This window comes from Crinia signifera, chromosome 4 (genome assembly GCF_055691185.1).
Source record: "Crinia signifera chromosome 4, ASM5569118v1, whole genome shotgun sequence".
Taxonomy (NCBI): domain Eukaryota; kingdom Metazoa; phylum Chordata; class Amphibia; order Anura; family Myobatrachidae; genus Crinia; species Crinia signifera.
Genome location: NC_139220.1, coordinates 71,201,279 through 71,273,367, shown reverse-complemented (window position 1 = coordinate 71,273,367; position 72,089 = coordinate 71,201,279).

The window sequence follows — 72,089 nt, the reverse complement described above, 5'->3', positions numbered from 1 at the left end:
CCTCAGAAACCCTGTCTGTTGAGGTGACAGGAGGAAGGGGAGAATTGATTGAAGCCGTGAGGCAATAAGTCTATTGAAAATCGTTAGATCCTGATTGAGGAGAGAAATGGTTCTATAGGAGGACACTAAATTAGGGTCATTATTGGGTTTGGGTATGACAATTCTTTGGGCCTCGTTAAAGTAGGCGGGGCAGGTTGGCCTGTATAAATTGAGTTATATAACCGGACTTTATTCCCCTACTTTATTGCCCTTATTCAGATCTGAGCTCAGTACAAATTTGTTTGAAAAATGGGCAAAACCATGTGCACTGCAGGTGGAGCAGATGTAACCTATGCAAAGAGCAGGGGCAAACGCAGGATTTTCAGAAGGGGGTTTCCAGAGAGGGATGGAGCAAAGCACGGTGATAGACTCTTAGGTGACCCAGTATATGCCGGGTCAGTTAAAGTATTATAGATAGACCAAATGTATATAAATAATAATAACACACACACATATATATATATATATATACACACATAACAGCAGTGTAGACCCCTGGGTATAGCAATGTATTAGGGCCCCTACCTATCCTCCAGTGGTAGGAGTGGGGGGTGCTATGAGCGAAAGCTTTGATGTCCCGCGGGTGGTAGGGGGTATTATATCAACCGCTCAGCATGTAGGGCCTGGATCAGTAATTTCCACTAATTACCCCTTTACTGCACAGATGGTGGGAGATGGGGTGGGAGAAGGGGGCATTGGGCTGAATGAAGGGGCCCTGATACATAACTTCCAGGGTGGTAGAGGATGTTTAATACGCAGAGGAGGGGTGTATAGTGGAGTGGGCTCATTATTCATAATTTCCTGGTGGGAGGACAGCTTGCTTGACTGCAGATATCTCCAGTTCCCGGAATTGATTTCTTAGCTTTTCATGGAATTAAAAACTAGAGAATCCCACCTACCAACTGGTACTGGGGACTAAGGGATTCAGAACGGAATCGGTACATCTGTCAGACCAGACTTAGGTCTACAGTCATTAGGTCGAAACCCGGAAGGTCGACTGGCCCCAAGGTCGACAGGGTCGACAGAGTTTTTCCCTGTTTTTTTTACCCGAATGTCGACACAGTCGACATGGACACAGTTGGAGTTGAACCGCAGCCCCTCGCATCACTCGCTTCGCTCGCAATGCTTCGGGCACACTATTTTATTCTCCCACCATGCCCTAGTGGATGGTAGGGCATGAAATACCGCCTGTCGGCACATGTCGGCTCAAAAAAACTGTGAAAAACGCATGTCGACCTAATGACTGTCTACCTAAACCCATGTCGACCTTGGCCCATGTCGACCTTAAGTCATGTCGACCTTGACCCATGTCAACCTTTAACCCTGTCGACCTTGGGGCCAGTCGACCTTCCAGGGTCGACCTAATGACTGTAGCCATAAGTGTGGTCTGACAGATGACCGTTTACCTTCAGAACTAGGGGTTCAGGAGGCAGAGCAATCTGCCAACAAGTTTATAAAGCTACATACGGTGTGTGGAGCTGGAGCAGTAACCAGCTGCTGGAAGGCTGAGATCTCTGGTTCTGGGCACAGTAGAGACAAGCTACTAGTGTCCATCAAAGGGGGAGAGTCACAGCTTTTGGAATATACCCTCAAAAAGTCAGGCAAAACCTGAAATATCTGACTGGGAAGAGCGATTAACAGGCTTGGATGGGGACCACTGCTTTGAAGTCAGATATCTCCGGTTCCCCAGGGCCGATTTTTAATATTCTTGTACCCATGGAAAGAGAGGACCCTCAGCTTTCAGTCTAAGCCCCTTAGATTCATGCGTGCACTACTGAAGAGAGTTAAATTCGGGTGGGGTGTCTTGAAACTGAAATCTAAATTGCAGTGTAAATATAATGCAGCCAGTATTTAACCTGCACAGAAACATAATAACTCACACAAATCTAACTCTATCTATACATGTTACATTTGCCCCACCTGCAGTGCACATGGTTTTGCCCATTTTCCAAACAAATTTGTACTGAGCTCAGATCTGAATGAGGCCCTAAATGAGGAGTTACCTGGGGGGAGAGTAGTTTTTAATAAGAGACCGAAAGACCATCTGGGCTTGGGGTCTTATGCAAAGGCAGTATTTTGATGATACAAAAACAGAGATGGTGCCAGTCGCACTGTTTATTAGGATAAAGTTTAAAGATGTAACGTAGAGCCCCTTTTAAAGAGAATTCACTTATTTGGGTTCATTTATTCCCATTTCATATTTAGGATAGGGGGTGCTACCACGGACATGGACTGGAACGATTCAAGGATAAGAAAGGATAGAATGTCACTGGGTGGTGCACTTAAGAAGAAAATTTTACATAAAATATAGCCTTTATTCTAGGATAAAATGTTGCGAAATATTGACATACAATACAGCAATCTGCCAACAAGTTTATAAAGCTACATACGGTGTGTGGAGCTGGAGCAGTAACCAGCTTCTGGAAGGCTGAGATCTCTGGTTCTGGGCACAGTAGAGACAAGCTACTAGTGTCCATCAAAGGGGGAGAGTCACAGCTTTTGGAATATACCCTCAGAAAAACTCTTAAGTCAGGCAAAACCTGAAATATCTGACTGGGAAGAGCGATTAACAGGCTTGGATGGGGACCACTGCTTTGAAGTCAGATATCTCCGGTTCCCCAGGGCCGATTTTTAAAATTCTTGTACCCATGGAAAGAGAGGACCCTCAGCTTTCAGTCTAAGCCCCTTAGATTCATGCGTGCACTACTGAAGAGAGTTAAATTCGGGTGGGGTGTCTTGAAACTGAAATCTAAATTGCAGTGTAAATATAATGCAGCCAGTATTTAACCTGCACAGAAACATAATAACTCACACAAATCTAACTCTCTCTATACATGTTACATTTGCCCCACCTGCAGTGCACATGGTTTTGCCCATTTTCCAAACAAATTTGTATTGAGCTCAGATCTGAATGAGGCCCTAAATGAGGAGTTACCTGGGGGGAGAGTAGTTTTTAATAAGAGACCGAAAGACCATCTGGGCTTGGGGTCTTATGCAAAGGCAGTATTTTGATGATACAAAAACAGAGATGGTGCCAGTCGCACTGTTTATTAGGGTAAAGTTTAAAGATGTAACGTAGAGCCCCTTTTAAAGAGAATTCACTTATCTGGGTTCATTTATTCCCATTTCATATTTAGGATAGGGGGTGCTACCACGGACATGGACTGGAACGATTCAAGGATAAGAAAGGATAGAATGTCACTGGGTGGTGCACTTAAGAAGAAAATTTTACATAAAATATAGCCTTTATTCTAGGATAAAATGTTGCGAAATATTGACATACAATACACAAATGACAAGACAAAACGTGTTTCTTTAAAAAAAGGATACTTGATCCTTGCACAGTGGTTCCCCAGCACACTCACTTCCCTGATATATGTTTGTATGTTATTATAACAGCCAGCGTTTCACACAAGGAATAATAAACAATATTATTTTACTGACTGCAATTCGTCTCCTTTTTTATATATGTACTTTAAACCTTTTTACGGTGATGGGCGCTCAAACCACCGCTGCTTTCAGAGCGGCAGAAATCAGAGGTGACATATGTACTTACCCCGATCCCCGCCTGACCAGTAGCGGCCGCGACTAAGATTTTTCCCTTTGAACGGCGGGTGACAGTGTCCGAAAACCAGTCCGTACCTGTGCCCGGCCTGTTCAAGGGATTCTGGCTATCAAACAGTTGGAATGAAGAAGCAGTACACACTGCCAGATTTATTGTATATGATAGCGAAAACGGTGTCCGCACACTTTAATCTATAAAAACTGCAAAATCTCCACACTAAACAATTGCTGTGTATAAACGAATAGTCCTCTCCATCTGCCTAGAAGTAGTGAGGATATTCCACATTTGTCCCCAAGATGCAGGTGTCACAGTGTCGGCAGGGCCAGCGCCACCACTAGGCAAATCAAGGCATTTGCCTAGGGCGCCGGCCACTGGAGGGCGGTATTTCGCCCCCCTCCTTGCCGCCCGGGTACCTGTCCTGCGGCGTATTGGTGCGTAAAAGCTGGCGGCAGCAGCGGGGGGTCCCTGCAGTCAATAAGAAATAACGAGCGCTATCTGCCTGGCTATGCGGAAGCGCTTCTGTTTTGGAAACACTGGCCGCATGCTGATTGGCTGAGATTCAGCCAATCAGCGTGCGCCGTGCGGCCAGTGTTTCCAAAACAGAAGCGCTTCCGCTTAGCCAGGCGGATAGCGCTCGTTATTTCTTATTGACTGCAGGGACCCCCACCCCGACTTGCCTGGGGCGCTCTGGTGCCTTGCACCGGCCCTGAGTGTCGGGAATTTAACCCGTACCCTGTGCCTGATCAGTCTGGATGACGCAAGCACTTGCATATAATATCTATCAATCTAGGATCATGAGTGCAGTACACACTGCCCGATATTATGTATGACATTAACACACGTATTTGCATATGTGACTTGAAATACGGCACAAACTGCCTCTTCTTAAGGCAATTGTTCCTTGCAGAAACCATAAAAAGGTTTAAAGTACATACGTTTTGTTTTGTCATTTGTGTATTGTATGTCAATATTTCGCAACATTTTATCCAAGAATTTAATAAAGGCTATATTTTATGTAAAATTTTCTTCCTAAGTGCACCACCCAGTGACATTCTATCCTTTCTTATCCTTGAAGTGTTTTGATGATATTTTCAACCTCACCCTCAGTAATGGGCGACATTAAAAATTCCCTGTGTTCGGTAGGGAGATGTGGTAATTGGGCCTGTTATAGGAAGTTTGATATATTAATGAGATATGCTGGGGGCCTTGGTATAGAGATTCAAAATAGGACAAGAAAGCGGTAGTAATCTGGTCCTGGTTGGTAGTAGTGTCACCGATATCTGTTTTAATTGAAGAGATATGTTTATGGCCCATGGACGCTTTAACCAAATTGGCACACAAATTACCTGGGTGGTTGCCCCACCTAAAGTATTTATTTCTCCTATATTGAAGATTTATGGGTACTTGTTTCCTAGCACGGCCACAACGATCTTGATCTGGGGCATCGCAGGTAAAAAAATCGCATTGGTCGCATCGCATGTGGGCTAAAAAATCGCATGCGATGCGACCGACGCGATGCCCGCGATTTCCCATAGGGAACAATGTAAAATGCCTCAATTTAACCAAATCAACATAGGGAACAATGTTAAATGGGCCAGACACCCCAAAAAAAAACCCTGACCAGTGAAATGGCCCCCCAAAAATACTTAACGCCACCCCACGATCAACGTCAACCCGAAGCGTGGCGAGCGCAGCGAGCCCGCGAGGGGTGGCGGTACGCGGCCTCCGACCTTTTCATACCCCCACTATCCACTTGGGCGTGGAGTTGAGAATAGATAGTGTGGCGAGCGCAGTGAGCCACCGAGCCCGAAGCGCGGAGAGCGCAGCGAGCCCCACGAGGGGACGCGGATACCTTCACCGGTAAACGCGTCCCTTCGCGGGCTTCACAGGTATCCGCTGCTTACACTATAAACTTATGTAGAATTATGAAGTACCCAGATGTTGCCACAGACAGGTCAGGTCTAGTATGTAAGAAATTAATATAGTAAAATAGACCATACCTGCCAAAATGCTGCTGTACCATTTTATATGTATGTTGTACGTTTAAAGACATTTTTTATTTGCACTGCTGCAGTACAACACTGCAGCTTTTATAGACGCCAGAATGGGGTCTCTTAAATTGACCTTTACAGGTCTCTTAAATTACAATTTGTCACAATGTTTTATAATAGTTTGGTTTTTTGTATTATAGAAGCGCTTTGTTGCCTAGGCAACGAACACCAGGAAGCGGCACCCAGAACGAGGCTTGGACTCCCTGTGCGCTCCACGGCGCAAGGAGGGGGCTGATGACATCAGAAGAAGAATGTCACGGCCTGGACTATCTGTGTTCCCGGCACTGACCTGGGTGCGCCAGTGGAGGGCGCAGGGAACTGGAAGCGAGGAGGCTTGAGGTAGCTGGAGCTCATGCACGGAGGCTGGAGGAAGACGACCTGCCGGGGACACGGAGGATTGGCTGAGACCTAAAGCAGAGGTGCGGGGTCTAAGCCGACAGTGGTATTCACCAGGGACCCCCGCAAGGGGATATGGACTTCGCTGCAACTGCCGACCAGGTCGCGGCCCTCTGCCCAGGTTCCCCTGTGGCTTTGGCAGGGTTTGAAACACGAGAGTCTTTTGAGGGGTACTTAAACCATCGATGGTGATCGATGGCACTGAATGCTATACAGCAACACGGAGGACACTGAGGAATGTGAATAGCAGGGAGTACACAGTATTGGAGAACTGAGTACCGTGAGATGCGGCCTGGAAGCCGGGGATGACACGAGGGTAACACAGGAAGACGCTGGAGACTACTGGGGATCGCTGGAGCGGCTAGGGAGCCGATACTGGAGATCACTGGGGATCGCTGGAGCGGCCTGAGAGCCGAAGGGAGACGGGCACGGAACCCACTGATATCCGGACGCTGAGCAGATAACCTGGACTGCACAAGAAGACAGGATCACACGGCAGATGGAACTCGTGGAGACTTCTGGCAGGAGTGGAATAACCAGGACGCTGAGAATAACACAGGTGACAGCGGACTCAGGAAACCGGACCTCTGGAGCAAGTGGGGAGTCTTGACAGGAGCTGACGCTGGAGAACTCACAGGTAAACTGACTAGTTGTTCAAGACAAGGAGGAGACTGTGAGCCAGGCTTTTATCCCTCCAGGTGATTAGGGAATCAGACGCAGGTGATGGGATTAGCCGCAGCAGCAGCACACAGACCAGGAAGTGAGTCTGGAGTTTACCTGGATCATGTGGCCCGCAGTTTGATTAGGGAATACACCTGGAGTTCACAGTGACGCAGGGGCGACTTGGAAGCAAAAGACATCACGCCAGGGATTGCCGACTGTGCCGGCAGCTGATCTACGGAGGATATTACCACAGCGTGCCGGTAAGGGGCGCATGCGAGCGGTGTGGGAACCGGGGTTCCTGACAGTACCCCCCCCCCTTTTAGGGTGGGCACCGAACACCCTTTGGGTTTACTCGGATTGTCTTTATGAAAGGCTGCGATCAAACGAGGAGCATGCACATCTGCAGCATTGATCCAGCTTCTTTCTTCCGGACCATAGCCTTTCGATGAGATATTGGATGCTTCCATATCTTCTGCGAGAATCCACCACCTTATCGACCTCAAATTCAACCCCTCGATGAGTATAAACTCTGGGGAGCTCGGGAGTAGCATTTTGGAATCGGTTGAGAACAAGAGGTCGTAATAAGGATATGTGGAAGGAATTTGGGATTTTCAGGTATGGTGGTAGCTTCAGTTTATAAGCTACGGGATTGATCTTTTGGATCACAGGGAATGAGATTTCGAGTAGAGAGCCATACCTTGTCACCGGGTTTTCACTGAGGAACTGCCCTCCTTTTACGGTCAGCAAAGAATTTATATCTTTTTGAGGCTTTCTTGAGAGAAACATGCACATTTTTCCAAACTTGTGAGAAATGCTTGAGTGTGGAAGATGCGGCAGGCACTTCCAAGGCTGGTAAAGGCTCAAAAAACGGTGGTCGAGGATGTTGACCGTACACTACGTAGAAAGGAGAGTAGCCAGTAGCTGTGTGGTATCTGAAATTGTGGGCAAATTCTGCCCAGGGCAGCAAACTAACCCAGTTATCCTGTGACGAGGAGACATACAGGCGGAGGAATGCTTCAAGATCTTGATTAACCCTCTCTGTTTGCCCATTAGACTGCGGGTGGTACGCTGTGGAAAAGTTCAATTTCACCTTCAGGGCAGAACAGAGAGCTCTCCAAAAGCGGGCTACAAATTGCACTCCACGATCGGAGACAATATCTGCCGGGAGTCCATGAATTCGAAAGATATGTTGGATGAAGATCTGGGCGAGCTTGGGAGCAGAGGGCAGGCCAGTCAACGGGATGAAATGTGCCATTTTGGAGAACCGGTCTACCACCACCCAGATGGTATTACATTCTTGAGACTTCGGGAGCTCGGAAATAAAGTCCATGGAAATGTGCGTCCAGGGACGCATGGGAGTGGGCAACGGAAGGAGAGCACCGGCAGGGGATTGACGATGGACTTTATGCTGGGCACAAGTAGGACATGAGGCCACGAAATCCTGGACATCCTTTTTCATGTGAGGCCACCAATATGACCGGCGAAGAATCTCCAGAGTTTTGAGAACTCCTGGATGGCCAGAGAAGGGCGAGGCATGAGCCCAGGATAAGATCTTGGGCTGGAGCTCTGGTCGAACCAGCATCTTTCCTTGAGGTGGCACAGGGGACACATGGGTAGTGGCAAAGGCCGTAGGACTGATGATAGGACGCTGTTCTTGCAGCACTGTGTCATCCTCCATAGAACGGGACAGTGTATCAGCTTTTGCATTCTGGGACCCAGGACGGTAGAAAATCTTAAAATTGAATCGTGAAAAAAATAAGGACCAACGAGCTTGACAGGAATTTAAGCACTGAGCTGTCTGGACGTACAGCAAATTCTTGTGATCTGTAAAGATGGACACGGGGAATTTGGCCCCTTCTAACAGATATCGCCATTCTTCCAGTGCAAGTTTAATTGCCAACAACTCTTTTTTTTTTAAACTTTTTATTTTTACAGTGGCAAACGACACAGCAAGAAAAATCAAACAACAGTACAGTGCTAAACCCGACTTTCTAGTGAGATCAGATACTGATATATTTTGCACTAAACTAGGTCAAACTGATGTGTCAACCACTGTCATTTTTTGTTTTTATAATATGTTTACAAACAATTGGTGAATCAATATTAATGGAGCGTGTAAGAGGGGTAAAGAACAGAGGGGGGAAAGCAAGGAGAGGTAGTAAGATGGGGAAGGGGAGGGGGGGGTTTCACTAACATGCGTATGTAACAGATTCCTTTTGTCAAGGGTCAATGGCAGAGCGGGGAACTAGAACCAGCGGTCACACCCCACCTGGGATCTGCCTCTGAAAGTGTGCGTACCAAGGGGTCCAGGTTGACACGAATTTCCCTACCGAATCATGTAGCAGCGCAGTGATATACTCCATGGAGGCTGCAAACCAAACTTTGTTAATTACAGACTGAATGGAAGGAGCAGCGGTTTGTTTCCAGTTTGTTGCAATCAACAATCTAGCGGCGTTAAGAATTTGGCCACATACGGTAGCTTGCTTTTATGGTTTACAGACCCCTCCACTGGTCTGCAAAGCAGAGCCGACAGGGGGCATTTAGGGATCGAGGAATCGAATATCGTACTAATGAGAGAGAAAATTTCGTCCCAGTAGGGGCTAATTTGAGGGCATTCCCACCACGTGTGTATAAATGTACCTTGTGAACCACAGTTCCGCCAACACTGATTTGAACTGGAAGGAAATATACGGTGTATTACTGTGGGAACCATGTACCATCTAGAATAGACTTTGTAGGCATTCTCCTTGATGTTTGAGTTAATTGAGGATTTAGCTACTTGTGTTTTTATTTCTGACCATTCTTCTTCCTCCAGAGTTACGCCTAGATCTTTTTCCCATGCGATTTCAAAAGGTTCTTTAGCTGGGGGTTTGTCTGCCAGAAGGGAGTATAGTAACGAAATAGCTCCTCTTCTTTCTGGGTTGTACATACAAAACCGTTCGAAGGGAAGCGGTGATCTATGTTTGGTAGTTTTGAGGAGGGAGTTGACAAAGCTTGATATCTGGAGGTAGTCGAAATGCCTAAGGTGCTGGTTATCATATTTTTCACAAAGTGCTGCAAAGTTTTGGGGGGCAAATTCCCCTATTATATGTGAGATTCGGGTGATACCCGCCGAGATCCAGGGTTGTGAGTATGGTGACATGCATCCTAGGGGGAAGTCTGGGTGTCGCCATATGGGGGTGAGAGGGAATGGATAAGGTGCCAACTGAAGTTTCTTATTTAGGTGGTCCCATGTCTTTAACACAGAATGGACACCAGGAGTGTCTAGTACCGAGGCTGGTCTAAGTTTCGGCGGTAGCCAGGGGAGGAAGCAAACCGAATGGTAATCCACCATTTCACTTTCCAAAGCCACCCATTTCTTGCCACCCGCCCGCATGTGCCATGCTATCACGTGACTCAGTTGCGTAGCCTGGAAATAGCGTTCAAACATAGGGAGGCCTAGACCTCCATTGGACGAGGACTTCGCAAGGCAGGTTCTATTTAGTCTGGGAGATTTGTTTGACCATATAAATTTGCCGCATAGAGACTGAATGGTTCGGAGGAAGGAAGTGGGGACCCTCACTGGGATAGTTTGGAATAGGTATAACAACCGGGGTAGTATGTTCATTTTGATCATATTTATCCGGCCCGTCCAGGATATGCATAAGGGGGTCCAATTTGTAAGGTCTTTTTTTATGGAGTTTAGAAGGGGAATATAGTTAGCTTTAAAAAGTTGGCCAAAATGTTTTGTTATCTGTATTCCCAGGTATTTAATCGATTGGGGGCGCCAAATGTAATTGAAATTTGATTCAAGTGTTGCCATAGTGGAGCTAGATAAATGAAGAGCCAGTGCTTCCGACTTCGAATTATTTACTTTGTGACCTGATAGATTACTGTATAGTGTTAGTGCGGCCTGTAAGTTTGGGAGTGAAGTCAGTGGGGAAGATATAGATAACAGGACGTCGTCTGCGAATAGGGATATTTTGTATTGGGAACCCCGTACATTTATCCCCTGAATGTCTTGTTTTTTTCTGATGTGGGCTGCTAGTGGTTCGATACTGAGGGCATATAGCAGGGGGGATAAAGGGCAACCTTGTCTGGTGCCGTTTCCCAGATTGAAGGGTTGGGAGGTGATGCCGTTAGTAGAGACCACTGCTCTTGGTCTGTGATACAGAGCTTGTATGGCAGAAAGAAAGTTTCCCCCGAAGCCATATGTCCTCAGCGCATGGAACATGAAAGGCCAGGAAAGACGATCAAAGGCCTTTTCTGCGTCTAAGGAAAGCATGATCGCTGGGGATTTAGTCTTGTTGATGTACGAGATCAAGTCAATAGCTCGTCTTGTGTTGTCTAGAGCTTGTCTTGTGGGTACAAAGCCCACTTGATCTGCGTCTATCAACGAGGTAAGGTAGGAGTTTAGTCTTGTGGCCAAAACTTTTGCGAAAAGCTTTATGTCTGCATTGATGAGTGATATTGGCCTATAGCTTGTGCAACAAGTTGGATCCTTGCCTGGTTTTGGCAGTACAATGATTGTGGATTTCATTGAGTCAGTGTGGAACCTCTCCCCCTGCATGATTTTGTTGAATAACACCGCTAGTTGTGGAGTCAGTGAGTCTGAGAAAGACTTGTAGTAGGACATAGGAAACCCATCGGGGGGGCCTTCGACGCCTTCTGTGTTTTTAATGCTCTAGTTAATTCATCTGGTGATATGGGGGAGTTGAGTGATTCGATGGCTGATTCCGAGAGTTTGGGGAGGTGACATGTGTCCAAATATTCCTGTGCTAATGCTGATGGTAAAGAAGGGCCAGAAACCGGTTCTTTCAAGTTGTAAAGAGATTTGTAGTATTTATAGAAGGAGTCATTTATGTGGCCAGGATCGTAACTAAGGGTGTGTTGGTCATTACGTATTGCATAGATAGTTTGGGATGCCCTCTGGGCTCTAAGTTTTGCTGCCAGAAGTGAGTCTGACGTTATTTTTCTCATAAAATCTTTGGCTTAAATACCTAAGGGACTTCTCTGTGCGTTCCACTAAGATGGATTGCAGTTCCCCCCTGACCCCTTGGATCTGTGTAAGAACGGTGGGGGAGTGGGATTGTTTGTGTGTCTGTTCCAGTTGGGAGAGTTGAGAGGTGAGAGAGGAGATCTTTTCGTTTTGAGTTTTTTTCCTGTGAGTGGCATATTTAATTATTGCTCCCCTGATCACCGCCTTGTGTGCTTCCCATACTGTGGGCATAGGGATGTCGTCTGTGATGTTAGATTGAAAGTAATCTTGAATCTGGGTGTTAATTTGATCTTTAAATTGGGGTATGCGAAGGAGGGTTTCATTCAGCCTCCAAGTCTGAAGGCCTTTTTGGGTACCCAGTGGGTCTATATTAGCTAAGACGCTCGAGTGGTCTGACCAGACATTGGGAAGAATGTCCACTTTTAGCAGTGACTGCAATGTACTACTACATCCCATAATCATGTCTATGCGCGAGTAAGTTCTGTGGGGTTCATGCTATCACGTGACTCAGTTGCGTAGCCTGGAAATAGCGTTCAAACATAGGGAGGCCTAGACCTCCATTGGACGAGGACTTCGCAAGGCAGGTTCTATTTAGTCTGGGAGATTTGTTTGACCATATAATTTTGCCGCATAGAGACTGAATGGTTCGGAGGAAGGAAGTGGGGACCCTCACTGGGATAGTTTGGAATAGGTATAACAACCGGGGTAGTATGTTCATTTTGATCGTATTTATCCGGCCCGTCCAGGATATGCATAAGGGGGTCCAATTTGTAAGGTCTTTTTTTATGGAGTTTAGAAGGGGAATATAGTTAGCTTTAAAAAGTTGGCCAAAATGTTTTGTTATCTGTATTCCCAGGTATTTAATCGATTGGGGGCGCCAAATGTAATTGAAATTTGATTCAAGTGTTGCCATAGTGGAGCTAGATAAATGAAGAGCAAGTGCTTCCGACTTCGAATTATTTACTTTGTGACCTGATAGATTACTGTATAGTGTTAGTGCGGCTTGTAAGTTTGGGAGTGAAGTCAGTGGGGAAGATATAGATAACAGGACGTCGTCTGCGAATAGGGATATTTTGTATTGGGAACCCCGTACATTTATCCCCTGAATGTCTTGTTTTTTTCTGATGTGGGCTGCTAGTGGTTCGATACTGAGGGCATATAGCAGGGGGGATAAAGGGCAACCTTGTCTGGTGCCGTTTCCCAGATTGAAGGGTTGGGAGGTGATGCCGTTAGTAGAGACCACTGCTCTCGGTCTGTGATACAGAGCTTGTATGGCAGAAAGAAAGTTTCCCCCAAAGCCATATGTCCTCAGCGCATGGAACATGAAAGGCCAGGAAAGACGATCAAAGGCCTTTTCTGCGTCTAAGGAAAGCATGATCGCTGGGGATTTAGTCTTGTTGATGTACGAGATCAAGTCAATAGCTCGTCTTGTGTTGTCTAGAGCTTGTCTTGTGGGTACAAAGCCCACTTGATCTGCGTCTATCAACGAGGTAAGGTAGGAGTTTAGTCTTGTGGCCAAAACTTTTGCGAAAAGCTTTATGTCTGCATTGATGAGTGATATTGGCCTATAGCTTGTGCAACAAGTTGGATCCTTGCCCGGTTTTGGCAGTACAATGATTGTGGATTTCATTGAGTCAGTGTGGAACCTCTCCCCCTGCATGATTTTGTTGAATAACACCGCTAGTTGTGGAGTCAGTGAGTCTGAGAAAGACTTGTAGTAGGACATAGGAAACCCATCGGGGCCTGGGGCCTTCGACGCCTTCTGTGTTTTTAATGCTCTAGTTAATTCATCTGGTGATATGGGGGAGTTGAGTGATTCGATGGCTGATTCCGAGAGTTTGGGGAGGTGACATGTGTCCAAATATTCCTGTGCTAATGCTGATGGTAAAGAAGGGCCAGAAACCGGTTCTTTCAAGTTGTAAAGAGATTTGTAGTATTTATAGAAGGAGTCATTTATGTGGCCAGGATCGTAACTAAGGGTGTGTTGGTCATTACGTATTGCATAGATAGTTTGGGATGCCCTCTGGGCTCTAAGTTTTGCTGCCAGAAGTGAGTCTGACGTTATTTTTCTCATAAAATCTTTGGCTTAAATACCTAAGGGACTTCTCTGTGCGTTCCACTAAGATGGATTGCAGTTCCCCCCTGACCCCTTGGATCTGTGTAAGAACGGTGGGGGAGTGGGATTGTTTGTGTGTCTGTTCCAGTTGGGAGAGTTGAGAGGTGAGAGAGGAGATCTTTTCGTTTTGAGTTTTTTTCCTGTGAGTGGCATATTTAATTATTGCTCCCCTGATCACCGCCTTGTGTGCTTCCCATACTGTGGGCATAGGGATGTCGTCTGTGATGTTAGATTGAAAGTAATCTTGAATCTGGGTGTTAATTTGATCTTTAAATTGGGGTATGCGAAGGAGGGTTTCATTCAGCCTCCAAGTCTGAAGGCCTTTTTGGGTACCCAGTGGGTCTATATTAGCTAAGACGCTCGAGTGGTCTGACCAGACATTGGGAAGAATGTCCACTTTTAGCAGTGACTGCAATGTACTACTACATCCCATAATCATGTCTATGCGCGAGTAAGTTCTGTGGGGGTTCGAGAAGAAAGTGTAATCTTTGGAGGTCGGGTAGTGGGCCCGCCATGTGTCAAAGAGACCGGCCTCGGACATGTGTTTCCTAAGGTTGCCCGGGGGGTGGCTGTGTTGGTGCTGGCTCGTGGGGTTACTTTTGTCTAGGTCTGATGATATAACCATATTAAAATCCCCGCCAATCAATAGTGCGCCTTTGCGGATCGTTTGAAGTTCTAGGAAAAGTTTTCGAAAAAAGAGCCCCTGTCCAGTATTTGGTGCATATAAATTCACCAGAGTCATGTAATGGGGACCTAACTGGCAAACCAGGATGATGTACCGTCCCTCTCTATCTATTTTAGTGGTATTAATCTGCAGCGGTATTGTAGAACGAATCATTATTGCAACTCCATTCTTTTTGGTGCAGTGGGAGGAGTATATCACCTTGGGGAACCGTCTAGAAACTAGTGAAGGATGTGCGTTATGCTTGAAGTGCGTTTCTTGTATGAACGCAATATCGCCATGCAGTGAGTTGAGTGTGCGATATAGTAGGGATCTCTTGTGTGGGGTGTTTAACCCCTTGACGTTTTGAGAGATCACGTTAATGGGCATGTTGGTGGGATGCAAGTCGCCGGTCAACCGTCCTGCGGAGACTGACAACCAAGGGAGAGTAGATGAGAGGGGTGGAAATGGAATAGAGAGGGAAGCGTGAGAAAGAAATAGAAATGAGGGAGTGGGAAAGGGTGTAGTATGGTAGAGTGAAGAAGAGAATCCTGGGGACCTCAGATGGGGGGCCCGAGGATCTCCTTGAGCGGGTCCTAAGGGATAACAGGTAAGCCTAACCTGGTAAGCGAACCTAGTGGACCCGCTAACAGGGAGTGCTTACTAACTGTGAACTAAATAAATTTAGAGAAGGCAGGAAAGAGAATCCCAACCTTTGCAGTAGTCCCTAATAATGGAGGAGGGTGGCCGAACGGAGACAGTGCCTTAGCCCGTCCACCCGGAGCCATAATATAGTGAGGCCTGCAGTTGTTAACATTTAAAGAACTTGTATAACATTTGAACTTATATCCTTACAACAGAATACATGAATAGTAACATAGTCCGCACAGAATACTAGTGAGAAACATCTATAACTGTGTGGATAAGGATCGGAAGGGTGCCTGTCCGCTGCACCTAGGCGCAGGGGACTAGCCTTGTAGAGGGCAGCATCCCCCACCCCAGAGGCAGTCTGTCAGGGAAAGTGTCAGTGGAGGTTCACCTGGTTACTCCTGTGGGAAACCATAGTCCCTAGAATAAGTAGGAAAGCAAAAGACTACGAACTGGGGGACGCAGCCCATTAATACTTTACGTCAACTTTTGGAGGAATCACGCCAGTCTGGCTCAGGAACTCCCGGGGCCGCTGGCGGTCATACTGGTGTCTGTTTCGTAAAGATTGAGTCTGTGGAGCAGTTCTTTCCCTTCCTTGGGGTCCCTCTCTGTGACTTGTCGACCATTCACCTCGACTATTAGGACGGAATGGGAATCCCCATTTGTATTTATATCCATTTTCACGGAGGGCCTTGGTGGTGTCTCTCAATTCTCTCCTTTTGATAATAGTAGATGGGGCCAGATCTTGGAAAATCTGTAGGTGGGAGTCCTCGAATAAGATATGGGGCAGCGATCTACAGGAGAAAGAAATCTGGTCCTTGACTTTGAATGAAAGGAATTTTAAGACGACATCTCGAGGGGGTTCCCCATCTTTTGGTTTTGGGCGAAGTGCTCTGTGTGCCCGTTCGATGTTTAGGGGCTGATCCTTTAGAGTGGGGACCAATTTGTAAAATAGACTGTGTATATATGGATCGAGATCTTTGGGTGCGACGGATTCCGGGATGTTGCGGATGCGGAGGTTGCATCGTCTTTCCCTATTTTCAAGATCTTCATTTTTGTCCTGTAGGAATTCCACTTCTCGGTACAGATAGCTTATATCCTGAGAGAAAACTTGTAAATCCTTGGCATGTGATTCTACCCTGGTTTCCAGACCAGTCGTGCGGGTGGAAAGGGAAGATATGCCTTTTCTCAAGTCAGTGAACATTTGTTGGAAGCTATTCGTGATGGTTTTACTAAACTCTGACATTATCGCCTGGATATCTTCTTTGGTGGCGAAGGAGGCGTCTGGTGAGATTGAGTGACCATTTGCGTTCATTGGTGAGGGGGGGGGGGAGTCTGATGTTGGGCCAGAGGCCGTGCGGGATAGATGTTGCATGATGCCCTGTTGGGCGTTTTTTTTTGTTTTATTCTGCTGCTGCCTGGACATGGTGGTGAGAACAATATACAGGCGGTAAACTGGTATTAATTTGCAGAGGCTCCAGGTGGACGAGCATGGAGGTAGATTAGAACATCACTGGAGTTTGCATGCTCCTACAGGAGCTGTGACAAATTTGGGGAAGACACTTTACAATGTAGAAAGTGTGAGAGCTCAAAAGCTGATTTTAATGGGTGTTGTGGAGAAAGTCCTCTGGGTGGCAGTATTGTACTATCTATGAAGCAGTTGTGTTCATGGGCACTTGGAAGTGATAAAATTTTGTTAATATGTCCAGGTGTGTAATAATAACTCCTGAATCAGGCCCTTCACTGATTGTATCAGAAAGTGAGTTTATACTTTGTCTTCTCCTGTGGCCTTTGGGGGGGGGGGGGGGGGGACCGACCCTTATTTGGTTACAGTTCTCTTAGGCAGTAAAACCTTTCTTGAAGGGTGACAGCTCTAATCAGCCGTATAGTGGGACAGGTGATTTTCGGCCAGTTGGGGCCTTGGGGGTGCAGATCCCTGATATCCCGGGCCCCGGGTCTGTGGGCTACCCGGTAACGGTGCTGTGTGGTGCGGCCAGGGGTGAATCCCAGGTTCTGGTATAAGGTTTTGTGCGGCTGTGCCCAGAGGGAGCTCAGGAGGGGCTAGGTGTCACCTCTACCCAGGAAGGTGGTGCCCTGGGGATGGTCCCAATCCCAGGGGACTCAGATATCTGGGCTGGGGGGACTGGGGCACTCAGTACCTGTTGCTTAGATGTGCAGGGAGGTCCGGATCCAACCCCCCCGCAGTCACTGCGCCTTCCACACGCTGCCAGGCAGACGCCGGCCGGATCCAAAATGGCCGCCGCGGCTGAAGAGAGGGATGACGGCGGAGCCCTGGGCTCTCCCCAGGCGGCCTGCCGAGTCAGGTGATGGGGATGCTCCGACCCTGGTGAAGAGGGGGCCTCCACCTGCCTTTGGATGCCCGCCGATGCGCCCCCGGTCCTGGGCGCGCCACACGCGGGCAGTGGAGCTCGGCCGCCGGAGGGCAGCCCGAAATTGAGGCCGCTGCTCTCCCTGGACTCCAGGCCGCAACCTGCGAGGTAGGATCTCCCCCGCCTCCGTCTCCGCAGCGCTGCGAGTTTCTTCACCGGGGGTCCCCGCAGGGTAATCAAGGTGGGTGCCTGGCAGGGGGTGAATTAGAATAGCCACAGGGTGCCTTATTTTGGATTTTTTTTTGGGAGCTCTGCGGAATGGCGTCCTCTCTGCTCCTCCGTCAGGCCACCAATTGCCAACAACTCTTGATCACCAATGGAGTAGTTTTTCTCGGCAGGGAGGAATTTCCGAGAGAAAAACCCACAGGGGTGCTGTTTGCCATCGTCAGGGACTTGAGAGAGCACAGCACCAACACCCACATTAGAGGCATCGACTTCCAAGAGGAAGGGTTTGTCTGTATCTGGCTGCTGGAGGATGGGAGCAGATATGAAGGCTTGCTTTAGCATGTGAAATGCGGACAAGGCTTCTTCAGACCAGACGGCTGGATTGGCACCTTTTTGGGTGAGAGCTGTGATGGGGGAGATGAGTGTAGAGAATCCTTTGACAAATTTTCTGTAATAGTTGGCAAAGCCAATAAAACGCTGGACTGCTTTGAGGGTGGTTTGTTGGGACCAACTATTGATGGCTTCAAGTTTTGCGGGATCCATTCGCAACTCTGAGCCAGACACGATATACCCTAGGAAGGGTATCTGGGGAACTTCGAACGTGCACTTAGAGAGTTTACCGTACAGTTTATTAGCACGTAAACGGGATAGCACTTCTTTGACTTGAGAACGATGGGACTGGAGATCTGAAGAAAAAATCTAAATATCGTCGAGGTACACAACAAGATATTTATATAAGACATCTCTGAAAATTTCATTGACGAATTCTTGAAAGACGGCGGGTGCATTACTGAGACCGAAGAGCATCACCAGATACTCGTAATGCCCATCTCTGGTGTTGAAGGCAGTCTTCCATTCGTCGCCTTTGTGAATCCTGATTAGGTTGTACGCCCCTCTGAGGTCAAGCTTGGTAAAAAATTTTGCACCTTTGACACGATCAAATAACTCAGTGATCAAGGGAAGAGGAGACTGTTCTTGATGGTTATTTCATTGAGACCTCTATAGTCTATGCACGGGCGTAACCCCCCATCTTTCTTTTTCACGAAAAAGAATCCTGCACCAGCAGGGGAGGAAGAGGGCCGGATAAAACCTTTCTGGAGATTTTCTTGAATATACTCGGACATCGCTTTGGTCTCAGGGATTGACAGGGGATAGGTGCGCCCCTTAGGAGGAGACTTCCCAGGGAGAAGAATGATGGGACAATCCCATCGGCGGTGTGGAGGCAGCACGTCAGCGGCTTGTTCACTGAAAACATCACTGAATTCGTGATACACTGAGGGAAGACCCAGAAGATTTTTAACTGCAGAGGATCGAACCGGAGTTACTTCAGTCAAGCAATGTTTCTGGCAATATTCGCTCCATTCCACAATTTGGAGAGATCTCCAATTGATACGGGGGTTGTAAAGTTGTAGCCACGGCAACCCTAACACAAGGTCATAGGAGGACTTAGGAATGACCAGGAAATCCATACATTCTTGATGAAGTACCCCTACATGGAACGAGACAGGTACTGTCCGATGCACAATATCGCTTCCGGGAATCCTACTTCCATCCACTGCTGTTAAGTAGTGAGGCTGGGATAGAGGCAGAACCGGAATTTTGCACTTCTTTACCAGCTCGGCTGAGATAAAGTTCCCTGCAGCCCCGGAATCTGCCAGGGTTGAGACATGCAGGGTACCCACTGGAGACACAAGGGCAACCGGTAGAATCAAGTCAGTGGTGGGAGGAGTTTTATTGAAACAACCTAACCTGACTCCCCCACTGCAGGTTAGGGCTTGGCGTTTCCCGGACGCTCGGGATAGGACCCAATGAAGTGGCCGGGGGCGGCACAGTAAATACATAGTTTTTCTCTTTGCCTCCTGGACCGTTCCTCTGTAGATAACCTAGATCTACCTATCTGCATAGGTTCTTCTGTAGCGGGTATCGCAGGACGGTGCTGAGGCGGAGGCGGAACTCGGGGAACTACTTTTTTTAATTTTTCTAGACCTCGCTCTCTTAGGCGCAGGTCTATTTTAACACACAAGGAGATTAATTCTTCAAGCTGCTCAGGGAGATCTCGGGTGGCCAGTTCATCTTTAATGCGTTCTGAGACGCCCAACCAGAAGGCGGCTGTTAACGCCTCATTGTTCCATTTAAGCTCGGAAGCAAGAGTCTGGAATTGGACCACGAATTGGCCCAAGGGACGAGAACCCTGTTTAAGGCGGAGAATTTCTGTAGAGGCTGATGCAGGCCTTCCTGGCTCATCGAATATCCGTCGGAAGGTAGAGACGAATCTGTCATAATCGGTGAGAATTGGATCAGATCTTTCCCAGAGGGGTGATATCCAATCTAGGGCAGAACCAGTTAGCAAGGAGACAATATATGCTATCTTGGTCCTGGCTGTCGGAAAGTTCTGCGGCAAAAGTTCAAATTGGATGTCACACTGGTTGAGAAAGCCTCTACAACCTTTGGGATTGCCATCATACTTATTAGGAGTAGGCAGCTGAAGACGAGGAGTATATGCTGGGGCATGAGTGGCAGGCTGATTAGGTACCGGTGGCGGAGGTGGCCGGAGAGACTGCTGGGGGGAATCCAGACGAGTGGACACATCCTGGAGGTACGTAATCACTTGCTGCTGCGTCGCTTCTTGCGTCTCTATACGCGAGGTAACATCTTGGAGAGCCGCTGGCCCCACACTATGGTCGCATGCCGAGTCCATCGGTCTTGAACAATCTGTCACGGCCTGGACTATCTGTGTTCCCGGCACTGACCTGGGTGGGCCAGTGGAGGGCGCAGGGAACTGGAAGCGAGGAGGCTTGAGGTAGCTGGAGCTCATGCACGGAGGCTGGAGGAAGACGACCTGCCGGGGACACGGAGGATTGGCTGAGACCTAAAGCAGAGGCACGGGGTCTAAGCCGACAGTGGTATTCACCAGGGACCCCCGCAAGGGAATATGGACTTAGCTGCAACTGCCGACCAGGTCGCGGCCCTCTGCCCAGGTTCCCCTGTGGCTTTGGCAGGGTTTGAAACACGAGAGTCTTTTGAGGGGTACTTAAACCATCGATGGTGATCGATGGCACTGAATGCTATACAGCAACACGGAGGACACTGAGGAATGTGAATAGCAGGGAGTACACAGTATTGGAGAACTGAGTACCGTGAGATGCGGCCTGGAAGCCGGGGATGACACGAGGGTAACACAGGAAGATGCTGGAGACTACTGGGGATCGCTGGAGCGGCTAGGGAGCCGATACTGGAGATCACTGGGGATCGCTGGAGCGGCCTGAGAGCCGAAGGGAGACGGGCACGGAACCCACTGATATCCGGACGCTGAGCAGATAACCTGGACTGCACAAGAAGACAGGATCACACGGCAGATGGAACTCGTGGAGACTTCTGGCAGGAGTGGAATAACCAGGACGCTGAGAATAACACAAGTGACAGCGGACTCAGGAAACCGGACCTCTGGAGCAAGTGGGGAGTCTTGACAGGAGCTGACACTGGAGAACTCACAGGTAAACTGACGAGTTGTTCAAGACAAGGAGTAGACTGTGAGCCAGGCTTTTATCCCTCCAGGTGATTAGGGAATCAGATGCAGGTGATGGGATTAGCCGCAGCAGCAGCACACAGACCAGGAAGTGAGTCAGGAGTTTACCTGGATCATGTGACCCCCAGTTTGATTAGGGAATACACCTGGAGTTCACAGTGACGCAGGGGCGACTTGGAAGCAAAAGACATCACGCCAGGGATTGCCGACTGTGCCGGCAGCTGATCTACGGAGGATATTACCCCAGCGTGCCGGTAAGGGGCGCATGCGAGCGGTGTGAGAACCGGTGTTCCTGACAAAGAAGCTGCAGCTTCAACTATGGTGTCCAGGCCGGCAGAGCGCGGTGATGGCGGACGGGTAAGACAGCCAACAGGGGAGCCCTCAGGTGAGCGTTGTTAGGGGCAAATGAGGCGGGGGGCGGGTTTTCCTGTTTGATTCTGTGTATTTATTTGTTCACTTTGCACTGTGTGAATTGTTCCCTGAGGACGGGCTACGGCCAAAACATGTTGGAGTCACAATAAATTTTTCATGCTTCACTAAAATCCGTGAGTGCCGCCTACCTCCATCCCAGCGTCTACAAGGGCTTACTAAGTCCATCAGGAAGGCACCGGGTCATTACCAAGTGACATCCACAGTGCCGGGCATTTGGAATCATTACATGGGTATTGGAAGCGGTGACATCCCTCACAGTTTGCAGCACCAGCCAAGGCACCCGACGGATCCCATTAACCTCTAAAGGTAAACCTTGTTCCATCTGCCAGCAGCAAGACCCCAGGGGTAAGGCAAGAGTTAATAGCTGGATCACCTCCGGCAAAATCCATATAAAATAGCCGGCTTGTATATTGGATTACAAACATGGAACCCAGCATACCTGGAGTAAGTTTTGCCCAGGTCGACACGGGTGACCGGTTCAGTTACTTCGAAAGTGATGCCGACACAATATTGGAGACAGCGTTCACACAATCACAGGTGCTAACTGTGGAGAATGAGGACTTGTATAAGGATTGGTACTTCCTTAAGAAACGGGAAGTGGATTACATATTGCATGCCACCACGTTGGCGGAGTATTATAAGGATAAACAGATCCCTCGCGGGTTTAGGGTCCGCAACGTCCCCACAATTGGGCGACAGAACGTGGCCTTTTGCAAGCGCTGGGTCAGTATCCTTAACAAGTGCTCCATGGACTTGTTACTATTGGTTGTGGATGAATCTTCCAAAGAGTTGGCAGCCACCCACAGCAAAATGGAGGCGTTTGAAAATGCTAATTTGCCCACACTTAATGCTGACACACAAGTCGACTGGAACACTAAATTGAAGAACCAAATTGAAACCTACCGGAAAGAACTGGTGAAATATAAACGCGAGAAGCGCAGGGAGGTGCAGGCGGATTACGACACCAATCGGGTATACCAGTGGCTGAGCACCGCAGGGCCACAAGTGAGTAACCCTAATCGACACAAACAGCGTCGACATAGACAACCACCATACATTGATTACGAGGGGACCAGTACCTCTGCAAGTGATCTTGATAATCCCACCCCGACACCTACTGAGAATATCCACCCTTTAGGGGTTCGGACCCGGGCGGGTCTAAAAACACCCGCAGGCAAGGGAGCAGGCGGACGCGGCGCGGTCGGCAGACCGAGAGGCAGAGCAAGCCGAAAAAACAGCCGCCCTTAAAAGAGCTGGTCTTCAATTTATCAAAAACACCACTCAGTGAGACCGAGGTGGCAGTCCTGTCAAAGGGGCTGTCATTCGTACCAAGTCATACAAGAGACAACTTTGAGTGGAAAGTTGACTGCTACAAATTTGGAAGATCCTTGCGCCTTAAGGAGTTCTTTAAGGACAAACCAGCAGCGGAACCGAAAGATGAGGGGATACCACAGCAGGTTAAAAAACTACAACAAAAATCATCTTTTGACCCCCCAGTGACAAGTCCATCAATTAAAACTCTGATAAGAATGATGGAGGCAACCAATCAGAACACGATTTCAAGTGGTCACCAGAACCTGACTAGATTTGAGAAGGAGGCCCTTACAAGTCTACGTAAAAGGACTGATATTATTATAAGGAAAGCGGACAAAGGGGGCTCTGTCGTGGTACAGGACCTCCCAGACTACATGCACGAATGTAAAAGACAACTTGATGATGCCCAGATCTATGAAGTTCTAACACAAGACCCCACTTCCGAATTCAAGAAGGAATTGGATGGGTTGCTGAACACTTCGGTCCAGAACAACGTCATATCTGAAGGACTGGGTAAAGCATTGTGTACAGAGTACCCCATAATTCCATCTTTTTATACTTTACCAAAAGTACACAAGGGCCTGGAGAGGCCCTCTGGCAGACCGATTATCTCCGCCAGGGGGTCTCTCTTCCAGCCGGTGTCCACTTATTTGGACGCCTTGCTGAACCCTTGTGTGCAAGCCACGAGGTCTTATTTGAAGGATACCAATCAGTTAATTGAATGCCTTAGTAAATTAGGGGATGTGCCAGATAACACCATCATGTGCAGTGCCGATGTGGTCGGACTGTATACCTGCATTCCACATCAAGAAGGAATGCAGGCAGTGGAGAATTTACTTAGGAATAGCCCTCAATATCAGGGCCCCCCCATATCCTTGTTTATGGACTTACTATCTATGGTACTGCATAAGAATTATTTATTGTACAATGGTGTGGTGTACCGTCAGCGACTTGGCGTAGCGATGGGGTCCAATGTGGCCCCATCCTACGCCAATGCGTATATGAATGTGATTGACCATAACTTATTTTTTTCAGCTCAACATACAGAGAAGGTGTTACTGTATTTACGTTTTATTGATGATTTGCTTATTTTTTGTCGGGGTACCCCCAGCGAATTAGAAGATGTTTTTAAGGCGCAAAATGCCAGCAACAGCCCGATAAAACTTACATACAATCTCAGTAGGGATACAGTAAACCACGGGTGTCAAACCCAAGGCCCGCGGGCCGAATCCGGCCCGCCAGACCAAGTCTACTGGCCCGCGCTGCCGCTGCCAGTCTGTAAAGCCGGCGGCCTTCTGAGAACGCTAGCGCAGAGCGACGTGCGTGATGATTACGGCGACGTGCGTGATTACGTCATGCCGTGCACCCTGCGCAGTACGCTCAGGCAAAGGAGCAAAGCCTGAGCGTGGGGTGTGGGTGCGGTGACGGCTGGCCTGCCCTGGCGCGCGACGGAGGGGGGATCAGCACCTTTTGCGGAGCCTGCTGCAACACAGCATTGAAGTAAGTGCAGCAGTGGCTCTCACTCCAAATAATATATGAATGATGCTGGCTATGGTGTGACACACCTGCTGCAAGCTGCAGCACAGAGTCTTGTCACATGGTGGCTTGGTGGGCTGTATTGCTGGTATATGAAATAAGTATATTTCATATACTTATTTATTAAATAAGTACATTAAATATACTTATTTTAATATGCCACCAACAGCCCACCAAGCCACCATGTGATAGTTTTGGGATTCACTTCAGAGTCAGACCTTGGGTGACATGGATGGGATGGAGACCTTTATTGGAGGGAGGGTCTCCATTTCCCCAGAAATCCTCAGCTTGAGCTGACTAGTTAAGGGGGGTTAAGGGGGGCAAATTCCGTCTTAGATGGACAAAACCAGGTGCACTGCAGGTGGGGCAGATGTACTGTAGATCCCCCTGCAGTGCACATGGTTTTGTCCATCTAAGAATGAATTTGCCTGTAAGAGTGAACTATAATAAGGGCGTTAATGCCTTGTGTTTTCCATATGTGTAATAAACAGTGGTTGGCAATATTTGTATGTTTAAAAAAAAAAAAATTACTGTTTGTTACCAAAAATCATTTTTTCAATAAATTGCACATTTGAATATCTACTTGTCATTATTCTGACTATGTTTCTACTTTAAGTTATTACTTACAAAACAGTAATAATTGAATGCAGTGACAATAATTTATTATGATAATAAAGAGTGGACACATAGTCCTATACAACCGGCCCTTTGAGGGTGACCAAACTGCTGATGCGGCCCCCGATGAATTTGAGTTTGACACCCCTGCAGTAAACTTTCTTGATGTTAAAATACAGCTGATCAATAACAAAATAGAAACATCACTATATGTCAAGGAGACGGATCGCAACACCATTTTAGGGCAGGAAAGCTGTCACCCCATCCCCCTGACGCAAGGCCTGCCATACTCTCAAATGCTGAGAGTGAGGCGCATTACCAGCAGGGAGGACAAGGTACAAGAGGAACTTGACAGCATGCAAGCTTAATTTGAACAGAGGGGCTATAAAACAAAGGACCTGGTTAAAATTAAGGAAAAAGTCATGGCCACACCTAGAGAACAGGCATTAACAGGGGCTACCAAAGAAAAAACTTTGGGAAACAGAATCCCCTGGGTCACTAAATTTAGTGTGGAGAGCGGAGAAACTACCAAACAGGTCAAGGCATTATGGCCTATAGTAGCCACAGACCGAGAACTAAAAAGCCTGCATAACACCAGAATCATGCCAGCCTATAAGAGAGGGCGCAATTTGGCAGACCTTTTGGTTAAAACCGACGTATCCACACTTGTGAAAAAAAGCATACCATCGCATTTCCTATCAAGACCTAAAGGATGCTACAGATGCAATGGCTGCATAACCTGCAGTTCAATGCTAACTGGAGATACTGTAAGCCATCCACATACCGGGAAAATTTTTTAAATTAGACACTCTGTCATGTTCGTCCAGATTCGTAGTATACATTCTGTCTTGTCCATGTGGTCTTTACTACGTGGGCAAGACAGAATGTCAGTTCAAAGAACATATGGCCAACCACCGCTTGGCCATACGACAGGCCATTAACACAGGTCGGAGTGACCAACCAGTAGCTCGCCACTGTGTGGAACACAAACACAGTTTGGCGAGCATCAGATCAAAAATCATAGACCAGGTCCCCGCCACAGCTAGAGGAGGCAATAGAAAAAAGCAACTTTTACAGGCAGAAGCTAGGTGGATCCATCTACTTGACACGCTGGCCCCCAGGGGCCTGAACGAGCAACATGGGTTACAACATTTTATTTAATATCCTTACACTATAAACTTATGTAGAATTATGAAGTACCCAGATTTTGCCACAGACAGGTCAGGTCTAGTATGTAACAAATTAATATAGTAAAATAGACCATACCTGCCAAAATGCTGCTGTGCCATTTTATATGTATGTTGTACATTTAAAGACATTTTTTATTTGCACTGCTGCAGTACAACACTTCAGCTTTTATATGACGCCAGAATGGGGTCTCTTAAATTGACCTTTACAGGTCTCTTAAATTACACTTGTCACAATGTTTTATAATAGTTTGTTTTTTTGTATTATAGGAGCTCTTTGTTGCCTAGGCAACGAACACCAGGAAGCGGCACCCAGAACGAGGCTTGGACTCCCTGTGCGCTCCACGGCGCAAGGCGGGGGCTGATGACATCAGAAGAAGAAGCTGCAGCTTCAACTATGGTGTCCAGGCCGGCAGAGCGCGGTGATGGCGGACGGGTGAGACAGCCAACAGGTGAGCGTTGTTAGGGGCAAATGAGGCGGGGGGCGGGTTTTCCTGTTTGATTCTGTGTATTTATTTGTTCACTTTGCACTGTGTGAATTGTTCCCTGAGGACGGGCTACGCCCGAAACATGTTGGAGTCACAATAAATTTTTCATGCTTCACTAAAATCCGTGAGTGCCGCCTACCTCCATCCCAGCGTATATATATATATATATATATATATATATACATACTGTACACACACACGCCACACTATACTGCACACACACACACACACACATGTCACACTATATATATATATATATATATATATATATATATATATATATATACTGTACACACACACACACATATATCCCACACTATATATATATACTGTATACATACACACATGCCACACTATACTACACACACACATGCCACACTATATGTATACTGTACACACACACATATCCCACACTATATATATATATATATATACATATATATATATAATATATATATATATATATATATATATACTGTACACATACCACACTATACTACACACACACATGCCACATTATATACTACACACACGTGTCCCACAGGATTCAGTACTGAATCCCGGTGGTCGGGATCCCGGCGTTCAGAATCCCGACGCTGGAATCCCAACAGCCAAAATCCCGACAAGGGGGGGACGTGGATCGCCCCCCCTTGCGGGCTCGCTGCGCTCGCCAAGCAGCAGGCCCGGTGCCTCGCTACGCTCGGCACACTAATTTATTCTCCCTCCAGGGGTGTCGTGGACACCCACGGAGGGAGAATGTGTCGGGATTTCGGCGGTCGGGATTCCGGCGGTCGGGATTCCGGCGTCGGGATTCTTAATGCAGGGATCCCGACCGCCGGGATTTTCACTGCATCCCGTCCCACAGAATGCAAACACAGCCCCAGTACATTAAACACTGCCCTAACCATTCACCTTTTTGTCTTATCTTGGCCACATCAGGGTGCTCACACTGGTCTAGTCACATACAGTTATGACTTCCCGGCACTCCCCGCCTTCCTGCTGCAGAAGAGCGCCACAGCCACTGTATTTACTTTCTCTCTCCGAGTCCCAGCAAGCGGCTGCAGTTCCCTCGCCGGTGCCAGGTCATCTCCGCTCAGCTTATACGCCCGGCACGACCCCCACATCCCCCCGCCCGGCAGCAGGCAGTGACAGCACAGGCGGCCGTGCGCCCCGCCGGCGCATTTATGAAATTAAAATCACAGTCACGGTGCAGGGGAGTGCTTGCTGTCCATGGGGACCCCCCGGCCCCCGGGCCCCATAGCAGCTGCACCCCCTGCACACACGGTAGTTCTGCCACTGATGTTGTAACTTGTATAGTACTTTTGTTGTATCATTAGCACCTCCGGGTCTAAGTCCTTCTATCTGCTTTTGTGTATACATTATGCCTATAGTATAATCACTTGTCTGTATTATCCTTATAGAGTTCCCTCACTTGCCTGCATTACCCTATAGTACACCCACTTGTCTGTATTTTAGATGATATATTTCCCCCAATTGACTGTATATGACTTACTTTATTACTTTAATCAGTGGCGTAGCTAGGGCTGAGTGCCAGCTCCGGGCGCCAAAAGTTGACAGGTGGCGGAGCCACGCACCCCAAATGGCATCTCTGCCCTGTATACTACCCACACGCTGGCTCACAGTCAGTCTACAGAAAAATGGCTGCCGGCCTCCTGCACTGAGGACATGTCTAGTGCAGGAGGCCAATACAGAGGGTGGGGCAGAGCCGGTGCAAGGTTTTATGGCACCCTAGGCAAAACTTCTGCCTTCTGCGCCCCCCATCCCAACACATCACCAATTACCCATTTTACTAATAAATCAGACACACACACACAACCGTGCACCTCATAAATATATTTCTCCTCCTGCCCTCCCCATATGTCTGCCTATGGGGGGCTATGCTGGAGGGAGATCTGAGACCCCATCCAGCACAGCATCCCCTCCCCCATAGACAGACATGTCATATATTCAGATCCCCTAATGCACAGCCTCCCCCCAATAGGCAGACATGTCAGTCACATGTTTTCCCCACACAGTTGTCAGTATGCCTGCAGACAATCACAGGCACAAACAGCCAGCCCCTCCACTTCAGCACAGCCTCCACAGTCAGTGAAAGGTATTCCCCTTCCACAAACACACACACACACACACACACACACACACAAAGTCAGACTGCCATAATGCAGACAGTTGCATTTACAAGCAGCCTGCCTGCCCCGACTCACAGTTATCAGCAGCAGTGCCGCGGAGCTCCAGTCCTCAGTCCCCTTGTCTCTCTAGCTGTAGCACGTGACAACAGCCTGAGAGGAGCAGCTCCCCCTGCCTTCCAGTGGCTGCATCTTCGTGTGATAGAGATGGCAGCCGCAGCAGGGAGGGAGCCAGACTGACTGACAGAAGTGCCTCAGACCTGCCGCGCAAACATCGGGACCACGACCGATATATCGGCGGACAGGGGAGGGTTTCTATGTACTCGGACCCCCCCACCCCGCGTGCGCGCCTGAAGAAAACAGGTAGCTATTTACGGAACCTGCCCCGCCACTAATATACTTAATTTAAATGTTAGGCTGAAGAAGAGGCGCCCTCTAGTGGCCAGCGCCCTAGGCGGCTGCCTAAGGCTGCCTAATGGAAGCTCCGGCCCTGGGGTGGGGTAGTGAGGTTGTAAGCGCTAGCAGGAAGTAGCCTCTGCCAATTACAGGCTGCTGTGCGGTCCACCTTCTTCACTCCTGCCCGCCTTGGTGTCAAGACCCAGAGATCAGGTAAGACTGTACAGGGGGAGCGCCTGTGGGGTCCTGTTATATACAAGTGAGCAGCCTGTGGGGTCCTGTTATATACAAGTGAGCAGCCTGTGGGGTCCTGTTATATACAAGGAAGCAGCTTGTGGGGTCCTGTTATTAAACAGGGGGAGCAGCCTGTGGGGTCCTGTTATTAAACAGGGGGAGCAGCCTGTAAGGTCCTGTTATTAAACAGGGGTAGTAGTGTAAAGTCCACGATTCCTTTGTTCCGGTGGATTGGTAAGGCAATAGTTGGAGATAGCTTTGAAGAGGCGGATGTGCTTGAAAGTAACTGCTTTTATTGTTTGTAGTTTAACAAAAAGAAATATGACGGCTTCAGGCCTACGGTTTCGGCCACAATCACAAAGCTAGTAATACAATTTCCTGGCACTCACTGGACTCAATTCAATATATCAGACGTTACTCAAACAACAACTCTCGTTCAAATACGGGAAATATAAGTCAGGATATTGACATGCATCTGACAATACTTAGCGTGCAACTAATACAGAGGAAACTAACACCGTAATTTATCACGAACATCTCTAGCAATCAATAACTGATCCTAATGGCACCAACATATAGCTAAAAGTATCGATACCTGATTATTGTTCTGAGCCCGGGCCTAGGACTCGTCCTGTACACAGGGATAAATGTAACGCTCCCCGGGGAAGGTGTCTCTAAGGAAGATCCCCGGCCTTCCTACGGATCAATAACCTGGGTCTCACTGTAATTAGGCCTTCCTACAGATCAATAACCTGGGTCTCACTGTAATCAGGCCTTCCTGCGGATCAATAGCCTGAGTCTCACTGTAATCAGGCCTTCCTACGGATCAATAGCCTGAGTCTAACTGCAATCAGGCCTTCCTACGGATCAATAGCCTGAGTCTCAATCGTAACCCAGAGGGGGAAAGGTCTGCTGTAAGCGGGGGAAACCCGGTGGTTACACGTTAGGCTGGACTTGTAGGCACTCAGGGGAAATAGGTAGCCCACCTCGCCTTAATGGGAATTATCCCAGATTTCTTCAAAATATACATGGGACCTGAGAGTCCCTATTGCCCCTCTGTGGCCATCCCTTACACCAGAGTATATGTGGTGCTCTACTCCTGATGGGTCTGTGGTTGTGTCCGATGCCCGGTAATACCCTGGGGCTTGAGGGGCTTGAGGGGCTTGAGGGGTGCGCTGACCTACTTGGCGGGGTGAGGGGGTGCTGCACCCTTCAGGTGCTGGGGAGAGTAAGTCAGTCCCAGCGCTGTAGCGTAGGTGGCTTGTGGTGCCTGGCAGGGCGAGGGTCTGCCTGCGTTGGTAGGGATAGTGTGAGTCTGCTTGGGGAATAGTGGCAAGAATGGTACCTACTCGTCTGGAGCCAGTTGCAGGCTCCCGCCCGTCACAATCCCGTCTCTGAAGACCGGTCTGTCGGCTCTGTGCAGCTGCTCCTCGTCTTCTTCCCCTCTCTGGACGCCGGTCTCTGCTCTCTACTCTCTGGTCCACTTGCGCACACCATCACTCCGCTGCACCGCCGAGTCCTCTCCTGCATGCGGCACAGCTACCGCTAGGCACAGCCCTTGCTGCCGACCACCTCCGTCATCCCACACCGTCCTCTCCCGCTGCTGAGGGTCTCCACGTGCCACGCTGCGACCTCCTTCCCTCCAGCGCCTGCAGTAATGGGGAGTTTCATTAACCCCCTCTCTGTGGTGAGGTGAGTTCTACAGGGACAGTTTAGTGGGACCAGCTGCGGGGTGCCACATTAGCCTGTGGGGTCCTGTTATTAAACAGGGGATCAGCCTGTGGGGTCCTGTTATTAAACAGGGGAGCAGCCTGTGGGGTCCTCTTATTATACAGGGGGAGCAGCCTGTGGGGTCCCGTTATTATACAGGGGGAGCAGCATGTGTGGTCCCGTTATTATACAGGGGGAGCAGCCTGTGGGGTCCCGTTATTATACAGGGGGAGCAGCATGTGGTGTCCTGTTATTATACAGGGGGAGCAGCCTGTGGAGTTATGTTGTTGTTAATATTATTATTATTATACAGGGGGAGCAGCCCGGAGGTGCATATATAATAATGTAATATGGGGGGGTGTGATGGGGGTGGTGTCGGCCTGCCACAAATCGGGGGGCACTGTGGCACCTAGCTACACTGCTGACTTTAATATTAATGCTCTTTATTGTGCTGTCTCCAGGGCCACAAAAAGAGGATTTTACATTATCCAGTTTTACAGCTCTGATATATATGAAGTACTAATAAATAACCACTAGGTGGTAGTATAGAACTTTCGAAACAACCGTCTGTATTTCTTTATAAAAAGAAGGCTCCTTTATTTTAAAGAAATCATGCTTTTTAATTTACCTATACTGGCAAACTCTTAAGGCCCCCATACACTATGAGATTTCTCTGACCTGTAAAATTCCATCTGATTTCCCTTGCACGTACAATGTAACGATAGGGACTTGAATATGTCTGTATTACAGAGGCACGCCTTATTTCTTGAATAGGCCACACCCACTTTAAAAGGTCACGCGCATTTCCCCCCAGGAGCATGCGTACATTCGGCGCGCGCTTTACAGTTACGTGGGGAAACCTCCAGGAATTTAGTAACTTACCAATATAGAGGTAGGAGGGCCCTGCTTGCTAGTTCACAATCATGTAATATAGTGCCAGGAAAAAGATGCAAGTTTTTGACAGTGTCACAAACCGCGGTGCGCAGTCCCGTTTGCGACCATGTCCCCTACCTTCACGCTGGTCCGCCCTGCGCTGCAGGTCCAATTTTTGTGCCGCCTCAGGTGATGGATCGTGGTGTGATGTCCCTTGCCAGTTTCACGCTGGACCTATGCAGTATGGGCGCCGCCATGACACCTGCGGTCAACTGACTGTGTAGACCAATCACACTGCCCGCTGGTCTGAACTGTGACCTGTACACCTGTAGCAGAATCAAGGTGTACACTGACACTTCCTGGTTCTGATTGATGCTGCAGCTTGCAGCCAATCATGAACAGGCAAGGGGGATATAGTTCAGGCCTTGGGCCTAACTTCCTTGCCTGGAACAATTGCTCTTATCTATTCCCTGAGTTTACTCCTGTGACAGAGAAGTTCCCAAGGCTCCTGGCTATCTAGTCTTACCATCTCCACATGTCCTGCTGCTGCTGCTACTTACCTGGTTCCATACATCTTCCAGAGACTCCTGCTAATTCCACTTCTGTGGTTGAGTGAGCAAGTTATTCCCAGCAGAGGACACCGCTGGCACTGGCTAGCAATCCCTCGCTAGCTTCCAGGCTAGACTCCATTGGCTCCCAGTGTTAAACGCCGCTGTCCGGGATCTCCTGCACCCGGACAGCCAGCGGACGTTACAGGGCACGTGAGCGCTGGGGGAGGTCCCCGGCAGCGTCTCACGAGTCGCTCTGGTCTCGGGCGTCGGGGCGTTGATAACTTCCGCTCGGCAGCTCCCCGCGTCGCCAGCTGACGTCAGCTAGGCGGCACGAACTTTCAAATAAAGAGCTGGGCACAGACGCCGGTTATAGCTTTACTAGCTGCTCCCCGGTCCCTGGCGCTGTCTCTATCTCTAACCTCCTGGGCTTGTTCCTGGTCTCATAGTTTGAGCTCCTGCCTGTCTTCACTGGTGGGAACTGCTCCAGTGTCCCAGCCCAGCCACCCTGGTGATATTCTTGGGGTCACGTAAGTGCTCCTGTGGAGCCTGGTTCCTTTATTTTGGAGCTGCCTAGCTCTTTTTGCCGTAGCCATTTGTTTGGTCATCTTGTGGGGGTTTTGGACCTTGCTCCTCCGTGGGCTTGGCCCATACTCTTATTTCCATTGTTTTTCTGATACCCAGATTCCCTTGCCTGCCTTTAGTTTTTCTCGGATAGGCAAGGCCTCTCCCTCTCCTGTCCCAGTCCATGTTTTGGGGATTCGCTACCAGCCTTGTTATTATTGTTTTCTACGTGGAGATTCCCCGTCTCTTGTCGCTTGTGCCTGCGACTGGGTCGCTTTCCCGTATTTGGCCCCGTGCCGGCAGACAGGGGTTTTGTTACAGTTAGGCCCTGTAGTTAGTACATCCTTTTGAGTCACCCCTGACGATTGCTTACCCCTTGTCTCCTCATAGACCTAGCTGCATCGGGGTTGGAGCGGGCCTAACTCACTCCTTCGAACGCGGCGGCCACAGGTGAAGCCTAGTGCCTGCAGGGGTTTGTCATCTGCCCGGGGTACTCAACAGAGTCAGCATAGGGTTTGCTGTGGCCGTCCTAACCGGCGGTCCCGGCTACGGGCTCACGCCTGACCTCCAATTCCCTGGTCCCCATAACTGTTCCCCAGTGTCTAGCGGCAAGCATAACATTATAACCGGCCCTACAGGTTATATAAAGGGGATTTATATAACAAATTTTTTTTGTATTTGCCGTTTTGGTATGATGAATCCTACTCCTCAGACTTTCTCGGATCAACTCCAGGGGCTAACCCAAATGGTCCGGGATCTGTCTTTAAAGGTAGCCTCCCAAGAACAGAGGATGCGTCCTCCAGATCCAGGGGTGTTGGAACCGAAAGTGAATTTGCCCGACCGATTCTCTGGGGATCGGAGGGCGTTTTCAACTTTAGGGAAAGTTGCAAGTTGTATTTCCGACTTCGTTCCCGGTCATCCGGTTCAGAGTCTCAGCGGGTAGGCATGGTGATGTCTTTATTACAGGGGGACCCTCAGACCTGGGCATTTGGGCTACGTTCCGACAGTCCGGCCTTGTCTTCGGTTGACAGCTTCTTTACCTCGTTATGTTTGTTGTATGACGACCCTGATAGAGAGGCCTCCGAGGAGACTCATCTCCGAGCCCTCAAACAGGGGAAAGACCCTGCATAGGTCTATCGCACAGAATTCCGTTGTTGGTCAAATGACTGCGGATGGAATGACCCTGCGTTATGGAGTCAGTTCCGCTGTGGTCTATCCAATATCATCAAGGACAGCTTAATCCAGTACCCTGTACCCAGCTCCCTGGATAAATTAATGGAACTGGCCATAAAAATTGACCGCCGTCTCCGGGAGCGGAGATCTGAGCGGGGTATACAAGCACGGTCCCTTCCCTATGTTCCCTTAGTTCCAGAGGAGATCGATGAGCCCATGCAGATTGGGGCGAATCGCATCTCCTGCACCCGGACAGCCAGCGGACGTTACAGGGCACGTGAGCGCTGGGGGAGGTCCCCGGCAGCGTCTCACGAGTCGCTCTGGTCTCGGGCGTCGGGGCGTTGATAACTTCCGCTCGGCAGCTCCCCGCGTCGCCAGCTGACGTCAGCTAGGCGGCACGAACTTACAAATAAAGAGCTGGGCACAGACGCCGGTTATAGCTTTACTAGCTGCTCCCCGGTCCCTGGCGCTGTCTCTATCTCCAACCTCCTGGGCTTGTTCCTGGTCTCATAGTTTGAGCTCCTGCCTGTCTTCACTGGTGGGAACTGCTCCAGTGTCCCAGCCCAGCCACCCTGGTGATCTTCTTGGGGTCACGTAAGTGCTCCTGTGGAGCCTGGTTCCTTTATTTTGGAGCTGCCTAGCTCTTTTTGCCGTAGCCATTTGTTTGGTCATCTTGTGGGGGTTTTGGACCTTGCTCCTCCGTGGGCTTGGCCCATACTCTTATTTCCATTGTTTTTCTGATACCCAGATTCCCTTGCCTGCCTTTAGTTTTTCTCGGATAGGCAGGGCCTCTCCCTCTCCTGTCCCAGTCCATGTTTTGGGGATTCGCTACCAGCCTTGTTATTATTGTTTTCTACGTGGAGATTCCCCGTCTCTTGTCGCTTGTGCCTGCGACTGGGTCGCTTTCCCGTATTTGGCCCCGTGCCGGCAGACAGGGGTTTTGTTACAGTTAGGCCCTGTAGTTAGTACATCCTTTTGAGTCACCCCTGACGATTGCTTACCCCTTGTCTCCTCATAGACCTAGCTGCATCGGGGTTGGAGCGGGCCTAACTCGCTCCTTCGAACGCGGCGGCCACAGGTGAAGCCTAGTGCCTGCAGGGGTTTGTCATCTGCCCGGGGTACTCAACAGAGTCAGCATAGGGTTTGCTGTGGCCATCCTAACCGGCGGTCCCGGCTACGGGCTCACGCCTGACCTCCAATTCCCTGGTCCCCATAACTGTTCCCCAGTGTCTAGCGGCAAGCATAACATTATAACCGGCCCTACAGGTTATATAAAGGGGATTTATATAACAAATTTTTGTTTTTATTTGCCGTTTTGGTATGATGAATCCTACTCCTCAGACTTTCTCGGATCAACTCCAGGGGCTAACCCAAATGGTCCGGGATCTGTCTTTAAAAGGTAGCCTCCCAAGAACAGAGGATGCGTCCTCCAGATCCAGGGGTGTTGGAACCGAAAGTGAATTTGCCCGACCGATTCTCTGGGGATCGGAGGGCGTTTTCAACTTTAGGGAAAGTTGCAAGTTGTATTTCCGACTTCGTTCCCGGTCATTCGGTTCAGAGTCTCAGCGGGTAGGCATGGTGATGTCTTTATTACAAGGGGACCCTCAGACCTGGGCATTTGGGCTACCTTCCGACAGTCCGGCCTTGTCTTCGGTTGACAGCTTCTTTACCTCGTTATGTTTGTTGTATGACGACCCTGATAGAGAGGCCTCCGCGGAGACTCATCTCCAAGCCCTCAAACAGGGGAAAGACCCGCAGAGGTCTATTGCACAGAATTCCGTTGTTGGTCAAATGATTGCGGATGGAATGACCCTGCGTTATGGAGTCAGTTCCGCTGTGGTCTATCCAATATCATCAAGGACAGCTTAATCCAGTACCCTGTACCCAGCTCCCTGGATAAATTAATGGAACTGGTCATAAAAATTGACCGCCGTCTCCGGGAGCGGAGATCTGAGCGGGTTATACAAGCACGGTCCCTTCCCTATGTTCCCTTAGTTCCAGAGGAGATTGATGAGCCCATGCAGATTGGGGCGACTCGCATCTCTCCGGAGGAGAGAGCCCGTAGGTTTAGTTCGGGCCTTTGTTTATACTGTGGGAGCAAGGGGCATATCCTCAAGAATTGTCCCAACAGGCCAGTAAAAGCCTTGGCCAAGTGAACGGGGAGAGGGTTCACTTAGGCCTGTAATTGTTTTCCTCTCACGATTCTTTATTAGTTCCATGTGGTATTTGTTTTCAGGAAAATAATTTTTCCGGTACAGCATTCATTGACAGTGGTGCGGCCGGAAATTTCCTGGATATCAGTTTAGCCCAGAGATTGGGTATTCCTCATCTGAAACTCCAGGGTCTGGTTACTCTTCGGGGTTTGGATGGGAATATCTTATCCAATGGGGCAATTTCTTTTCAGACTCCCTCAGTCTTGATGACTATCGGTTTATTTCATACAGAGGAGATTTCCTTTTTGTTAACCTCTTGTCCTCTCGTTCCCATAGTTTTGGGATATCCTTGGTTAGTTAGACATAACCCCATGATTGACTGGAGTTCGGCGCAGATTGCTCGTTGGAGTCCCTACTGTACTCAGCATTGTCTTAAAACTTCGGCCTTGGTGGCATCTGTCTCCCTCTCCGGGATACCTCCCCCTTATCAAGACTTTGCGGATGTGTTTTCTAAGGGGAAGGCGGACAGGCTTTCACCCCATCGCCCATATGATTGCGCCATCCAATTGGTCCCCAACGCTCCCTTGCCCAAGGGTAGATTGTATGCCTTATCTATTCCAGAGACAAAGGCGATGGATGATTATGTACAGGAGAGTCTCAAAAAAGGGTTCATCCGCCCGTCAAAGTCCCCCCTCAGTGCAGGGATTTTTTTTGTGGCCAAGAAGGATGGTTCCTTAAGGCCTTGTATTGATTTTCGGGCCCTTAATAAAATCACAGTGAAAAACACCTATCCTCCTCCATTAATTGCGGTACTTTTTGATCAATTGCGGTCCGCAACCATATTTTCCAAGATCGAGCTCAGAGGTGTCTATAATCTCATTCGAGTCAAGGAAGGCGATGAATGGAAGACGGCTTTTAGTACTCAGACGGGGCATTATGAGTACCTGGTGATGCCCTTTGGCCTCTCTAATGCCCCCGCGGTGTTTCAGGACTTCATCAACGATGTCCTTCGTGATTTTTTAGGCCAGTTTGTAGTCGTCTACTTAGACGACATCTTGATTTTTTCGCAGGATTTACATTCACACAGGATCCAGGTGCGTCAAGTCCTGCAAAAATTGAGAGAAAACCAATTATTTGCCAAACTTGAAAAATGTGAGTTCGAAGTTAGAGAGGTTTTTTTTTTGGGCTACATTATTTCTTCTCAGGGTTTCCAAATGGACCCAAAGAAACTTCAAGCTGTGGTAGACTGAGCCCGTCCTACCAGTTCGAAGGCAATCCAACGCTTTCTGGGATTTGCCAACTATTATAGGCGGTTTATTCATTCTTTTTCCTCTATTGTTGCTCCGTTGGTGGCATTAACCAAGAAAGGGGCTGATCCGTCTCAGTGGTCCCCTCAGGTAGAACACGCCTTTGAGTCTTTGAAACAAGCCTTTGTCTCAGCTCCTGTTCTCAACCATCCTAATCCTGACCTTCCCTTTATTGTGGAGGTGGATGCTTCTAAAGTAGGTGTAGGAGCAGTGTTGTCTCAAAGGGATCCGGAGTCCTTGGATTTGCATCCCTGTGCATATATGTCCCGAAAGTTTTCCCCGGCAGAGGCCAACTATGATGTTGTAAACAGAGAGTTGCTCGCCATCAAGTGGGCCTTTGATGAGTGGCGTCATTGGTTAGAGGGAGCAGTTCATCAGATTCTTGTCCTCACGGACCACACGAATCTACAATACATCGAAACGGCTAAGAGGCTCAACGCCCGGCAGGCTTGGTGGGCATTGTTTTTTATGCGCTTCAATTTTATTATCTCTTATAGACCGGGCTCAAAAAACATCAGAGCTGACGCGCTGTCTCAGTGTTTTCGTCAGCAAGTCTCCCATTTTGCCTACATCTTGCATTCATGCAGGAGCCCAGCAGACTCTGGAAGCTCTCATCCGCCAAGCTCAGAGTCAGGCTCCGGCCCAAACCCCTACCAACAAGTTGTATGTTCCTCCGTCTCTTAGACGTAGGGTCCTGTCGGAGTCTCATGATTCCAAACTGGCTGGCCGGCCAGGAGTGTTACGATGCCCTGGCCTGGGCGCAGGAGACAACAATGGGTTCCAGAAGGCGAGGTAATCAGGCGTGAGCCCGTAGCCGGGACCGCCGGTTAGGACGGCCAAAGCGGGTCCTACACTCTCTCTGTTGAGTCCCCGAGGCAGATGGCAAACCCCTGCGGAGCTAGGCTTCACCTGTGGCTGCTGCGTCCGAAGGAGCGAGTTAGGCCCGCTCCGACCCCGATGCAGCCAGGTCTTATGTGATGACAAGGGGTAAGCGATCGCCACGGGGTATCTCAAGAGGATAGACTGACTAATGGACCCAACTGGGAAAAAGGCCCCTAACTGCTGGCACCAGGCCAAGACGGGGAGTGCGACCAAGTCGTAGACACCAGGGGATGGAAGGGAGTCCCCAATAACACACCAGAGGGCCCGTGACTCCCAAAGCAGAGGTCTGGACGAGGAAGTGACACTCCTACCTAAACGGAGTATAAATGACAGACAGGGGCAGGGGAACATATACCGAAAGACGGGAACAAAGAGGCAAAAGAGAGAAAACCAATGGTAGACCCACGGAGGGGCTCAGCCACGGAGGGCAAGGGAACCAAAGAAGAAAAAGACCAGAGCTCCACTGGAGCACTTACGTGACCCACGGAAGATGGAGACGGTGGGTCTGATGCAGGCTCACAGGCTGAGGAAGCAATACAGCAGTTGAGTCCAGGGAAAAGCAGGAACAACAGGAACCACAGGAGGACACAGGCTGGCAAGCCGGGAGACCAAGGAGGCTGAGGCAGGGAGCCACAGCCAGAGGATCTAGGACGAAGGACCTAGAGGACCGGGGGGAACAGCTAAGTGCTAGGGGAGCAGAAGCTATAACCGGCGTCTGTGCCCAGCAGACGCCGGCTATTTATTTAAACTTCGCGCCGCCTGACTGACGTCAGGCACGCGCTTTCCCGGCCGCCGGGCGGAAGTTCAGGGACGTTGCCTAGCAATGCCCCGACGCCTAGCCTCAGAGTGAGGCTTGGGACGCTGCCCGGCAACGTCCCCCGCCACGTCAGATGACGCTGCACTTGCCGCGTCAGATGACGCTGTACTCGCCGTCCGTCCGGGTGCAGGGATTCCCGGACGGCGGCGTGCAACAGTACCCCCCCCCTTGAGGAAGGGTTAACAACCCTTTCCCACCAGGTTTATGTGGGAATTGTTGAAAGAAAGCCCTTCTCAGGTGGGGCGAATGCAAGTCTCCATCGGAAACCCAGGACCTTTCTTCGGGACCAAATCCCCTCCAGTGTACCAGAAACTGCAAGGAACCTCTCACTAGTCTGGAATTGAGGATTTTTTCCACACAGAACTCCTGTTGCCCCTGCACCATCACTGGGGCGGAGCCATTCCTCAGTCTACGAGGAAATCTCTGTGAAAAAATCACTGGCTTAAGAAGCGAAGCATGGAAGGTACTCGAAATCCTGAGGGACTTAGGTAGAGCAAGACGGAACGCTACCGGATTAACCCTCCTGACAATCCGGAAAGGCCCAATGAACCGAGGCCCTAATCTTGCTGATGGTTGGTGAAGCTTTATATTACGGGTGGATAGCCACACCCAGTCACCAACCTTGAAAGGGCACGGCCGTCTGGACTTGTCAGAGAATACCTTCTCTCTGAAAGAGGCTTCTTTAAGGGCCAAGTGGACTTTCCTCCATATGACTCTGAGTCGAGAGGCAGCTGCTGAAGAAGACCCAGGGGCATCAGGTCCCAAAGAATTAGCCGTGGATGGAATCCGTAGACTGCAAAAAAGGGCGACGTCTTAGAGGCCGAATGATGTGCGTTATTATACGCAAATTCGGCTAACGGCAGGAAACTGACCCAGTCATTTTGCAGTTTGGAAACAAAGACCCTTAAATATTGCTTAAGAGACTGATTAAGACGCTCTGTTTGTCCATTGGCCTGTGGATGAAACGCGGAAGTGAGGCTAATCTTTACCTTTAAGGCAGCACAGAACATTCTCCAAAACTGAGCCACAAACTGTGGATCCCGGTCGGACACGATATCACTGGGAAATCCGTGGCCCCGGGACCCGATGGGTTTTCTAACGAATTTTTTTAAAATATTGGGCCCCAAGATCACAGATGTGCTACATAAGGTGTATAATGCTATACTATTAGGATCACCCTTAACAAAATATTTTAATTCCGCAGTGATCAAGGTCCTCCCAAAGCCGGGCAGAGACCCAGAACTGCCTGCATCATATAGGCCCATTTCTTTATTGAATTCAGACTACAAAATTTTAACAAAAATAATATCAAATAGACTGAAGATGATCCTTCCTTCAGTTATACACGTAGACCAGACAGGTTTTATATGGGGGAGACAGTCGGTCACCAATGTGCGAAAGGTATTGTCAGTGATGCAATGGTTGGAAACAGCGAATAGCTCAGAAACAAATGTCATTCTTTCGCTAGATGCCGAAAAGGCATTTGACCTTGTGTCATGGGACCATTTATTTGAGACTTTGTACAGGTTTCGAGCACCAAAAGAATTTATAACACTTATTACCGCGCTATATTCTGAACCAAAAACCCAGGTATTGGGAAATAGTTACCTTTCCTCATCCTTTACAATTGGGAGGGGAACAAGGCAGGGATGTCCACTGTCCCCGTTGCTTTTTGCCATGGTATTGGAACCGTTAGCAATACAATTGCGACAGCTACAGCGATTTACGGGAATAAAGATTGGCAAGACCCAGACCAAAATAGCGCTTTTCGCGGACGATATGTTGCTCTTTGTGTCAAACCCGATAGTATCTATTCCTGCCATAGCGCACCAAATTGACCTATTTGGGACATTCGCAGGATACAAAGTTAATTATTCAAAGTCAGAGATACTGCCTCTGACGGGGGATGTGTCTGGCTTACGGAATGACTATGTCGTGTCGCAGTTTTCAATAGTAGCGGACAGTCTGAAATACCTGAGATTGAGATTCTCCAAGTCATTAGATAAAATATACACGGTAAATATTACACCAATTATAAGCAACATTGCCAAAATTCTAGATAATTGGAGTTCTCTACCTCTTTCTCTCTTGGGCAGGGCCACGGTCATAAAAAGCGTAGCCTTCCCTAAGCTAGCATACGCGCTACAGATGCTACCTATATACTTGTCTAAATGTGACTGTAAAAAAGTAGAATCTCTTTTTAAAAAATTCCTGTGGGCAGGAAAAAAAAAAAATTGCTTTTGCAAAGCTCAAATTGCCTAGACAGGAGGGCGGGTTGTCCGTCCCAGATGTGGGGGAGTATTGTAGGGCCACCTCATTCCGTTACATCACGGATTGGATGTGGAACAGATCTATATACACCAATGGAGAAATAGAAGGGGAATTATTTGCCCCATACTCTCCAAGTGCCCTTTTACACTCTCCTGCCAAATTGATTCCCCGAGAAATTAGGAATAATATAATGTTTAAGGACACATATCGTTCATGGATCTATGCCAATAAACGCAACAATAGAAACCCATGTTCTTCATCTAATACAACATTTTGGGGTAACCCCACGTTTACACCAGGTCTTAACAACCCTATCATAAATACATGGAAAGCAGCAGGTATAGCAGCAGTTAAAGATGTATTTGACCCAGGGGGCAAATTACTCTCATTTGCAGATCTACGGGAGAAATTCAAAATTCCTAACACTCAGTTCTATATATACCTCCAAATTAGACACTTTATTCAAACTATGCCAGAAGCAATGCCACCAAATTCAGAGAGAGATCCTATAAAGACTCTCCTAACATTAACACGCACTAGTAGATATCGATTACAGGATTACTATGAAGGCCTTCAGGTGTTCCAGGCCCCAAAACTATGGAGCAATACTTTAAAGAAATGGACACAAGATATTCCTGAACTCACAGAGTATGATACATTGGTCAGAAATAAACAACTGACATTTAAATACTTGCATTCGGCCTCACTACAGGAGGTTCACTTGAAGATGCTCCATAGAGCATATATCTCACAAGCTCAAAGAGCCCATATGGGGGGAGATAACTCTAGTGAGTGTCCTAAATGTTTGATTCAGAGTGCATCTTTCTTTCACAATGTGTGTCAGTGTCGAAAGGTTGCTTTGTTTTGGAACAAGGTGGTATCTTTTATAAATAGGACCTTTTCAATAGCAGTTTCCAAACACCCGATTGCGTGCCTCTTGGCGAATTATGGTGTGTGGAATCTCGGGCCTAGGAAAAAAGAAATCGTCCCTGCAATTACAGTGATTCTAGCTGTAGCCACTAAATGCATCCTATGTCACTGGGTGGAAAAACGAGCCCCCACCTTGATGGAGGTTACAAATAGATTACTGAAAGTGCTTTATTACGAACGACAGGCGACATTACCAGATGTTGAAAAAGGGGTGCAGAAGTTCTATAGGAAGTGGGGTGTATACCTGGAAACTTTAAATGAAGACACTCGCATTCATATTAATAAATTATTTGAACATACTTCCTGGTTCTTGCTGAGAAATATGTCTTCCTAGAATGCTGTACTACAAACAGGACTGCGTTAGGCGGGCGGACGTGGTCTGAAGTACTAACAAGTAGACCTAAGAGTCACGTCATATAGATATAAAGTATAATATGTTAAAAATTAATGTTACCCTTGTCATGTCTTGTCTTCCTATTGTATCTCCCTATCTTTCTACACCCCCCTTATCCCTTTGGTATATATTTGTGTTTCTGTTCTTTATTTTATTTTTATGTGAATATATAGCTGCTAAGAGAAACTAAATGGATTATTGCACGGCCTCTATGAGCAGATTGGCCAATGGAATGGTCACCTATTGATGGGACTGGAAAGAGAGCAGGCGATTGGCCTCTATAATAATGCTATAATATCCTTGCATATATATATATCCACAAGAAGAAAAGGAGACTAAGCGGGAAGAGACACTATCATACTAAAGCTTGGTCTGTGTACCCGATCATAGCTGTTCTGCTTACTTGTATTACCATTGCTTTGTAAACTATAATTATCAATGGACTTGTTGGTCTTCTCTAAAACAGATTAATATGTTTTCTGATAAAACTTAATAAAAAGTTTATAAAAAAAAAAAAAAAGAGATCATAGTATTCCTCCTCTGTTCCCTCCATCTGTATCCCAATCTCATTATCGTCTAATAATATAGTTCTACATTTTTGACTCCTATTGGACCTATCCCTAAAAACGGGCATTTTAGCAGCACTCTAGTGATAGCTAGTAGAAAACACAATGCAACAATACAATATCACTAGATATTTGCGCTAAGTAAGGGTGTTCCCTACTAACACTCAATCCCCTACTAGAGGGATCCACAATCCAATACACAACCCAGTAGTGTTAGACAGCGCCCATGTACAATTTACCAATACAATGATTTCAGGCTTTCCACTTGTAGTAAAATATTATCAACCAAGACTTCTTTTAGATATAAAACATTTATTATAAAACATATAAAAACATATAACAATTAGATTAGATACTCTTGGAAAAGAAGTGTTCTCTTGGAGTTAGGATCACACCAAATACCCGACGCGTTTCGCCTCTTTAAGAGACTTCATCAGGGGTTTGACACATATAATAAGAATCTACAAAAGTAGAACATTGTTGTAAGTACATACATTAGGAAAGACATCAATATTAATTTGTACTAATTCTTTAACAGCGTAAAAAATACAATTTTGGGTGAGACAGAGATGGCATACAAGAGGGGTTCGGAACAGATGGATAGAGAGAGAAAAATGACTAATAGTCTGTCAAGCTTAATAACCATTAGTTAATGGAATCTTCAACCAATGTCAAAATTGGAGAAAAATTATAACTATAATAGCATACCTTCAAAAGATTAAAGATGTTTTAAATTTGCAAAGACTTTAGAGCGGTTTTGTTCCACTGGATGATCAAAAAGTACAATTACTGTGAATAAAGTATATAAATTGTCAAAACCTGTGTGTGATTATTTGTATATTAATAGCCAATTAATTAATATAAGGTTTGATATACCTGTTGTTGATCTTTAATTGAAAATTTCTAAGTTCTTGTTTTTATAAAGTTTCTTATTTTTATAAAATTGGACCTGTAACGTACATATAAGTTAGATAATTTGTTGGCTCTTTTGAGAGATAACTAAATTAACTAGTGTTCCATAATACATACCATTTGTGGATGATATATAATCTCATTTGTTATATGGGAAGGTGACAAAGGAAGTCTAGATCGTTTTATTCAGGAACTGCAAATTAATAATTATAACTTGAAATTTACATACAAAGATAATGTAGTAGAAATCGATTTCCTTGATATTGTACTAACAGTAGATCCAGACAATAAAATCTATACAAAACTTTTTTTTTTAAACCGACGCTAATAGCGATATTCCAACTAATAGCTGCCACTTAGATAGGTGGAAACATAACGTCCCTTACGCACAATTTGTCAGAATTCGTAAGAACTGTAGCTCTCTACAAATGTACTGGGAACAATCAGAGACCCTATTGAATAATTTCATCGAAAAAGGTTATAAAAGTATTGATTTAATAAAAGACCAAAATAAAGCTGCTTCACTTAATCGTCAAGATCTACTTGAAGTAAAAGACAAAAAAAACTTGCAAGAAAATAAGACCTTTTATAACACAATATAGCCAAGAGAATAGATGTATTAAAAGATGTTTGGAAAAACATTGGTACATTTTGAAAATGGACCCCATTTTAGGCCCCCACCTCCCAAATAAACCCGATTTGGTTTTTCGAAGGGCAAAAAACTTGAAAAGCATCTTAGCCCCAAGCCAACTAAAACAAATAAAAACTTCAAATACTAATCAATTAAACAGCCTGTTTAATAGGAAAGGGTTATACCCTTGCAACAAATGTATTTGTTGCAGGCACATAGAAAAACAGGGCCCTATTATACCAGATAATCTAAAAAGGGAGTATAGATTGAATGAGGTGGTTACTTGTAATTCATCTTATGTGGTCTATATTGTAATGTGTGGTTGCAATTATGTCATATGTGGGTAAGACAAAAAGAAACCTAAAAATCTGAATACAGGAACCCTTACGAAATATAACAAGAAAGGTACAGACCCATAGCCTACCAAGGCACTTCGAACAAAAACACAATTCTGGCATTAGCACTTTCAGGTTTTCAGTTCTAGAACATATCAAAAATGACCCAAGAGGAGGCGATAGAGATAAGCAATTAACAATGAGAGAATCTTTTTGGATATTTTCTCTTGACACCTTAGTCCTGAAAGGTTTAAATGAGGCTATAGAAATTACACCCTTTCTATGATGAAATACCACGATATGACATACTGGGACCATGCTAGATGACATCTATGACTGTAGAGTATATGTAAATAACTATTGTACCGTTTGAATGAAATTCATTCTTTGTATCTGTATATATGGATTTTGATATACATTTAATAAAAATTGACCATAGATCTATGCATCTATTCTCTTATAAATATATAAAAATGTGTTTAAACACCACCTTTTTGTATTATATGAACTTTTGCCATATACATTGTATAAATTTACTAGAACGGTGTATTTATTTATTATATGCACTGTTTTATATGCACCATATAAATTTGATCGTTAACTCCTGTCTGTAAAATGCTTTGATTGTTTTTTACCTTTTGATAGTTGATTTTTGAATATGAAAACAACAATTGTTATATGTACCAATTGTATCATACAGTATATAGTGGTATTCTATCAATTCATCTAATGGCACATTCCCTTATTATGTTGGGATTGACCAAATGATTAAGAGACTGTCAAAATAGGGAATCAAAAATTATATAAATTAATTATTTACATTGATCAATGTCTTCATTCATTTCATGGTATTAAAAAAATCTTTCATTATTCCTTATACAATATAATACTTTATATTACTTATATACCTAATACATACCCTTTTTACATAGGGCGGAATGTACACCCACTATATAACTATTAAATAACTGCCATTTAAAAGACAGTATACAGCTTAATCAAGATGTACCAATATTGCAGTGCGTTCCGCCAGTGATTATGTGGAACGTAGACCGAAAGAACCATTCAGGCACTTCCTATAAAATGGCCTTGTGTTCCACCAGCGGCGGGGTGGAGTGCAGACTTGAATAAAGAATGAGCAATATCCTGGAAAATGGCTGTGCCTCCCACCAGTGGACAGGAGGAACGCAAGCCTTCCAATTAAGATATTTTACGTAGTTTAGGGATATATTTATACCCCCACGTGCTTACAATAAGTCCCCACTCACTAGATGTAGCGATTAAGCTGTGTCAATTACAGCCATTAGCTCTTCATGCGGCTAGATGAGCACAGGCTTATCCAGTGCACTAGGTGCATCCGGGAAAATGGCTGTGCATTCCACCAGCGGACAGGTAGAACGCAAGCCATACAATTAAGCGGGTATGCAAAGTATAGGGGTGCTATATACCCCAACATTGGTGATACAGGCTCCTACCTACTAGATCCAGCTATTAGGCTGTAGAATTTAATTAAAACAGAAAAAATGGCACCATTATGAACACCTCTCTTTTTAAAAAGATAAAAAAAATTTAAAACACTTAAAAATGATACGAAAAATTAAACAAATATTCTAAATAAGTTTATTCACTAAAATAGGCACACAATATTGAGTATTGGTAAATTATAAGACTAATATTTACCCTAATTAAATAAACACACCACAGGAAGTGATGTCATGCACTTTCACTATAAATACCCTCACAGGGCTCACAGCTATCACTTGCCCTTTGGACATTGGAGAGTTCACATGCTCAGGCCACACTAAGGTAAGAGGAAATAGAAGCTATCTTATGTCCCTCCCAATAAGTGCCATTTTCTTATTTTTAATGTTACACGTTTCTTCACTCTATTAGGGGATCCTTAAAAATCTTGCCCCTAAAAATTAGAGAAGTGATTACATATTTTTTCTGAAGGTATGTATTTTTTTACAACTTTCATTAGATATATTATTAACACTAGATTTAATTAATTATATAATATCTATATCCACTTATAGGCTGGAAATTTAAAATATTGTTACGGTTACTGTACCCTTAAAAAAACTGACCCCTAATGATCAGTTAAGGGACCATCTATTGGAGGTATGTGTCTTTTGTATAAAACTATGATTTAATCTATTAACTTAATTAAAAAACCTATAGTCAAACCATATATCCACCCATAGGTCAAGAACAAAAGGGTTTTGCCAGTATTGGTCACCCTTACCCTACTAAGCTTGAGCCGCCCATTCTGGGAGCCATTGGGAGTACGAGTGCTTAAGCTACCTATTTTGAGAGTCATTGGGAGTATGAGTGCTCCGTAACAAATGAGATTATATATCATCCACAAATGGTATGTATTATGGCACACTAGTTAATTTAGTTATCTCTCAAAAGAGCCAACAAGTTATCTAACTTACAGGTCCAATTTTATAAAAATAAGAACCTTTGTAAAAACAAGAACTTGGAAATCTCCAAATAAAGATCAACAACAGGTATATGAAACCTCATATTAATTAATTAATTGGCTATTAATAGTCACAAATAATCACACACAGGTTTTGACTATTTATATACTTTATTCACAGTAATTGTACTTTTTGATCATCCAGTGGAACAAAATCGCTCTAAAGTCTTTGCAAATTTAAAACATCTTTAATCTTATGAAGGTATGCTATTATAGTTATCATTTTTCTCCAATTTTGACATTGGTTGAAGACTCCATTAACTAATGGTTATAAATATTGACAGACTCTTAGTCATTTTTCTCTCCATATCCATCTGTTCCGAACCCCTCTTGTATGCCATCTCTGTCTCACCCAAAATTGTATTTGTTACGCTGTTAAATAATTAGTACAAATTAATATTGATGTCTTTCCTAATGTATGTACTTACAACAATGTTCTACTTTTGTAGATTCTTATATGTGTCAAACCCCTAATGAAGTCTCTTAAAGAGGCGAAACGTGTCGGGTATTTGGTGTGATCCTAACTCCAAGAGAACACTTCTTTTCCAAGAGTATCTAATCAAATTTTTACATGTTTTATAATAAATGTTTTATATCTAAAAGTAGTCTTGGTTGACAATATTTTACTACAAGTGGAAAGACTGAAATGATTGTATTGGTAAATTGTACATTGGCCCTGTATAACACTATTGGATTATGGATCCCTCTAGTTCAAGTGTTAGTAGCGACCACCCTCACTTAGCGCAAATATCTAGTGATATTGTATTGTTGATATATATATATATATTTATATACTGTCCAGATTCCTTGAGACTTATGGTCTGCAAGAAGGAGGCGGAACTCAATAGGCTCTGGTATTTAAAACATTTTATAAGGTGCAAGATGTTATACATACAGCATCATATGTTGACGTTTCAAGGCTGTGTCAGCCTTTTCTTCAGGACGTGAGCTGGAAAAGTGCAATAGTGCTGTGCAAAGAAAAGATGAAGCAGAGCTGTGCGCTCTCTTACCTTTTATCTAGCAGCTTCCTTTGAGTTAGCCTGTGTAGGATGCCAGGGTCCTTGTGTCTGTCTTCCGGGTCTGTAAGCTCCGCCCATGTAACCTAACTTGGCTGTTGCCTAGATACCATAGACACCTCCACTGTTCGTTCCCCGGCTCCAGTGCAGGCACGTCTAATAGGACCAGCTACACACTGCTGGATGAAATGGTGCGATAACAATATATTAATAAACTTAAAAACATGTGAATTCAAGCTGCTAGTGTGCTTTTTAAAGAACACTGTGATCACTTGTGATATTTATAAGTGTACTAGTCAATATTAAAAAAGGTATTAATGAACAAGTCATTTATAAAATGCAGCGGTTTTGTTATAGATTATAGAGGGAGTAATTGCACAGCATCTCATTGCACTTCCCTTACAATGTTTTGTCATACTTACAATACATTTTAGTATGTATGTGAGCTTAGGCTCTTATATGTATGTGTGCTTAGGCTCTTATATTTAAATAAATGCATTCCATGCTATTTTTTCGTTCAGACCCACTGGCGCTAATGTGTTTAATTTAAAAATCCACTCTGATTCCCTTTGAGTTAATATTTTTTGTCTGTCCCCTCCTCTCGGTAGTGGAGGATATGATCAATATTTTTTCTTCGTAAGATGGCCACAGTGTGCCCACAGTTTTTTAAATGCTTTGCCAAGGGATGTTCAATTTTTACATGCGTTTATGGCAGAACGATGGAGGGCCATACGTTCTCTGAGCGTTCTTATTGTTTGGCCCACATAATATTTGCCACAAGGGCATATTATGATATAAATTATGTATTGCGATTTACAGTTGTACGTGATTAATTTGACATTAATTTAAAAGAGACCAACATGTTTTTCCCCGATATAAATTCCCCCCGCTATATATATCCAGCAGGTATGGAGACCCAGACGCAGGCTGAGTTATCCAAAGCACGGCACTACAGGATTTAGTACAGAATAATTCTGCACTAAATGAACTTGACAATCTAGATGAGTGGGAAAAAAAGTGGAAGATGAGGTTCAATGTGGACAAATGCAAGGTCATGCACCTTATGAGACATAACCAGTGTGCTAGCTATAACCTAAGCGGGTATGAATTGGGTAATTCAGTACTCGAAAAGGATCTAGGAGTCCAAATAGACAACAAACTAGGGTGTAGTGCTCAATGTAATATAGCAACAAAAAAGGCCAACAAAACTAGCATGTATTAAAAGGGGCATGGAAACTAGGGATTCAAACAAAATTATGCCTCTGTACAAATCATTGGTTAGAACGTTCCTCGAATACAGAGTACAATTCTGGGCCCAACACTATAAAACGGACATCATAGAATTAGAAAAAATCCAAAGAAGAGCAACAAAGCTTATTAGGGGGATGGAGAATTTAAGCTATGAGGAAAGATTAAGCAATCTGGGACTATTTACACTAGAGAAGAGACGTTTAAGGGGGGACATGCTCAATATGATTAAATACATTAGGGGCCAATATAAGGAACTGTCAAACACCCTTTGTGCTGCTAGACATGAATTTAGGACGAGAGGGAACAAGTTTAGATTAGAAGAAAAAAAATTTTGTTCATCTAGAAGAAAAAATTTCTTTACAGTCAGAACAGTCAAACTTTGGAACTCTCTTCCTGCAGAAGTGGTGTCGGCAGACACTATAAATACGTTTTAAAATAAGGTTGAATAATCATTCATTGGTTACAAACATACACGGGTTCGAATAAGGGTACTTGTTTCCTAGCACGGCACCCGTCGCAGGTGATCGCATACCTTAACTTAAGGTATGCGATGAACGTGACCGACGTGATTTCAGGGCTATTTTTAGCCTTTTCCCTGACAATTAAAAAATCGCGTCCATCGCATGCCTTAAGTTAAGGCATGTGATGCGACCGATGCGATGGACGCGATTTCACATAGGGAACAATGTTAAATGGGCCAATGGACCCGATTTTTCATTGTATACCCACCCTTATGGGTATTTGACATGTGAAATGCCCCCCCCCCCCATTGTTAACACCACCCCATGATGAACGCCAATCCGAAGCATGGCGAGTGCAGCGAGCCCGCGAGGGGCGGCGGTACGCGTCCTCCGACCTTTTCATCCCCCCACTATCCACGTCGCGTGGAGTTGATTTTTATATAGTGTGGCGAGTGCAGCGAGCCACCGAGCCCGAAGCGTGGCGAGCGGACGCGTAATACCTGTGAAGTAATGCGCGTCCTCTCGCCACGCTTCGGGCTTGGACACTATATAAAATCAACTCCACGCCAACGTAGAGGGGGTATGAAAAAGGTCGGAGGACGCGTACCGCCGCCCCTCGCTGCGTGCGCCACGCTTCGGGTTGGCGTTCATCACGGGGTGGCATTAACAATGGGGGAGCATTTGACCCATCAGGGTGGCTATACAATGAAAATTGGGGTCTGGGGGCCATATAACATTGGGCCCAATGTAAAATCGGGTCTCAGGGACCATTTTACATTGGTTCCGATGTAAAAATTGCATCAATCGCGTCGATCGCATCGCATGCGATTTGGTTGCATGCGATGCGATCAACGCGATTTTTTTGGACCCGATGGATACAATCTAAATCGCAGGCGCCGTGCTAGGTAACAAGTACCCGAATAAGTTATATAATTTGTCTTTAAAATATCGGAACATACTATACAACAAGGGATAAACTATTATAAACATAGGTTGAACTAGATGGACGCAAGTCTTTATTCAGCCTCACCTACTATGTAACTATATGGGCCTTATTCTGAACGGTGCGGATATTCCCGCATGCGGACGGACCGCCGATGTTGATCGTCTGCGCATGTGCAGAGTTCACTCTGCGCATGTGCAGGCGATTTCGCCGCACGGATTCTTTATACGCCGCACAGGGGGCGTAGAGGGGCGTGAGGGGCTACTTAGCCTCATTACCCTATGCATACGCCCCGCGTTTCATGGGCGTTCCCATGCAAACGCGGGGCGTATGCATGGTAATGAGGCCATGACGCGTGGGTACGGGGCGGGCATCTGACATCGCCGGATGTCAGCTGCCCGCCCCCATACATGATTTCACACGGACAAGTGTCCGTGTGGTCTTGTGTGGCGGGACCTGGTGGAGCGTGCGGCCCTGCATTCGATGTTTGGCGACCATCGAATGCAGGGGCTGCTCCCAAGATGGAGGAGGCGTATCCCCGTCCAATTTCATGCGGATCGCCACATATCCGCGTACAGACGGCAGGTGGCGATCCGTATGGAAGGCGGGGATTCGCCTGCACGGTCGCGGCCGCATATTGTGATCGGGCCGCACCGATCAGAATAAGGCCCTATGTAACAAATAAAACAGATGTCACGCTGGGTCTTGCAGTGTTATACACAACATTTGCTGTTCCCTACGGCGTTTCGGGCTTTCCCCGGCTGTCCTGAAGACAGGGAAAGCCCAAAACACTGTAGGCACCAGTAAACGTTGTTTATAACACTGCAAGACCTGGAGTGACATCTGTTTTATTTGGTTTTATATATATAGGTGGGTGTCGAACCGGCACTCGTCTGACTGAACAATCGCCCTGGGTGCCTTTGGTAAAGGAATGGATGTAGAAGTACAAAGTCCGCGTCACTCCAAGGGTCTTTGGTATAATGATAAGAATTTATTCAATGATACAAGAAGAATCTGTCTAAATTGAGACAGATGCTTCTTATTGCATTGAATAAATTCTTATCATTATATCAAAGACCCTTGGAGTGACGCATACTTTGTACATATATATATATATATAAAGAAACGGGTAGGTGCGGCACTCACGACTATTTCTTATCAAAGAAAACAACAGGGAGCCATTTTTTAAACAACGTTTCAAATTCTGTAATTTGTCATGACAAATTTCAGAATTTGAAACGTTGTTTAAAAACGGCTCCCTGTTGTTTTCTTTGATAAGAAATAGTCGTGAGTGCCGCACCTACCCGTCTCTATTTATATCTTCACTGTGGAGGCACAGACTGCAGCAAACTACCAAGTTGTTTGGAGTGCCTGACCGTCTTGTATATTCTATATATATATATATATATATATATATATATATCACAACTAGGAGTGACTCTAGTCGCGCCACACAGAAGGCTGCTGCTCTAAAGAGACTCCCCTGTTAGTGGGAGACAATTGGTAGGATAGCAGAGAAAAATAGAGAGCGCCAGAGGTTTCCACCACCTTTAGTGCAGTGAATGTGTCAAATTTACAAATAATCAGAACATTTTTGAAAAGATGACAAATTTTATTAAAACATATGTAGGAAAACGTGTGGTGTCTCAGTTCTTTTGAAGACAGTAACAACCCAACGCGTTTCGTCTTTAGAAAGACTTCATCAGGGGTTTAAAAAAGACACGATCAGGAATATATGAAGATGCCTCAAATATTTTCACATTATATGGTGGAATTCAATTAAAAGATAGAGGTCGCAATCTTAAATAGGTGTTATAACAGGATAAGGGATTTTAAACATCCATATATGATGGGGCTGTTGTTGGTCCCATACTTTTCTAGATATGAAGAATCTTCACAAAGTAGTCAGAACAGCGCTGGCCGTGAATAGAAAGTCTGATTAGGACTGGACTAAATAAAGATGAACGTTCAGCAGGGTCAACCGGGGTCAGATGACCTTAATTTCTTCCTGATGGTATCTGGGATAGATATGATGGTACTGATGGAACTCAATCCGCACAGATAGATATCACTGTAAATGGCACTAATACAGTGCCTTTAGGCTACTGAGGTTCTTCCAGAAGTTATCTAGGGTAGATACGGTGGTAAGAAAGGAACTGATTCCGCACAGACAGGCGTTGCTGTGGAGGCACTTGTATAGTGGATCTATGCTACAATGGTTCTGCACAAATGTAACGATCAAGGCAACAGCAAAGTCCAACTTGATCGTTACATTTGTGCAGAACCATTGTAGCATAGATCCACTATACAAGTGCCTCCACAGCAACGCCTGTCTGTGCGGAATCAGTTCCTTTCTTACCACCGTATCTACCCTAGATAACTTCTGGAAGAACCTCAGTAGCCTAAAGGCACTGTATTAGTGCCATTTACAGTGATATCTATCTGTGCGGATTGAGTTCCATCAGTACCATCATATCTATCCCAGATACATCAGGAAGAAATTAAGGTCATCTGACCCCGGTTGACCCTGCTGAACGTTCATCTTTATTTAGTCCAGTCCTAATCAGACTTTCTATTCACGGCCAGCGCTGTTCTGACTACTTTGTGAAGATTCTTCATATCTAGAAAAGTATGGGACCAACAACAGCCCCATCATATATGGATGTTTAAAATCCCTTATCCTGTTATAACACCTATTTAAGATTGCGACCTCTATCTTTTAATTGAATTCCACCATATAATGTGAAAATATTTGAGGCATCTTCATATATTCCTGATCGTGTCTTTTTTAAACCCCTGATGAAGTCTTTCTAAAGACGAAACGCGTTGGGTTGTTACTGTCTTCAAAAGAACTGAGACACCACACGTTTTCCTACATATGTTTTAATAAAATTTGTCATCTTTTCAAAAATGTTCTGATTATTTGTAAATTTGACACATTCACTGCACTAAAGGTGGTGGAAACCTCTGGCGCTCTCTATTTTTCTCTGATATATATATATATATATATGCGTCTCTGTGGTGTCGGCGGCACTCGGAAATAAAACACAGCCTGGTGTGTGTTTTATTTCCGAATGCGCCGACACCACAGAGACGCATGCAGATTGGCAGCCACAAACTGTCAGTGGAGGGCACCGGTTAATTTGCCATTATCTTCATAGAAGCAATGCTTGGAGTGCCGCCCCCCCCCCCGGGACTTTATATATATATATATATATATATATATATATATATATATATATATATATATATAATTTTTTTTATATATATATATATATATATATATATACCATATATACTCGAGTATAAGCCTACCTTTTCATTACATTTTTTATGCTGAAAAAGCCCCCCTCGGCTTATACTTGAGTGAGGGTCCCACTTGAGTCAATAAGTTTTCCCAGGTTTTTTTTGTTGTAAAATTAGGTGCCTCGGCTTATATTTGGGTCGACTTATACTTGAGTATATACGGTATATTATATTATTCCCCCACCCTGCAGTTACCCATTCACCAAGTTTATATTGCCTTAACTCTGTGTTTTGACAGTGAAATATTGTCCCATGCAGTTTGCGGACAGTAATGACAAGTGGAAGGGAGCACCGCTGTCTAAAGTGACCCGGGCCCTCGGAGACTTAATCCGGCCCTGGCTCGCATCTCTATTTAGGTAACAGCACTTTTAACCAAATTCAGCCTGCTGTAAATTGCGGCCCGGTGCCGTGATGATTCGCAACTGCAAATCATCCGCACCTAATAGGATCGACCCGTTAGTTTCTTTATACCCATTGCTTTTATTCAGATGAATAAGATAATTGTAAAAGTGTGAAAAGTTTTACGCATCTCTTAGGACAGAGGCAGATGGACAGTTTTTGCATATAGCAGATGTGCAGAAGCAGATTTACACGTTTGTCTATGTCCATTTTATTTTATACTGAGTTTTGTGGATTTGAACTGGGTGGTGAAAATATGATTGCATGTAACCACCCTGATTTGTGAGTGTGTCATGTGAGTATTGTGGATCCTTGTATTAACATAAAGTAGTAAATCTGTCTCCCACACATTGGGCCTGATTCAGAGTTGATCACAAAGCTAATTTTTTTCTCAAATGGACAAATTGTGTGTACTGCAGGTGGGGCAGATGTAACATGTTCAGAGAGATTTGGGTGGGATGTGTTCACACTGAAATCTAAATTACGTTGTAAAAATAAGCAGTTTAAATTTCATCACAAGCCCCACCAACTTTACTCAAAATTGCAACTAAATGCACCACCATTTTAATTATGCATGAATCGAAATGTTATTAACAGCCTACCAGATCACCTTACAGTATCCATTCAATTATATGACTTTGGACATTACTGTGTCTCAGTTTGTCCACATCACCTCTAATTGGGAATCACGAGCACTGGTTCTGCATACATACTGTACATTCCAGCTGAAGATGAGAGAGGAAAAAATGTGAACGATGAGAAGTGGAAAGTGAGTGGTGGTGCAGACAGACTAGAGAACAGTTAGGGTGGGTGGGCAAATGTGACAAGAGGACAACAGGTTATATACAGTACAAACAATGGTGGAGAAATAAAAAGACACAGATACAGTACAATAGGGAAACTTGCATACACAATACAGAGACTAATACCCCGTTACCACACAGTAACTTACCAGGTCAAGCATGGTGACCCGGTAGTTTGCCTTTCAACATGGAGTTTGTTTTTAGTGTGATTGGGACAACATGGTTCGACATTCCCGGATCTCCAACCCTGCTTTATTCCCAGATCTACCCAAAGTTACCTGACATGTATATGCCGGGTAGTTCAGACTCAGCATACTGAATGTAGTATGAGATATACACATAAAGTGAGAGACCGAGGTACACATAGGGAGATAAAAGGCAGAGGGTGAGACACAAATACAAAAAGGATCATGCCAAAATACAAACAGTGAGATCAAGACAGATCCCAGAGGTAAGTATTAGGGTTGGGGTTAGGGTTAAACCATACCTCCCAACATGACCCATTCCAGGAGGGACAGAATGCTCTGCTCCTGGACTTTCCTCTTAATTTATGATTGCCATCACCTGTGTTAAACCGGTTAAGTGATCAGAAAGATGTTTCATTATAGGTGATGTCAATGATACATTAACCCTTTGAGTGCACGTGAATCTGTCAAAATAAGTGTATAAATTGCCAAGCAAACATTTTTATTCATCATAATGACATGTAATGTTCATCTTATATAGGAAATATAATCTTATTTTACACAACATTTTTTATTTGATTTATATAACAAATGTGAGCAATGCTGGCATTTTCAGCGCATATTTTGAGAATCTCTCACAGATTTGTTGGCATTCACAGGGCTAAGAGGGAAGTTCAGGAAAAGAGCATTCTGTCCTTCCTAGAGAGGGTCATGTTTGGAGGTATGGGGTTAGGCACTAGCAGGAGGGTTTGGATTAGGCTGCAAGGGTCGGGTAAATTAGGGTTAAACTGTTAAAGTGCGTACACACGGGGGAGATATATTGCTAGCAATATATTGCAGAGCAATATATTGCTCAGTGTCTCTTTTTCAACAAGCGACCAGAGATGGTCGCTGTTGAAAACGAACCTCTGCTGGGGGAGCCGCAGAGGTAATTAGCTGGTCGCAGGAGCAAGCTCCTGCGACCAGCGATTACAATGGGGCAGAAAACGGGAGCGCGCACCCGGCGATTTATCGCCGGGGCACACTCCCAATTACTGGCAATATGGTCGCCTGCGACCATATTCCCAGCGATTACAGCACCTATCTCCCCCGTGTGTACACAGCATTAGGCGTGGCGGACAGGATTAGTGGTAGGGTTGAAATACCAATCTGGATGTAACGGGATTCTGCCTGTCTGGATCCTGACTGCTGGTGCTACCCAAATCACATAAAGTGCAGTATTCAATGCATATTTACAAAATGTGCAGCGAATCCTGTTTAGGATTCGCTGCACATTTGCAGGGTTCCGGAGGGCTGGAGCATTCGCTGCCAGCCCTCCGTGTCAACCTATTCAACTCGTCAGGGGCAGTGAGCCCCTGGCGGCGAATTTTAACCCCTACGGCGAATGCCGCAGGGAGCTGTAGGAAGGCGGCCTGCACCTGACACTGAGGAGGGCTGCCAGGACACTGGCAGAGCCCCCGCAGAGCTGGCAGGGGGCTGGGATCATCAGACGCTGTACTTCCTGGTCCCGATCATGCATATGTTATGATCGGGACCAGAGTGCAGTGAATAAATGAATATTAATGAGCTGCTCTCGGCTCCCGGCCCCCTGCTGGCCAAAGTGTATAAGAAAAATGTAAAAAACATTTTTTAAATAAAATTAAATATATATTAATGTGCTTTAAGCACATGATTACAAATAGCATGCCCCTTCTTAGAAAAAAAAAATCAGATTTTTTTGACACCATACTTCCCCCCCAAAACCTTTTTTTTTTTTTCAAAATATTACTTTCCTGTTCACCTAAAAAAGATGTCGAATGCAAAAATGGCAAAAATCATGGAGAAAGCAGTTCTCCATCCTCGCATTGAATACACTCTTGGTGAAAACCCCATTGAAATACTCCAGCGACCTGCAGCGAACATGAAACGGAGAACTGGCCGACATTCACTGTTTGCTTTCGGCGAACAGTGAACATTGAATAAGGTGAACCACATTTTCAGTGAAACAGATACACCGCAAGGAGTGAAAACAGCCCGATTCGCCGAAAAAAATGGAGAATTGGGAGCATTGAATACTGGCCAAAGGGTGGGATTATCAATATACATCGCCACCCTTCGCCGCCGCGATGGCAGCGCATATGTACTAACATATGTGGCTGGCATCGCAGTGCGGTGACGGAGGCCCCCCGCGAAACCTGTAATGTGGTGTGCGGGGCGTCTCCGTCACCTTCTGGGTGCCTCCTTCTCCCCTCACGCCGGGGACAGCTAAGCAGGCTGTGCCCAGTGCCTCCTCCTTCCCCTGCAGCCAGAAGGATGTCCGGCTGCTTTGCTAGGGGGAGGAAGGGTTTACCTTCCGGAGGGGGAGAGGGGGGTCGGTGGAGGCGGCAGGTTGGCGTCAGGCGGCGATAGAAGCCCATAGGCTTCTATGGGTATCGAAACCCAAAGGTGGCGATATCCTGCCTTGCGGTCACGTGGCGGTGGGGCTTTAGTACATATGAAAATTTGGTAAAACGGGTGGCTTAGTACATCCCGCCCAAAGGATGAGAGGGGGGGCAGAGGCATAAATGAGATCTATGGGCCCGACTTCCCTACACACTTTTGTTCCTCCTATAATCGGCGCCTTGCACCAATACCCATACCCACTCCCTATACAGTATTTGTCCACCATGAGACATCCTGAATAAATGCAGAATGCCTGGATAACAGAAGAGAAAGTCAAAACCAGCTGCTCTGCAGTCAGAGTATCTTGACAGATATTTAGCTCCACTTATCTTCACACATCTGAGAAATTGTGAAAATTAATATTAGTTCTTTCATACAAGGAAATTTATTTTAGATTTATTATGGTCATTTTAATTAACAGAGACAGGTGTGCTGAAAAATATTTGATAAAGCAGGTTCCAGCTTGTTCTGAAACAGCTACTTCTCCCTTATGGCTGTTTTGTCTATACATTTGTGAAATGCAGATTTCAATGCAAAAAAAGCAACAACTGGTTTTATTTGAGACATAAATGCAAATGGAATCCTAAGCCTTCTATCTTGGCTCCGGTGTTTATGTTAGAAAAGCTGTAAAGGATAATTTAGAACATATGATTACTTATGTGCATGATAAAATTTAAAGGAGCCTCTGGCTTTAAATATAGCACACTGATGTTTTCTGAGGAAAACCATATGGACTACATCTGCATGATATCTGTGAGGAAGGGAGTGAGTTCATGCTGGCTCTCATCATTATTATCTGCGCTCTTGTCTCTGTTCTGCCTGTTCACCAGTTTTACTCCTCTCTGCTTCCCAGTTTAATTTAATTCGTATAGCCCAAATCCAACTGACTGAAGATCTGGTTTATTTATTTTATTTATTAACAGTTTCTTATATAGCGCAGTATATTACGTTGCGCTTTACAAAAGGAGACAGTGATACAACAAACAGGGTCTTTACAGACAGTCAAAAGGTAGGAGGGCCCTGCTCGCAAGCTTACAATCTATAGACTCAGAGGTGGACGCTAGAGAAGTATTTATGCAGATGCCAGTGTTTTTTTTAATGAACAAGACATGTGCCAGAGATGCAGTGCACGTGTTAAGCTATGATTCTGCAGTTCTGGTCGCAGTGACCTGGATGCTGCATCCTGTTTGGGGACAAAAATGGAGGTTCTCAAAAATGGAGGCATCTCGGCAGGGCATAGCGGTCTTGGAGATGTGATGGAAATCATATCTCTCTGCCACCAATTAGCCCCTCCTCCCCTCCCCACATCAGGTAGAGCCAGGGCCAGTATATATTTCATAAATATATTTCATTGTTTGTTAAAATTACTGTGCAGGGCCAAGGTGGAGGTTGATCTAGTTCCACCTCACCATTACAGGTGGTGGAACTCATTTCCACCCAGTTCCACCCCACTTTAACCCCTGCATTTCGGATCCATTTTCAAGGAGTCCAGAGACCATTGTCTGTGTCTTTCAATGCAAAATTACTGACCTCAGCAGTGAAGATGTGGTGATGGTTGCAAATAGTGAACCAGTTGTACATGTTTGACAGCATGTGGATCTCAGTTGCCAGTGGTGGGCCGGGTTTGACTTAAGACTCAGTTCCACCCAACTGCTGCACAGTTATTGTAACTCTCTGAATGTGCATGTGTACACAACCATATACACCACAGTGTGCACACTCCAAGTCTGGTTTGCATGATCTTAAGGTGCCCATACACAGTGCGTTTGCACCATGCGATGCGATGCGTGCTCCCGCTGACATTTCATTGCACAGTACAAAAAGTATGTGCTGCACATACTTTTTGTACTGCCTTCTGATCGTATCGCACGCAAGTCGCATGCAAATTGCATCCAGCCCATAACGGGTGCTTATTATCGCACCGTGTATGGGCACCTTTACACAGTTATCTGTGAACAAAGTAGAGATCACATTAAACAGCGATTAAAATAACTGCTGTAGGCAGTGTCATTGAGATAGGTATTCAATTTCTGTGATGCAGGGAATGTAGTGAGTGTGCTGTGGGCATTGTGATTGTAAATTTATGGAAGCATACTGCAGGAATTGCAAACCCATTGACAGCACAGGCTGAGTAGCTAGAGAGCTGATGTCAGCAGCAAAAGATCCAATTGTCAAGCTCGCCACACTTCGGGCTACGCCACGCTATCTAAAATCAACTCCACGCCGACGTGGATAGTAGGGGTATGAAAAGGTCGGAGGACACGTACCGCCGCCCGCCACGGGGCTCGGTGTGCTCGCCACGCTTCGGGATGCCGATCTCATTGTAAGCACCCATCACATGTCATGGCATGGGTGCTTGTACAATTAAAAATCGAATTGCATCGCATCACATGCTGCAATATTCCAGGTCGATGTGATGAGATTTTTACGAGCCCATACGATGGAAATCGTGGGCGCCATTCTAGGAAACAAGTACCTTTTCTTGTTGCATAGTGTTGCGCAAGCTATTGCAAGCAGCACTTGTTCATAAATTCCAACGTCATAATTGTCCCAATCGCCCCCCCCCCCCAAAGGGGTGGTCTTGTAAAAGGGGTGTGGCTTAATGGGGTGCTGCTCCCGCGAGCCATGACACCCTTTTTCCATCACTGTGGGAGTATGCCCAGTGCTCTGTGAGCTGCTGGTATGCCAGAGTCCCTCTGTGAATAGATGCTGTGCACAGCATCTATTCATAGCTGCTCTGCAGAATGTGACAAGGAGGTTCCCAACTTCTACCCCACCTCAGGATACAGCAGGACAGTCCAAAAAAAGGTACAGTCCATTGAAAATCTGTAGAGTTAGGAGGTATGCTTGTTTCTTAAACATTTTACATGTATGTAGTGTATTGAAATAAACCATAATATGCAGTTTAAGAATTGTCATGTACTACAAATACACATATGCACACTGATAATATTATTTAAAATTGTACTAGTTCGTATATGTGCAATTATTCATATGTATTTTGCAAGTTCTTTGCCTAAATCATTCTTCATGTGATTAATGGTTTCATTAATGGAAACCTATTAGCAGTCGCCAGGTATGAAGTTAGTAAGAAACACATGCAGTGATTTGCTTAGGACAAACTACAATAGTTCTGTGCTGACATTAATGTTACATAGTTACATAGTAGGTAAGGCTGAAAAAAGACTTGCGTCCATCTAGTTCAACCTGGTATAGATATCCATTTCTGATTTGGTAGGTTCTGGTATTTTACAGACAAATTATATTTCTTATTTGTACCCATGGATGTTTTTCTCCAGTAAATGTTTGTCCAACTTTGCCTTGAACGCATTTAATGAGCCAGCCGTTACCACCTCTCTGGGAAGAGAGTTCCAGAGTTTGACCTTTCTGACGTAAAGAAATTCTTTCTAATAGCTGAATGAAATCTTTTTTCTTCTAATCTATACTGATGCCCTCGCGTCCTAGATTCCTTTCTAGTAGAAAAGAGGGTGTGTGACAGTTCCTTATATTGGCCCTTGATATACTTGTACATGTTGAGCATGTCCCCCCTTAAACGTCTCTTTTCTAATGTAAATAGTCCCAAATTGCTTAATCTCTCCCCGTAGCTTAAATTCTCCATTCCCCTAATAAGCTTTGTTGCTCGCCTTTGGACTTTTTCTAATTCTATGATGTCCTTTTTATAGTGTGGGGCCCAGAACTGTACTCCGTACTCTAGGTGAGGTCTCACCAATGCTTTATATAGTGGCATAATTACCCTTGAGACCCAAGTTTCCATTCCCCTCTTAATACATGCCAGAATTGTGTTGGCCTTTTTTGTAGCTACATTACAATGGGCACTACATCCTAGTTTGCTGTCTATTTGGACTCCTAGATCCTTTTCAAGTATGGAATTACCCAGTTCCTCTCCGCTAAGGTTGTAACTTGCACACTGGTTGTGTCTCCCAAGGTGCATAACCTTACATTTATCTACATTGAACCTCATCTTCCATTTTTTTGCCCACTTGTCTAGAATTGCAAGATCATTTTGAAGCATGGTGACATCTTCTGATGATTTGATGACTTTGCTAAGTTTTGTATCGTCCGCAAAGATGGATACATTGCTGAGTAACCCTATCCCAATATCGTTAATAAAAATGTTAAACAAAATGGGCCCCAAAACCGAACCCTGGGGCACTCCACTTAGTACCGGTATCATATCTGATACGACACCATTCACAACCACTCTTTGTTCTCTATTACATAGCCAATTCCCTACCCATCTGCAGATATTTTCACCCAATCCTAGGTTCTCCATTTTATGAATCAATCTCTTGTGTGGGACAGTATCAAATGCTTTAGCGAAATCTAGGAGAATCACATCTACAGCATTTCCATTATCGAAGTTTTTGCTAACCTCTTCATAGAACCCTAGTAGATTAGTTTGGCATGAACGATTTTTCACAAACCCATGTTGGTTAGTACTGAGTAGACGGTGATGATCTAAATATTCCTGGATACCATCCCTTAAAAATCCTTCAAATAGTTTACCCACAATTGATGTTAAACTAACGGGTCTGTAATTAGCGGGATCTTCCTATTTTCCTTTTTTGAATATTGGCACTACCTCTGCTATTCTCCAATCTTTTGGTACTATACCTGACAATAGTGACTTGCTAAAGATATAATGTAGGGGGGTATCTAGTTCATCCCTTAATTCCATTAATACCCTCGGATGAATCCCATCTGGCCCTGGTGATTTATTTGTTTTGAGTTTGCTTAGCCTCAGTATTATTTCCTTCGGCGTGAAATCCACAATGAGATCTGGCTTATTTGTCCCGTTTGTGGTAAATGTTCGTTCCACAGTCTGCTCTCCCTTAGTAAATACTGATGAGAAGAACTCATTTAACAGTTTTGCTTTTCCCTTGTCCTCAAGAGCTATATAAGAGCTGAGTTTAATCTTGAAGTTTTTAGTGATTGTGTGTAATATTGCATTTGTAGGTATGCATGCATTTGCATACCCTTCAACATTTAATCTATGGATTTCGGTACAGGGGGCATGGTCACTGATCTAGGGGGTGTGGCCATGCCCCCACCTGAATGGACATTAATTTTAAATGTGTACTGTACCCACTGTGACGTCGATTCTGAGGACAAGACACTGGCTGCACGGCCGGCCGCTCCCCTCACCACCAGACGCTGCTTCATCATCCGAGTCTCGCCAGGTCAGTGCACTGACCTGGCATCCAGATATTAAATGGATGCATGCGCCAGGTGGTCTTTACTGTGCGTGCAGCCCCTGAGTACGGAAGAGGGGCTGCGCGCTGACCTCATGTGATGCTCGCATCCTGGCTGCCGGGACACCGTGCAAGGCACCACTGGGAACGGGGGCAGCCACACTGGGACACAATTACCCCGCTGGGATCCATCCACCGATCGCAGCCCGAAGCCATCACCTGCGGGTCGGAGGAGCTGTTGTCGCAAAAGAAAACCAGTACATCGGTACATTTATTTTTTAGCCGATACAGGCCGTAAAATAAATGGTACTGTATAGGCAAAAACGGTACAGTTGGAGGGTATGCATTTGCAATGGGGTTGTAGTGTACCCAGATGCAATTGTGTTCATGGTTTTGCTGAATGTGCCTCTTTATTACTTTTATTTTTTAATTAACAGTTTTATTGGAAATAAAGCAGTACCGTAATGACATACCTCACAACTGTCCCATTTATCGCAGGACCATCTTGGTGTTTTGGGACGGTCCTGCGTCCCAACCGAGGCCGGCACTGTACCGCGGGTGTGTGTGTGGCAGCACAGCATCTATTCAGCATCGCAGAAGGGGGAAAACAGGGGCATGAACTAATCACAGCTAATTTGCATACGCACGAGTGTCCCCTTCTTCAGAAGTTGGGAGGTACGTAATGATGATAGATAAAATGTATACATGAAAAAGCATATGACAATAAAGTATATCACCATTACATTCCTCCCAACATGACCCTCTCCAGGAGGGACACAATGCTCTGCTTCTGGACTTTCCTCTTAATGTGGTCAAACACTTTTCTTATAAGATAACCTGTTCAAAACAGGTGATAGCAATCATACATTAAGAGGGAAGTCCAGGAGCATTGTGTCATGTTGGGAGGTAAGCCATTAAGTAACAAAGTGTGCAGCAAATCTTTAATTTGTTTTTGCTAAAGGTTGAAGGGGGCGGGGGGGGGGGAAGAAACAGGGTACAAAAAAGGTATGGGGGGTCCTGGACTTTCCTCTTAATGTGGTCAAACACTTTTCTTATAAGATAACCTGTTCAAAACAGGTGATAGCAATCATACATTAAGAGGGAAGTCCAGGAGCAGAGTATTGTGTCATGTTGGGAGGTAAGCCATTAAGTAACAAAGTGTGCAGCAAATCTTCAATTTGTTTTTGCTAAAGGTTGAAGGGGGCGGGGGGGGGGAAGAAACAGGGTACAAAAAAGGTATGGGGGGTTGGGTAGAAAAGGGAAGGGGGACCAGAAGCTAGAGAGACAAGACCAAGTAAATGTCATATCATGAAGTAATAAAAAATAAATTCAAAGATATTTGGTAGCTACAGGTATGTCTTTAAAGAAATTGGGACCTTACGCCAAAAACCTTTGTTTTGGAGCATTGCCATATGTTATGTATGAAAGTAGCCGAAAACCTAGAACATTAGGACAATTGGAGGGGGCAGATTCCTTATAGTGACTCCATTGGGCCTGTGAGACATATGCTCTTTTAAGATATTTAATATGGATTTCTTGGAATTTGGCCGACTGTAACCATTTTAATGTGTAGGGTAACTGTTTAAAAACTACAGTAGATGTGGGGAAAGTCTGGGAATTCTTGTAACCATGTAGACCATACGCTGCCCCATTTTCTCTCTGTGTCTGCAGGAAGTAAATAATTATAAATTAAACAAATTTTAAATTTCGATTGTTCAGTCAGTCGGAATAATGAATTTAGAGGTGAGGGAGTGGTATAATGAAGTAACATATAAGATCCTGGTTTGACTTTACTATGAACATAATATCTGGCTTGAAGATAGACAAAGAAGTGAGAATTAGGTGTTTGAAAGAGTACAATCTGCCTCCATGGTCAAAAATGTGCCCTTTCTGTTTCCTCTTAAGGTAAAATAAAATTGACAAAAATGGGAGAAAAATGTGGATTATGCCATAGTGGTAGGAATTTAGTAATGCAAGGGTCTGAGCCAAAGCATTTGTGGATGACAAAAAAAAACAACAACATTTTTTGTATATCCCTCTGGCAGTTGAGAGCACCTTAGATGCAGTAGAGCTGCAGGAGAATAAGGGGTGAGCAAGGCTTCTTCCCAAAGTTTATTAGTAAATTGGGAATGACCCAAACACCAATCAGAAATATAGCGGAAAGAAGCTGCACAAGAAAAAATATAAATGTCAGTGAGGCCTAAACCTCCTTTTTTGATTTGATCGGCATAAGCGACAGATTGTTATATGAGGCTTTTTTTACTTCTTTTTATTAATTTCAATTTAAAAGCAAAACATTTCAATAAGTAATTGAATATATCACATTGATCCTCAGTCTAACATATGGCTTTACATAGCATAACAATTACTTATTGCACAAATATAAACAAACATACAGACAATAACAATATAGTCGCAAAGTGTTGCCCATTTTTTTCAAAGCATTTAATAAATAAATAGTTTGGTATAGTAGTCAAGTTCATTCTCCATCATAGGGGATCCCTAGTAAGGCATCAAATACACATTATATTCACTTTAAAGGACCGTTTTAATGCTTTATTAACAATCTTTCTGCTATAATTCTTTGCAACTCTACTATAGTTGTTAATAGCGCAGAATGTATACACAGAATGTATTTATCATGTATAGCATTTATAAATGTAACCTTGCTTCTAGAGTTCATTCTAGCCCCAAGCAGGTTAATACAGTATCTGGAGAGTGATATCTCTATGGTACTTTATTTTAACTTTTCTATATATTTTTTTTTATTTATATATATATATATATATATATATATATATATATAACAACAATAGTGTCTTCAGCGCCCTATAGATGTAATGTCCACTTAAAAACAATTAAATGTATAAAGAAATATGCTTGTGGCTTCTTTTTTGAAGAATGTTTTTCTTTTTCTTTTCAATGAGCAGCGATCAATACCCGATGCGTTTCGTCTCCCTCAGAGACTTCATCAGGGGTTTTGTTTACAATCTAAAAAAATCAATGTATATTTACAATATATTCATCACACAAATGACCTTTCTATACACTTACTATAGTTAAAAAAGGTTGATAAAAATTAATTAATAACATGGAGTGTTATACGTATATAGGGATGGAGGGACCCCAGAAGAGAAAAAATCATTAGGAATGCATTAAGTTCTAATAAAATATATATGTTTTAAGACATGTTTTTCTTTGTTATTCATTTTGTTTGATAATGTAACTATTATTGCACATATACTTACCATCTCTTGAATATTTATAGCAATAAGCTATATATGGTGTTTTAAAATATGGAGTAATGATATGACCTTATTTTCCACACAAATAGGGGGCGTTTCTTTTTACTATTATTCAATATCCAATCACCCGCCCAAGCAAATTATACCATATATTAAGGTATGTTCCATATAGTCGTATTATAATTTTATATAAAAAAATAATAATAATAATTTAGAATTGTCTCTATACAATTTTAGTTTATGATGTTAAAGTCTAACGGCTCTAAAGATCTTTAGCCATTTGAACCCATTGGGAGTCTTAATACAAGAATCCAGAAATTGCTTGAATCAAGTTTAGCACAAGTATTAACACTTGAGGTATGTACCTTGTGAAGCATACAAATAATATCAAACAAAATGAATAACAAAGAAAAACATGTCTTAAAACATATATATTTTATTAGAACTTAATGCATTCTTTATGATTTTTTCTCTTCTGTGGTCCCTCCATCCCTATATACGTATAACACTCCATGTTATTAATTAATTTTTATCAACCTTTTTTAACTATAGTAAGTGTATGTAATGTCATTTGTGTGATTTATTATTTATTTATTTATTTATTAACAGTTTCTTATATAGCGCATACATATTCCGCAGCGCTTTACAGAGCATAGTTATAATCAAAAACACATAACAAATTACAGTACAAGACAGTTTAGGACAAGCACATGGTTAATATGGATAGTTGCATCAGGGGACAGGACACTGAAGCAATCATCAGGGTGGCAGAGGTTTATATATTCTAAGAAAGGCACATGAGGAGAGAGGGCCCTGCTCGTGAGAACTTACATTCTAAAGGGGAGGGATAGACAGACAGGGGTGACACAAAAGGTAAAGAAGTGGGCATAAACAGTAGGTAAGGATAAGCGATGGTCAGGTTTTATGCAGGAGGGTGGGAAGATGACAGCTTAGTCTTTGATATTTTAAGTTTAAAAAAGCGCTGGGTCATCCAAGAGTAGACAGCAGAGAGACAGTTAGAGATATGAGTGAGGATAGAGGGAGAGAGTGTGATGAATATATTGTAAATATACATTGCATTTTTTAGATTGTAAACAAAACCCCTGATGAAGTCTCTGAGGGAGATGAAACGCGTCGGTTATTGATTGCTGCTCTCTGAAAAGAAAAAGAAAAACATTCTTCAAAAAAGAAGCCACAAGCGTATTTCTTTATACATTTAATTGTTTTTAAGTGGACATTACATCTATAGGGCGCTGAAGATACTATTGTTGTTGCATTTTGGTGTAGGTTCTTACTAGTAGGGAACCGAGTGTCAACAGCGACCACCTTATCTTAACTAGCGCAACTTCAGGGATTGTGTTCTCTCTCTCTCTCTCTCTCTCTCTCTCTCTCTCTCTCTATATATATATATATATAATTATTATTTTTTTTTTCCTTAATTAATTAATATATGTGTAATCTTCCCTCTCCCTACATCATTCTGTGGTTTTCGATCTATTTATGATATTCTTTCTATTTTGATATCATTCTGTATTTATTTATTTCATCCATTTAAATGTAATTTCTTATTCTAATTCACTTGTGATTTTATTGTGAAAGAGAAAACAAAGTTTAAACATTACTAATTTATCCCTTTATTCCAAATACTGTTAAATTTACTCAACTTGCTTCTATGAATATAAATGTGTCTTTTGTGTAGTACCGTATAACCTACTCTCCAGCCCTCAAAATCTGAGCCTGTTTTTGCCATCCATGTCCTGGCTATCATTACCTTAGCTAGTGAGCACATATTGATAATAAATGCCCTTTCAGCTCTGTCTATACATCCATCCCCAATTATATTCAGGAGACAGCATTTAGGTGTGAGAGTTGCCTCATTTATTCCTAGATTTACTAGAATCTTTTTGACCCTGTCCCAGAACTCCTGTACCATCCGACATTCCCATGCCAGATGGTAGAAGATGCCCGGGGCACTGTTACATTTTGGGCATATATCTGACGTTTTTGCTTTAAATTTCACCAATCTCCCCATAGTGATGTATGCTCTATGCAGCATATATATCTGTATTTGTTGTACTCTGATGGAACTTTTTGTACTGCTACTATTGCAAGATTCCATTATTCTGTGTCTATTTGCCCTATATCATTCTCCCATTTCTTCTTTAAACTACTCAACCCATCTTTATTTTTATTTTTTTACTTTTTTTTTTTTATTTCGTAAATTTTATTGTCTCAGTATAGTTACATAGCATAAGTAACACAATTAACAGGTAATAATGATAGCATATGTATCCAGTAAGATAACGAATCATTTCAATGAACAGGTCAGACCGGTTACAATAGAACAAAACAATAATAATGACATAATGAGAATGGGAGCTTTGGTATGATAGGGAGACACTAGCTATCATTTCTTTTGATAAAGCAGTATCTAAAGTGTTGTGCCACTTAGCTCGACATAGGCTTATGTTTAGAGATCATTACTATCATTTGGGGTTTTAATTTAACTTCAGCTGTTTGGGGGATATATGGGAGAAAGGAGGGGGGAGGTGGGGTCCCAACGACGGGGGGGGGGGAGAGCATTTTAGAAGGAAAGGTAGGGGGGGTGGGTAGTGAGATGGAGTTGAAGAGATAGATTATTAGTATGTGGAGAGGAGAGTTAGAATTGACCAGGAAGAGGGGTGTTGTGGTGTATATACCAAGGGGTCCAGACGGAGTGGAATTTACGAATAGTATTATCTTGTAAGCTTGTAATATACTCCATTTTGGCTATGAACCATATTCTATTAAGCAGTTCTTGTCGGCTCGGAGCATTCAGATTTTTCCAGTTGCTAGCAATTTGGTGTTTAGCAGCGTTAGCGATATGCATGACTAACTTATTCGGTTCTTTAGGTAAACGGTCGATAGGGGCACATAAGAGTAAATTGATGGGTTCAATGGGGTTGGGAGAGGCTACAAGTTGAGAGATGAGGGTGAGAACCATATTCCAGAAGTGAGCTATTATTGGGCATGACCACCAAATGTGGTAGAACGATCCCCTCTGCCCGCAGTTTCTCCAGCACATATCTGATGCGCTGGGATAAATGCGATGGAGGTGAGTCGGGACCAAATACCATCTGGAATATACTTTATATGAGATTTCCTTGATTGATACACTTATTGAGCATTTTGAGATAGCTATTCGGATAGATTCCCACTCCTCTTCCTCAAGGTGCCGTCCTAAATCTATTTCCCATTCGCGTTCATGGTAGCGCCGGGGTGTCCTTAACTAAAATAGAATTATAAATTTGTGAGATGGATCCCCTATCGGTGGGTCTATTTATACAGAATCTTTCTAGCTGAGAAGGGGTCTGGCGTGGTTGCGTGGATTGACATGAAGAAGAGAAGTGACGGAGTTGTAGGTATTGTAGTGTAGGGTGTTTGAGATTCTATATTTTTGTTGCAAGTCATCAAACGTTTTGGGGGCAAAATCTCCCTGTATGTGGTGAAGTCTGGTGATGCCCGCCCTTAACCATGGAGAGGCCATCGAGGGGTTTAGGCCCGGTGGAAAAGACGGGTTATTCCAGAGGGGAGTCAGCGGGGAGGGGGATGAGATCAGATTACATTTTTTACGGAGTTTCTCCCAAGATCTTAAGGTCAAATCTATTGTGGGGGAAGTGAAGGAGTATTGTGGGTGGTCTTTGCGTGGAAGCCAAGGGAGGTATAATATTGAGGGGATCCCCACTAAGTCGCTCTCCAAATCAACCCATCTTTTACTGTTAGGGGGAGAATGCCAGGCTATAAGCTGACTTAATCGAGTGGCGTCTAGATAGCGTTGGAGTATTGGAAGGCCTAGGCCTCCGTTTTGTGATCGCCTGGATAAGACGTCTCGATGAATTCTTTGTTTCTTATTGTTCCATATCAATTTACAGATAGTGGCCTGGAGAGCAGCCAGCATGGATGGGGGAACTGGGATCGGGAGGGTTTGGAATAGGTAGAGTCATTTTGGGAGAATGTTCATTTTTACAGCAGTAATGCGGCCGATCCATGAGAGAAAATATGACTGCCAGTGTTGTAGATCTTTGTGTATTGACCTTATAAGTGGGGGGTAGTTGGCCTGATATAGGGAGCTATAAGATTTGGTCAATTGGACCCCTAAGTATTTAAGGGACTGTTTTTTCCAATTAAAATCGAAATTAGCTTGTAAGAGTTTTTTAGAATGGTCTGCAATGTGTATTGGGAGGGCTTCTGATTTAGAGTTGTTAATTTTGTAGCCTGACAGGCTTCCAAATGTTGTCAGCTCTTGGAAAAGGTTAGGGAGCGAGATCAGAGGCTTAGTGAGTGTGAGGAGGATATCATCCGCGAATAGGGAAAGTGAGTATTGGGTATCTTTTATGCGGATTCCCGTGATGTCTGGGTTAGATCTGATACGGCAAGCTAATGGCTCAATCGTTAAGGCAAATATGAGGGGCGAGAGGGGTCATCCCTGCCTAGTTCCATTTGTAATCCGAAAAGAGGGGGACAAAAGACCACCCGCCAAAACCGAGGCTGAGGGGCAATGGTATAGTGCTTGTATGGCTTTAAGGAATTTACCTTGGAATCCGAAACATTGGAGGGTTTGGGTCATGAAAGGCCAGGAGATCCTGTCGAATGCCTTTTCGGCATCTAGGGCAAGGATTAATGAGGGGGTCTTCGTGGTGTTAATATAATGGATGATATCAATGGTCCTTCTAGTATTATCTAGAGCTTGTCTCGATGGGACAAAACCC